Source organism: Vidua macroura, chromosome 10 (genome assembly GCF_024509145.1).
Source record: "Vidua macroura isolate BioBank_ID:100142 chromosome 10, ASM2450914v1, whole genome shotgun sequence".
Lineage (NCBI taxonomy): Eukaryota > Metazoa > Chordata > Aves > Passeriformes > Viduidae > Vidua > Vidua macroura.
In genome coordinates, this window is record NC_071580.1 from 21408533 (window position 1) to 21478132 (window position 69600).

At 51.9% G+C, this 69600-nt stretch overlaps 2 protein-coding genes across 3 annotated transcripts; one reads left to right on the plus strand and one right to left on the minus strand.

Moving 5' to 3' along the window:
* The first annotated feature begins 8154 nt into the window (after positions 1 to 8154).
* SLCO2A1 (solute carrier organic anion transporter family member 2A1) lies at positions 8155 to 32272 on the plus strand. Of its 2 annotated transcripts, XM_053985881.1 has the most exons (14): positions 8160 to 8578; positions 19008 to 19145; positions 21486 to 21648; positions 23629 to 23844; positions 24904 to 25002; positions 26583 to 26710; positions 27738 to 27819; positions 28717 to 28881; positions 29182 to 29371; positions 30396 to 30555; positions 30892 to 31055; positions 31234 to 31298; positions 31400 to 31523; positions 31630 to 32272. In XM_053985881.1, the coding sequence occupies exons 1-14, from the start codon at positions 8489 to 8491 to the stop codon at positions 31748 to 31750; spliced, it is 1905 nt and encodes a 634-aa protein (XP_053841856.1). In that variant the 5' UTR covers positions 8160 to 8488; the 3' UTR covers positions 31751 to 32272. The 2 variants fall into 2 exon arrangements, with proteins under 2 accessions (XP_053841855.1, XP_053841856.1); XM_053985880.1 differs by having other exon boundaries at positions 8155 to 8578; positions 31400 to 32272.
* A 2223-nt stretch (positions 32273 to 34495) lies between these two features.
* LOC128811890 (ovotransferrin-like) lies at positions 34496 to 56034 on the minus strand. Its single transcript, XM_053985829.1, has 26 exons — positions 55911 to 56034; positions 53651 to 53814; positions 53359 to 53467; positions 51976 to 52167; positions 51645 to 51780; positions 51316 to 51371; positions 50115 to 50284; positions 49808 to 49994; positions 48711 to 48865; positions 48492 to 48585; positions 47818 to 47847; positions 46999 to 47157; positions 45702 to 45846; positions 45173 to 45237; positions 44877 to 45061; positions 43993 to 44179; positions 43544 to 43580; positions 42568 to 42739; positions 41798 to 41829; positions 40996 to 41234; positions 40781 to 40875; positions 39856 to 39933; positions 38618 to 38700; positions 37964 to 38100; positions 37090 to 37144; positions 34496 to 36356 (listed from the first exon to the last, which is right to left on the minus strand). Exons 1-26 carry the CDS (start codon positions 55951 to 55953, stop codon positions 36140 to 36142), a joined length of 3222 nt encoding a protein of 1073 aa, XP_053841804.1. The 5' UTR covers positions 55954 to 56034; the 3' UTR covers positions 34496 to 36139.
* Between the last annotated feature and the right edge of the window lie 13566 nt (positions 56035 to 69600).

The window sequence follows — 69600 nt, forward strand, 5'->3', positions numbered from 1 at the left end:
TTTTCCTTCCATTTCTTTATGGAAAACTGACAGGGGTTTTGGCTTCTCTCCAGTGCTCCTCCTGTGCCCTGGATGTGGGTCCACAGGGACTTGCTCCCATCCACTCCACGGAGGAGATGCAAAGGAGCCTCCTCCCCCTGTCAGAAACCAAGATCTTTAGAAACCATCCCCAGCTCTCCTGTTGACCTATTCTGTGACATGTCACATTTCAGAACTGTTTTTCTCCTAATTTGTTGGCTGTCCCCCAAGGTCTTATGGCTCCTCAGTCCAAAACACATCCCACTGTCTTGCCCTCCATTTTCTACATTAAAATAGGTGTTTCCATGAGCTGTGCCCATGGTGACTGCTTGGATGGCTCCCCATCCCCCTGGATGGCGTAGTTGGATGGCTCTCCACTGCTCTTGCATGTGGCTCCATGGATCCCTCCTGCTGAAGTGGGAAGGGCCAGAGAAGGATGGAAACTGCCATGGGACAACTCCTGTGTTTATCAGCAGAAAAAAAAATGTCATTTCCATTGGAAAATATTTCAAGGTGTTGCGGCCTTTCAAGATGAAACAAAATCTTTCCTTGCAAAATGTCAATTCCAGCCATTGTTCCAGTTGGACTTACCTTTTCCAAGGAAAACAAATTTTACTTGCAATGGCTCATGCCGATAGCAGCTCAAAATCAGCTCTTCCCTGCCCACACTCAGAGTTTGGAGAGGCTCTTGTGATCCAAAAAACCTTTTCACTGTTTTGATTCCAGCTTCTCCAAACAGAAAGTTTCCAGCACTTTTTGTACAACAGACATTGCAGTTTTCCATCCTGCCCTGGGCAACGCCCACACTCTCCTCTCGGAATGACGCCCAGGATGGAGCCAGAGCTGCCAGTACCAAGGTATGGCCAAGCCTTCACCTTAACTTTGGGGTTTGAGCTGCTAAATCTCACTGCTGGAGGGAACCTCGTGGGAAGAGACACCCTCCAAAGGTGTTTTGTGTGGGGACGTAAAGACCTCATAGCAGCGGTGTCTCCTTGGAAAACCTCAGAGGAGGAATAAAGAGATCCAACAGCTCTGGGCGTTCAGAAACGGGTCTGTCAAAGCTGGTTCCCAGCTGGGCTCTACTAAACCCGTGTCAGCAGGGCTTGGTGGCTGCCAAACCTCGGCACCCTGCTCAGAGGCGGCCTGAGCAGAGCAGGTTTAATGGCTTTGTGCTGGGGTGTGCTGATGAGTTTGCTGCCTGAAGTCCAGCCTGGCTTATGGAGGGGGGTGGCCCTTCCTCGGTGACAGCCAAACCGTGCGGTGACACCCCACAGCACCGGGGAGATCTGCAAGATTTCAAACCAAACAAGGAGTTTTTATGAACCTTCTGAGCAGTTGAAAAACAAAATGGGAAAAAAAAAAAAAAAAAGAGATGATTACACAACTTTGTTGGCACTCCTGTTGCCATCATCATTAAATAAGTCAATATATAGTATAATAAAAATATTTTGCTGCCTGTTAGTGGAGACTGAAGCATTTTCCTTGCAAACACATAACTCTCATTCCATATTTAACAATGCCCAGAGCTTCAGGACTTGCAGCAGTGTAAGTGCAGTCAAAGCCAGAGATATTAGGAATGAGATGTGCTGAATTCACTCTCACTTACCCTCTTTTTATTGAATTTAACCTTTTTTTTTCCAGGGGGAGGCCTACAAGCATCCAAAGTTTGTGGTTTTACTGTCCTTAGAACGGCTTCAGGAGGGATCAGATCAGAGCTGTGATCTTTGCACAGTGCTTGGACCAGCTCCTGTCATGTAATGGGGTAAGAGCCATTAAAGCTTTTGGATATTTTTCTTTTTTTAGTTTAATTTCCATTCAGTGGTGGCTGCCAGAGCACTCTGAGATCTTTTAAAGGAGGCAAAACAGCTAAAGAAAATAATTTCCAAGTTTAAGGGTCATAGAAGCTGTGTCTGCCCCATCCCTGCAAGGCCAGGTTGAACGGACCTTGGAGCAACCTGGTGTAGTGGAAGGTGTCCCTGCCCATGACTGGGGGTGGACCTGGGTGGGCTTTAAGGCCCCTCCCAACCCAAACCATTCTGTGATTCCATGATATACTCAATAAGGAGCTCTTGGAGGAAGTGAGGGTTTCCAGTGGGATGTGACCAACTTGGGTGTCCCATGTCCGAAACCACAGAGACCATCCCAGCCCTTCTGGTGCCTCCTGGGGCGTCTGTGCTCACGTCAGTGCCTCGTCTGTCAGGGAGCAGAGACTCCTCACCCACAGTGAATTAGAGGGTGTCACATGGTGACACATCTCACACAGAGCTGTGTCACCTGCCAGGCCTTCCCAAGGGAAGAAGGAGGCTGACACCTGAGCTCTCTCTCTTTTCCTGGGATGGCCAGTGCAGCTGGATCACACCCAGCTGGATGCAGGTGATGCTGAGGTGTCACCACCTTCTTGCCTGGGCTGGGATGAGCCCCTTGCCGTGGGGTGTCCCTCTGGATAGGACCCTCCTTGAGCTGCTCAGGGTCTGATGCAGTCCCACGTCTCACCCCTCGCAGCTCTGCAGACCTGCAGGGATTTAGGACACTCCTACAAGCAACAGCAGGTTTTAGTGCTGCTGGGTGCACCAGCTTTGCCCTGCAACCCATTCTGAGGCAGAGGAGAGCCTGGAAAAGTTTGTCTCTCCAGGGTGTAAGTCCATGGAGGTGTGGAGGTTAGGGAATTTTACATAAATATTTGACTCTACCTTTTCAGGCAGCAGAATCCTTGCTTAGGGGCACTGTTCCTGAAATATTTACCAACTGTACAGTTTATTGGCAGTGGGCAGAAGTAATTTAGATTGTCTCATCGTGATCACTTGAAGCAATCTCAAGGAAATGCAATCCTGCTTTGAATGGCTCTGTCAGATCCTTGTCTGCCTCCTTTAATTGCTTTTCCTACAGGATACTGATGCTTTAGATTGCAAATCCTCCGAGGCAAAGACTGTCTCTTTGTTCTGGTGTGCAGAACACATCCTGCAGGGAAGGTCGGGGCTCTGGCTTGGCTACAAACATCTGGCTGTTTGAAATACTCTGCTCAGAGAGTGCCAGGAGGGTGTGAGGGCTGGGGGGGTCCTGTGGGTGCTGGGTGAGCCCTGGAATTCACAGCACCCGCACTGCACCGAGGGATGCGCGTCATCGTCCGTCCTTCCAGCCGCCTTTGCGTATGGCACAACACAGGTGGGCAGGGCATGGGATAAATAATCTTAATTCCAATCTCCCACCTCCTCCTTTAACCAGCCAGAAGAGTTTCTCCTCTGGAATGTCCTGAGCTAAAGGCCCCACACGTGACACCTTGGGGCTGGCATCTCCAAAAGCTCTTGGGGAGAAAGGAGAGGTGGGAAAGGTGTCATGGCGAATGGAGAGTTGGCTCTCCCACCAAAATAATCCACCCCTCAGGCCATCTCCAGTTTAACTGAAGAGCCTCTGGTATTTATTATTATTATTATTATTATTATTATTATTATTATATTTAACTGAAGAGCCTCATGGCAGTGACTTAACTGATGGTAGAACTCAAGTGGCCTCAGAATAAACAGGAGTTACTTGAAACAGAAAAGGCAGAGGAAAAGAAAGTGGTTGTTTTAAGAGACACAAAGCACCACCAGCCAGGGCTCATTTAGAAGCATTTCCTCCATTCCCCTGTTAGCTCTTAAAGGTGGAGGAGCTTCTGCTTTCCTCTCTGCTCTTCCTAAAGTCTCAGCCTGGCAAAATCACGGCCTCCCATCTTCCAGGCTCCACAGCCTCCCTGCAGTCAGAGCCTGGCAAAACCTGCCTTCCCATTTATTCCTCCAGAATGCACCTTGCTTCTGCTGCTGCCCTTGCCTGGCTTTGGATACAGGATGGAGCTGCTTGACGTATTTATTAGTCAGCACCATGGGAGGGAAGGTTTAACCCTGACACGCAGCTCTGCCGTCACCTCCCAGAGGAGCTCCCTGCCCTCCATCCCACCTTGACCTCACTCCTAGACCTGGGTGTAGCTCTGGCTGCCCTGCAGGGCTGGTGGTGGCCTCAGATGGAGGACAGGCAGTGTCACCTCCTGCTCTGGGGCTCAGCTGTCGCTTGTCCCAAAAGCAAATCCCCTATGGGCCTCTTCAGCATGGGGACAGCAGTGTCCCCTCCCCAGGGGTGGGCACCCCCGGGGGTGCTGGTGAATCACCTGCCCCACTTCCCCATGGAATCACTCTCCATGCCCAGGACAGTCGGGCTGTGAGCCAGCCAAGCCTGTTCTTCAGGTACAGCTGAGCACTTCCCCTGAGCAGTGTTCCTGCTCCAAACACACAGTGCTGCAGACCAAACCCAGCTCTGGCATTCCCAGCCACAGGCACTGGCAGGAACCACTGATGCCACTCCAGTCCTTGTTCCCCCCATGCCACACCACCAGCCCTGGAGAATAAATGGGGGCTCCAGGGGTGGGGTTGGAGTGCTGCTCTGCACCCCCAGGGATTGACTGTGGTGACATAGAGGGGGTTCTAAATCCACATTCCCAGCACAGTGTTTGTACTTGCAATTCTGAAACCTCCTGCGAGCCCAGGGGCTCCGTGTTTGCTTCCCCAGCAAATTAATTTCCATTCAATGGTGGCTGTCAGAGTGCTCTGAGGTCTTCTAGAGGCAGCAGAGCAGCTAAAAAAATAATTTCCAAGTTTAAAGTTCAGAGAAGCTGCGGCTGCCCCATCCCTGGAAGTGTTGAAGGCCAGGTTGGATGGGGCTTGGAGCAACCTGGTGTCATGGAAGGTGTCCCTGCCCATGGCAGGGGATGGAATAGGATGAGTTTTAAGGTCCTTCCAACCCAAACCTTCCCATGATTTCTGTGTTTTTAAAGCCCAGTTGGCAACAAATAATTGAGCAGGACAGGTTGGAGATACCGTGGAGGAAGAGTGAGGTGCTTCAGTCCCTGCCAGATTGAAGGTGGGTGGTGAAACAGAGTGAGCCTTGTCCCCAAACAAGAATCAGCCCACCACTCGGTGGAAACTGAGGAGGGGGATGTGGCAAAAGAGTCTTCTCTTTACTCGTGGTCATGTTGAAGCAGTTTGACCCAATCACCTCGCCAGCAGAAGGAAAGTGGCTTCAGAGGGTTCTGATGTTCTGTGAATAAGGTGAGCACCCCACAGAGGGACTTGTCTTAGTTCCTGCACTGCTGCACCGGTGAAAGTTCGCTCTGGCCATTGGAAACATGCAAGGTGGGCATGTTTCACATGGAGACAAACCATTCCACTTGTTCTGGATGAGGGAAGGGGCTGGGTTAGAGGGTGAGCTGCTGGGTACATGGAGAGCTGTGGCCTGAAGTAGCTGATTGCCTCTCATCCAGCAGCATGAGGGGTTCTCCTTCCCCTGATTCCTTGCCAGGGAAGTGTGACCACTGGAGGAGGAGCATGAAGCACAGCCCAGGAATGCTGTAAAACAAACCAAAGACTGTAAAACAAACCAGACCCTGCCATGTGGGATCTCTTCTGCTAGGCACTTTAACATCAACCCTATCGCCCTGACCAAGCATGATGAGAAGAACGTGAAATCCAACTCTCCACCATAAATCACTTCCCTGCCGTGCACTCATCTTCAGGATGAGCCACTCCTTGCCAAGAAAGTGAAATGCAGTAGAGAATCCTCAAAAAGAGGCAAGAGACCCCCATTTTCTCACGTGCAGCTCGTTTTGTTAACTCCCATTGCACAGTCTCAAGCCCATGATTTAAAAGCAGTGTTGGTGTAGGAAAGCTGGAGATGAACATGTGTCCAAGGGCTGGAGTTTCTCTTCCAGCAGGATAAAAGTTTGGGAGATGTGAGCAGTGCTCTCCGATGGTCAGAGACGACTGGACTTTAAACTCAGATTGTCAGCTTTTATTGTGTCACTGTGGCTATTTAAGCTCCCATGGCTTGGGCAGTGCTCCCTTGCTCTGGAAAACCAGGAGCTCTTCCTGGAGCACAGACCAGGATGTGGCATGGGGTGGGTCAGCAGGGTGTGCAGCCCCTGGGGGGTCCCAGTGCAGTCCATGGCTCATGGCTGGGCAGGAACCAGCTGTTTTCTTACCTTACCTATTGCAAGAGCTGCTCATTGAGAAATACAACGGCAGCGTGCTTTGCCAGCATCATTTCTCCCTGCCCTTCAGCAAATCAGCTCTGCTGGGGCACCTCCCCGTGTCTGAGATCCAGCAGGGGCTTGCTGGGGGTGGCCAGACTCAGGGAGGTCAGTGGTGCCTGGGGGGAGAGACCTGCCGAGCAGGTCTGAGGCTGCTCCAGCCACTGAGTGGGGTGTGTGGTCAGTTCCCACCAAAGACCTGCATCCATGCAGAGTCTGGAGCACCAGGAGAGGCTGAGGGAGCTGGGAAAGGGGCTCAGCCTGGAGAAAAGGAGGCTCAGGGGGAACCTTCTGGCTCTGCACAACTCCTGACAGGAGGGGACAGCCAGGGGGAGGTCGGGCTCTACTCCCAGGGAACGGAGACAGGATGAGAGGGAACGGCCTCAGGCTTTGCCAGGGGAGGTTTAGATTGGATATCAGGAAAATTCCTTCCCAGAAGGGGTGGTCAGGCATTGGAAGGGGCTGCTCAGGGCAATGGTGGAGTCCCCATTCCTGAAGGGATTTACAGAGGTGTGGATGTTGCACTTGGTTAGTGCTGGATTTGGCAGTGCTGGGGGAACAGTTGGACTCCATGCTCTTAGAGGGTTTTTCCAATCTAAACAATTCCAGTGGGGCAGCAACATCCAGCCCCCAGAGATGTTCACCAGAGGCAGATGCAAAGGGTCTCGATTCCCTTTTGACCCACCAGAGCCTTTTGCCTCCCCTTGTGGGGGTCACCATCCTCCCCTCATGGGGTGTCCAGCCCCTTCCATGGCACAGGCCATTAGGGCAGGGGTGTTTCCCTGCTGCCAGGCCGGGCTCAGACTTGTCAGGCATCTTCCCTGCTATGTTTTGCTGTACGGAGACAGATTTGTAGGGAAAAGCTGGAGTCAGTGGCCAGAACAGCTGCTACGTGAGGGGGTTGTTATGACAAAGGGAGCCTCACAGCTGCTGCAAAATAAACGGAATAGGGAGCGGGTCAGGCACCGCCTGAAAAATTAGGTCAGTGGCACGCTGGGCTCCCGGGGAGGATGGGAGAAGAGCAGAGATTTTGGTTTACTTGAGCTTTTCTCTTGGTAAGGCTGAAACTTCCACGTCTTGCCATAGAATGTTGGGTAAAAGGGCTTGGCTAACTCTGAGGGGAGTAAAGAGTCTCTTCATGCCATGTCCTGGCCCCAGATCTGGCAAATTCAGGGATGGGAGTGGAAAAAGAAAGCTGGAAAACAAGGATGCTTCTTTTGCCACCCCAAAGCCAGTGACACCCACTCGTCCTGGGATGGGCTTCAGAAACTGGGAAGCTGACAGCCCAAATGAGCTCATTTTATCTTAGCAGCGCTGATTGTCACACTGCCCTTGGCAGGGTCAGATCCCGAGGGTCCTCACCCGGGAGGGAGGACGGCAGCGCCCGGGAAGCCACTTCCCACGGGCTCCAGGCACCCTCTCGTGGTGAGCAGCACGGCGGGACGTGGGGCCGGGGGTGCCACTGAGAGGGACCCGGTCCTTGGGACCCACCAGCCCTCCCAGGAAACCATCCCGGGAGCTGGGATTTATTTCTCCAGCCTCAGGACAGTCCAGGGTGGGCCCCACTGTTTCGCGTGGGGTCCCCCTGCTCTCCTCACCGGCTTTACGCAGGGAAGCGATAATGAGGACAAAACACCTGAAGCTGCTTTCTCCTCCGGCTGGATCAACCTGCCCTTCTCCTTCTGACGCGTTTCCCCCTGAGAGGAGCTTGCAAAATAAATTAGTGCTCTGCATAAACAAAGCCCCGAGAGGTGTTGGTGAAAAAAACAGTGCTCAGGAGCTTCACGAATGCAGCTTTTTCTATAAAAACAAACACTGAAGGTTTTTCTCCCTCCAAAACTCCACGGCCCGGGGAAGGATTTCTCCATCTGGCCACTCAGTTTCCCCCTCCCACCACCTGGGAGCCAAATCTCAGTTGATGAAAGGTGCCTCCCCTTCCTCTCGCCCCTTCGGGAGACCTTTGAATTAAAATCCCAGTCGTTTTCCCTGCGGGAAGGCTCCACTGCCAGTGCCGTTTCCTTGTCCAGCCGCGTCCTGCAGCCTGGCACACGAGCACAGAGGCGGGTCGGGGCGCTGGGTGTCCCCACGGGCGGGCAGAGCATTGTCACACCAGCACAGCCCGCACTCCCGAAGTGTCCGGGCTCGCCGAGCCCTCGCCCCCACCTGCTCCATGCGCGCTGCCTTTGCTTCCTGCGACTTTAAAGTTCCCTCGGCGCACAAAGTGAAAGAGGGAGGAGAAAGCGTTTCATCATCGCTCCCGAGAGCCGACTTATAAGAACTTGGCGCTCCCGCTGCCGGGCTCACTCGCAGCCTCGGAGGGATTTCGGCACGGTCCGTGCGGGCCGGGCCGGGCCGGAGAGCGGAGGCAGCCCACGCACAGCCCGACGATTCCGGGCTCCCCGGGAAGCCCTCGCCATGGGAGTCCGCCCCGAAGTTGGCAAATCCCCGGTTGACATCCCCAAAAACTCCAGCACCTGCTCCAAGAGTTTTTTCTGCAACATCAAAGTAAGGATGGGGCAGGGATGCTCGCGGGGAGGGAGGGGGGTTCCTGCCTGGAGAGGGACCCCAGCCCACCCCACGCATCCCCGTGTCCCTCCTACGCACCGCGGGTGAAACGAAGGGTGTTTGATGATGCAGAATTTGAGCATCAGCTCCTGGGGCAGTGCTGGGGAATCCTGCCTGGGCAGGGCCGGGGGGCTCTGCGGGTTCGGAGTGATGCCCTGCCCGGCACGTGGGTGTTTGACCCCATGGAGCAGCTCTCCGTGAGCTTCCCCACGGCGTCTCGTACACGGTGTGCTGCTGCTTAGGGAATGATTAACCACATCCTGGTGTGAAAGGAAAACACTGCCTTAAGTGTTGCAGTACTTGCTTTAAAAACTTGGGCGAGCAGAGTTTTTGAGTGACAGAAACAAAAGCTCGGTGGGCTGAGGTGGTTTTCCGGTGCTGGCTGCCCAGTTCCTCACCTGCTGCCACCTGAGAGCCGGATCCTGCCTGAGCTCCAGGCTCCTGAGCTCACTGCCTGCGTGAAGGCACCCCGCTCAGCCCGGCCGTGTGTCACTTTTCCCATCCTGCCTTTACACCTCACCCGTCCTTTCTCCCCCCGCTCTTTGGCCCGTTTTTGGATGTGCACCGAGGCTGCTGCACGTGCTGGCTCCTGTCGCCGGGACATCCGCCTGGATGTGCCTGGAAGGGGGGATTTCCATGCCTCACTTGGCAGCATCTCCACACATGGGCACCTGGAGCAGGCAGGTGCAGCTCCGGGGATGTGCCAGGAGACACCGGCGGGCAGGACCCTCCCGTGCCGGTGCTGCCGGTGCCGCCCGGGCCGGGCTGTGCTTTCCCTCCGGTGTTCCTGGACCCGAGCGTGTGTGCTGTGCTGTGTCAGCACTTCCCAGCCCGGCGTTTTCAGGATGTGTGGCCGTGGAGAAGGTGCCATGGTCGGGATTTGGGGTTTTTTGTTTGCCACCACGCTTCCCTCGCCCTGCATGAGGGACGCTGCTGCCCGCTGCTCCCTGGGCTGTGCTGGAGTTCTGTGGGAATGCTGTAGGGTACCACGGGGCTGCTCCTCCTGAGAGCTCCCAGGGCTGGAGGCATGGTCCCAGGTGATGTCTCCCAGTCTCATACCCCTGAAGGTCCCCACTGCCCAGGCTTGATGACACTTTTTGGCTGTGGGCTCCAGGAGAAAGAGCTTGAGATTACGCTGGATGATTTGGGGCTGCCTCTGGGCTACACTAATGTTCCCCTGGAGGGGACTGCTGACCTGTCCTCTGCTCTGCTGGAGGTGCAAAATTTGCCCCCAGCCCCCTCCAGGCTGCTGCAGTAATAACCCTGAGTTGGGGTGAATAAAGTCACCCAAAACCAGAGCCCTTCTTGCAGTTCGTGCTCTTTTCTGGAAACTGACAGCAAGCAAAAATAGCCTGGAGTGAAAAAACATTGCCAAACCCTCTTTCAGGATGTCAGACTTTCGGGTTAAAAAACAAAAGCCCCAACAAATAAATGCTACTCCATCTGTACACCCCATAGGCAGCCTCAAGGTGTGGGCTGTGGGTGCCCCAGAGTCAGGCTGGGTGCTCAGCACCCCACATGCCCCAGGGCACTTGGATGGGACCTTTTAGGGGCATCTGGCCAAGGGCAGATGACTCAGGAGTGTCACTTTGCTAGTGGCAGGAAAACCACTGCCTGAAGAAAAGCTTTAGAACTGCTTTTTAATGTTTTTATTTCAAAACTTCTAGTTTAGAATTGTTTCTGGTTTAAAAAGTCAGCAGGCTGGAAGTGGCACCGTGCAAGCACATGAAGGAACAGTTTGAGCTCTACCCAAATGTGCTCGTTGGCATCAGAGGGATGATGTGCTCCATCTGGGATGGTGGGCAGTCAGGACACCCATCCCTCAGAGAAATATTCATGCTTTTGAGAGCAAATGTATAAATTGACAGGCAACAAGGTCCCCCACCCTTTCCTGACCTATTCACTCTTCCTGTCCTGTGGCATTTGCATTAAAAACATATACATTAACAAAAGAACTTCTTCAGGGTCAGAAAGGATTAGCCTGGGTGCAGTGTCAGTCCCCTCAGCCCTCAAAAATGAGTAGAATGTGAAAGTGCCACAGTGGAATTTCCAGGTTTGGGGAGTTTTGGAGTGAATGGTCATCAGAGGGCAAGGCGTGGTGAACATCTGGCTTTGAAAGGGTTTGTAGCTCTTATTTGTACATTCTGGTGCTATGAATGATGGATTATAAAAAAGCCTCATCCAACCCCAAATTTTATGGGAAGCTGCAGGCATCACCCTCCCCAGAGCCATCTGACACAACATCCTCACACAGACAATGGCAGTTTCTGATGGGGACAGTATTTCCACACAACAAATTTCCCTACTTTTAATAGGCTTGGAAGGACACGATTAAGACTTGGAAGAGTTAATCAATAAGCTCATATTTAATCCCCAAAACCCACCTGATGGGATCACATCCAGGGTGTCTTTTGCAGGGCTGGGGCCAAAATAACAAATTATTTTTCCATGTAAACCATCTTGGCCCTCCATGATCCCTGTGACAGGGACCACCACCCCCTGCACTTGACCCCATCTCTCCCTGGGTGTTTTCCAGAGCTGGAGCCATTGCCACTGACATTTGGAGGTGTGGGAACACAATGGTGCCAGGGATGGGCATCGGGGAGGGAGAAGTCCTGGTGGGAAGGGGCAGTTTGAGGGATTCTATGGGACGGAGTCCTGGGGACGCTCGGGATGCAGGAAGGGTGCAGCTGCACTTCAGGAAGCAATTCCCGGTGGATGTGGCCGTGGGCTGGGATAGGTGCGGTGGCAGCTGCTCCCCGTTCCCCGCGGAGCCCGGCTGTGACAGTTCCGTGTGGTGCTGCGGAGTCACTGCCGGTCACACGTGGGTACGGACTGGCCGCGGCAGTGACACAGAGCGGGCTCGGTCCCGCTGATAGAGCCGGGCTCCGCCTGGCCTGGCCGCAGCGAGCGTGACTGCTGCTGTGCCTCACGGCTGGAACCAGCCCAGCCGCTGCCTTCGCTTCGAGTGCAGGGCTGCCGAGCCCTCTGCCCGCTGCTCCCACCCTCATCCCCCCGGAAGAGACAAAGCAGAACACAAAATGTCTTCAGGTTCTGGGGCTGGGAGGTTTTGGGGCTGCTGAGCTCCTGAGCTCGGCCAGGAACCTGGAGCATCCCCCCACAGCACTGGTGGAGATGGGGGTGATGATGAGACATTTAGATGGGATACTGGGGAGAAATTCTTTGCTGTGAGGCTGCTGAGGCCCTGGCACAGGTTGCCCAGAGAAGCTGAGGCTGCCCCTGGATGCCTGGAAGTGTCCAAGGCCAGGCTGGACAGGGCTTGGAGCAGGCTGGGATAGTGGAAGGTGTCCCTGCCCCTGGCAGGGAGTGGAACAGGATGGGCTTCAAGCTCCCTTCCCACCCAAACCATTCCATGATTTCTCTGATGGGCAGGGACATCCTCCTGCTTGGACGTTCCCCAGAGCTCCCAGGGTTGTGCTGACTGGCGCTGGGGTTTGGGGAATTGCAGCTGTGCTGCTCGGCAAATGCAGGATGAACCTAACCTTCAGGTGGATGCCAGCACCTGGTGGCACTGGGGACACCGAGAACCTCACAGCCTAAAGGATTGAAACTGGTTTAAAAGGTGGAGAAGGTGGTTGGTCCTTTTGATACCCACACATGGCTAGGAACCCCATCAGTGCCCCCCAGTCCAAAGCTCCAACCAGGTGATTTAAGCTCATGTTGGGCTTGATGATCTTGGAGCTCTTTTCCAGCTTTAATGAAGCTATGATTCTATGTCCATTTTCTGCTCCCAGACAACCACTGGAAAAGGATTATTTCACAGGAATTCTCTGTTTACAGAGCCTCAGATATTTTGGCTTCTTTGCCTTTACTGTCTCATTCGTGGTTTTGAACTATTTTAATTGATTTTGGGATCCCCAGAAAGATGACAAGGAGGAGAGCTTTATAAATATCTTTTGATTTAGAGGAGCTGGACTGGCTTCAGCTGGAAGCTGGAGAGCACAGAGGAGCAGTGTGAAAGTGTTGCGAGTGCAGGCAGAGGCTTTATTTTTCCATGCCTGCAGACTGCCTGGCATGGAAAAGGAAACAGGAGGACAACAGAGAATTATTTTCACTTATCTCAGCTGGAGGTGATCCAGAGAGAGATTTAAAAGCCTTAGGAGAGGTTTAAATTGGGTGTTGTACTGGGGCAAGGAGAGGGAGGGAATGGAAGAGAGTAGAAGGGGGGACAACATGGTCAGGAGGAGACTGTGGGCTCTCAGAGTGTGATACGGCTTGAAAGCATCCCAGGGTGAAGGTGCTGGGAGCACGCAGTGAGCAGGGAGCTCTCACCTCCCTGGGGAGGCTGGATGTCTTCTGCAGAGGAAACGGAGCCTGGCCTTGGGGTCTGAGGTCCCAACAGCAGCAGGGCAAGTTTTTTGTCCCTTCCTTCCAAGGGACTAAAGGAATTTGCTGAGGAGTGTATTCTAGAAGCCTGGAGATGTACCAGTTGTGCTCTCATATCCTGTTGGAAAAGATTATTAATTGCTTTGTTTAGCCAGAACAGGAGATTTATCAAGTCGCAGATCTGGAGGCAGCATGGCTGTAGGTTTGGAGAGGGGAACACGGAAAGGAGAAAGCCATGGCTGATTAGAGCCATTGATTTAAGCTGGAAAATCAAAGCAATATTGCAATTCTGGGCACTGTGCAGGCAGGCACAGCGGGTTGGATGAGTGTTTGTGGCAAAGACACAAGGAGGGTCCTTAGCGACACGAGAAAAAGAACCTGCAGTGACCAGGGTCTTCCAGCATTTGTGGTGATGGTGCTGGCAGCAGGCAGCACAGGTTGGGTCAGGATGGTCCAGCACTGTGGGCACGTCCGCTTTTGGTGGGATCATGCTCCAGAAGAGAAGAACCACCTGGTCTTCACCAGCAACATCAGCAGTGGGATAAGGAAAAAGATGGGTTGGAAAGTTTAGTGGGATCAAGGTCTAGGAGACCTGAGACAAGGTAATTTTATGAGGGGCGAGGTGGTTGGGTGCCCAAACACAAGCAAGGAGTGGTCAGCGTAGATAAGATTATCGGGAGCAGGACGGGAGAGGAGTGACGCTGATAGGGAGCACGAGGCACGGCCGGCCGGGCGGGAGGAGTGTTTGCGCACTCTTCTGGGTCAGGCAAAACACAGCCAGCCTGGACCTGCCCTCAAGGAAACCCTGGCGGGATCCTGATGCCCCAGAAGGAAAAGAGACCTTCAGGAAAGAATGAAGGAAGACCAACCACCCAACCTGCCGGAGGGAGGAAAGGCTGAGGGATGCCCAGCGTCCTGTTGTGAGGGCGGTTATTTTCTTGGGAACCATCCCACACTGAGGGTCTGCCTCAGCAATCCTCTGCAGCCAAAAACCTCCATTCTGGGCAAAGCTGGGATCTTATGGGTCTTGCAAAGTCACAGGGATACAGTGCCAGGAAATCCCGTGTCTGTGTTTGTTGCAAAAAGAGCAAATATTGTCTTTGCACGTGACAGCCGGGGGGTGTAAAACGTGCGTGGCTTGGCAGTAGACAGTCATCATTCCAGCATGCTTCAGGCAATCCCTGATCAGGTTAATTTTTATATTATTTTATTATTTGCAATAGAAATCCTACTTAGAAGTCAGCTTCTGCCATCAGACTAGGCTCAGAGGTTCTGTGCTAAAGGATGGGCTCTGTGCAGGGTATTTGGTTCTTTTTGTGGAAATGCTGTGCTTTTTTCATCTTTCGTGGTACTTTTTGATCTGCAAATCCAGGCAGCTGCCCATAGGAAAGTGATGCCAAGGAGGAATGTATTTCCCCACCCTATTTAACCCTAACCCTAACCCTACACTTTCCATATCCAGCTGATAGATTTCTTTTGGACTGAGTAACCTCAGCTGTCCTACTGCAGGAGAATCTCCCAGTGTAGTAAGAGTTGATCTTACTACTCTAAAATAAACACTGTCTTCTTCTTATTAAAATTTTGGGGATATTCTTATTAATTCCTACAGTTCCCCTCTCCTTTTCCTTTTTTCTCTCTTGCAAGCTCAGGAAATTAAAGTGGAAGGAGACTCCAGAGGTGGGCAGCTTGGAGTCTCCTGCTTTGGGGGGAATGTTCCCTGATTTTGGGAGGAAAGTCTTCTGACTTTCTACTTGGATCAAACAATTTTGCTTTGGACTCAACTCTGATTGTACTCTGCATAGGGAAAAACTAATGGAGCATCCTTTCTCCTACTCCTTTGCAAAGGTTTACTCCAGCCAGATTAATTTTGCGCTTGGCCACATTCTATTTCAGTGTCATCAGTCACCTGGGAGCACTTGGATAAGTTCTGTGAGGGTCTCCAGGCAGTCCTTGTGTCCATCTAATGAGAAAGCCCTGGCTCTTTCCATCCCCACTGCTGTGGGAAAGACACTGGGCACGGAGATTAGCACAAGTGCCGTCAACTTTTCCACCCTCTTTATCTCCAACCAGGGCTGCCAAGGGGAAGACACCGAAAAAATGAGGTGAGGGATGACTTTGGACGTGAACTGTGGAAGCACAGCAAGGAATTAACCCTTAACTCACTCCTCCAGGTGGAGCAATGGCCGTGCCACATGTAGCAGGATCATCCCAAACCTGTGATCCCTGCAAAGCAGAGCCTTATCCTGACTCCTGGAGATCCCTGGAGGCTCCTTAGATATGGTTCAATCTTATGAAATGAAACCTGAGTATTTGTTGGACACATCTCAGACAGAAGTCTAAGCTGGGATTGACCGAATCCTCGCCAGCTCTCACTGTCCAGAGCATGGAAGAACCAGTCCTCCCCCTTCCCTGCCATGGGGTGGGTTTCTCTTCCTTTGGAAAAAGCACTGCCCTGGGAGGTGCTGGTCCCCACGAGCTGGGTGGGGGCAGCAGCCTGTCTCTCCCAGGAGTTTGCTTCCCTTCTAAATGCAGCTCCTTTTGGAAAGGAGTCAAGTGCCTTGTATAAACAGCCTGGAGTCAGGATTGCTCCGAAAGACGAGCGGGGATGATTACGAGGGGATTTTGGGGGGGTCCACGTGGGTGCACGCCTTTGGCCTTCCTGTGCTGCTCCCTGCCTGTCTGCAATCACTCCTTGCCTGCAGCTCCAAAAGTACTCCAGGCTCCCGTGGGAGCCTCTGCTCCGGAGGGTCAGCGTTGGGAGCGCCCCCGGCTCCTCAACCTCCCACCGTGCCTTCGCCCTCGTGTCGGCTTTGCGTCAGTGAAACCTCCCTGCAAGTGAGCTTGGCTCTTCCTTAAGAGCCCCTTCTTGTCATTAGGGAAGATGGATTACGGCAGCTCCCTCCCCTCCTGGGGCTGCTCGGCAGGAACGTGGGGCAGCACAGCACATCTGGCGCAGCTGGAAGGGCCAGGCCAGGGTTGGTTTCACGCGCCAGCAGGTTGTGGGTGGTCGGCATGAACATCTGGGGATGGGAACGTGTGGGAAGAGAGACAGGGATGGGAGAAACCAGTGAGGACCTGTGAGGGGACACAGGAGAGTGGTGCCCCTCATGTCCACCAGCCTCAGGGGGTGCATGGACTCCTTTTGGGGAGCCCTCCAAGTAAGGCCCTCTCCCAGTTTTTTGCACTCAGAGCCCACAAGGTTTGGGATGTCCTTATTATAATTAAAACTGAGTCTGCTGAATTCAGGTCTTGGATCAGGCCTCATCTCACCTCCCTCAACTCACACTTGGAGTGTGTCTGGAAAAGCCACGCTCCAGATGCACAAGTCCTGCAGAAAAGGTTGTTTTGCTTTTCTCTGGCTGTTTTGGGTGGCAGGTTCTTCCCAAGGAAAAAAATCACCCCTGCCCTTCCCCTCCCATTCTCTGGGCTCTGCACATCTGAGGGCTGAGGCTGCTGTGTGGTCTCAGGGTGGGATCCCATCCCTGGAGGATCCATCCGGCTTTGCCGCCTTTCCGGTTAATCCTGCAGACAAGAGCTGGATTAGAAGGACCCATGGGCAGGCGGAAGCAGTCACACCCCAAAGTTTTCCTCTCCCTTTGCTGGTGCTCTCCAGCTGCATTTATCTTCCCTCCTGGCAGGCAGCCCCAGCTTGTTCCCAGGCATCTCTGGATCCAGGGCTCCATTTTGGCCATCCCAGGTTATCACCAAGGCATAAACACATCTCAGGCCATCTCCTGGCAGCTCTGCCTTTTCCTCCCTGTCCTCTCTACCCATGGCTTGTCCCTCTCCTCTCCTGCTGTGGTTCCCATGGTCCTTCCATGCCTCCAACCCATCTCCTGCCACCCCCAGCATTCTGGGGAGCCAACCTGCCTCTCCTCCTCATCTTCCCTCTGTGCCAGCATCCCCTCTGTCCCCAACACTCCATGTCCCCATCTACCCTGTGATTGGGCTGACATTTGCTGCGCTAAATTCGGCCTCGGTGATCCACCCTCTTCCCTCCCTGTTGGTAAACAGCTTTGCTTCCCCGGCTGACGCCTGGCTCCAGGAGAGCTCTGTGTCCAGCTGCTCTGCAGCTCGGCCGCTGCTGTCCAGCCAGCACTTCGTTGCTCCAGTGACTTCTGTAGAGTCTGGCCAGAGCCACACGGACAAAAATTCATGTTCTCTGGCAACAAGATCCCCTCTCCAGTTGCCATCCTCACAGGAGTCACCCCTCTGCTCCAGATTGGCCCACAGTAATTCCAGGCCAGGCCTGGGGAACGTGGTGGATCCAGCTTCCACTCGCAGGATTTTGTCCTGGGATGGGATTTCAAGTGTGGGAGCTGATAGTGGGAGGATGGAGAGGTCATTCAGCTTCAAGAGTTTACTGGCAGATATTTCACTTCCACTTTGGCCCTGTCTGGGAGGATTTCCCACGTTACACCCCAAATTCCTGTTCTGCAGCTTTTTGTCAGGGCAAAGTCCCAGCTTGGGACTTTGTCCTCTCCTGGTTATTGCAATGGCAATGCCAGCCTGATGCCAGCCTGTCTGCTCTCACCCCTCTGAGATGTGGCTGGGGATTCCGTGATGGCAGCTTGTGCCTGTGATCCTTCTTTCCTCATTTTTGGGTATTTGCCTTTCTTCTTCATCTTCCTCATGGTCTCCAGGTTTTTTCAAACCTGTCCTCACACTGCCAGAGCTCCATTTTCTCCTTCTTCTTCATCTCCATCCTCTTCTCTTTTTCTGTCTGTCAGCATCTCTCCAATCCCTTATGCTTTTAGATTCCCAGCCACGTCTTTTGGCTGGATCGCTCTTCCTTCACAGGAGAAGACACCCAAGAAACCATTTTCTTGCCCATCTTCTACCCAAATTCTGCTACGATTGCTGGGCCTGGTCCTGCATCATCCTCTGCTCCCAAAACACGACTCCACCCACTTATGGAATTTGCATCCTCCAAGCTGATCTCTTTTGATTTTTTTTTTATCATTTAATGGGTCAGCGCTACTGGGCGCTACCGCCCTTCCAGATAAATACTCAAAAGGACTATTGCTGCTCTCCTGGCCAAGGACATCAGGAATCTGTCAGCCCTGCAGTACCTTTGATCCCCCATCCATCATCCCGCACTTCCCGACGTTATCATTGAGGGACACTCTTCCAGTATTCAGCAAATATTTGATTTCCTGTGAATCTAAATTAAAAGACCTTCCCCCATTTGTTTTTTTCTTTTTTTTTTTATTTGTTTGTTGAGATTTTTTTAATTGATTTTTAACTGCTTTTGGCACTGTGTGGATGCATTCCATTCCAAGAAAAATAAAGGAAAACTGTTCTGACTAAATATAGATCAAAAGACACTTGTGAGCTGCCTCTTGCATCCCTGGCTGAAAGCGCTCTCCTCTCGCAGCCCACCCGGGCTCTTTCAGCCAGATTTCTCCCAGACTCTCTGTATTCCCTCCTCTGCCTCTGCTAAGCTTGGCTCCTGGCTCGGCTCACTGCCCGGCTCAAGGGAAGATGCTGGGCTTGGAATACTATTTTGGAATCTCCCAGTAGTGAGACCACGCTGTGCACATTTCATCCTCTCCCTCTGGGGCTTTTAACGCCCTTTTTCGACTTTTTCTAGCAACACCCTTTGGAGCAGGTTCAGTTAATTGACTTTCCAGCTGAGTGAATCCCAGGATGCTCCATGCCAGAGGTGCAGCCATTGGCCAAAGCCAGCTGCAATACACTCATGCAGGATGTGGTTGCCAGTGCTGTGGTCTCATATGGCCTCAAAGGGTGCATGGAGAGGCTCACATCGGATAGCAGGGAAAATTCACCACTGAAAGAGTGGTTAATCATTGGAACAGGCTGCCCAGAGAAGTGCTGGGGTCACCATCCCTGGAAGTGTTCAAACACTGAGTAGATGTGGTACTTCTCAATATGGTTTAGTGGGCTTGGCAGTACCCAGTAAAAGGTTGGACCTGATGACCTTGGAGGTCTTTTCCAACCTTAACGAGTCTGTGATTCCAAGTGGGTCCTCACTGGGGTGGCACTCTTTGTTTGCCCACAGGTGTTTGTGCTGTGCCATGGGCTCCTCCAGCTCTCCCAGCTCCTCTACAGCGCCAACTTCAAGAGCAGCCTCACCACCATCGAGAAGCGCTTTGGGCTCTCCAGCCTCTCTTCAGGTTTCATCTCCAGCTTGCACGAGGTAACTGGGAGAGGAGCGCCCAAAGTGTGGCCAGGACCTGGGGGGCACCTTGCCAAAACAGGGTCTCAGGGTTGTTCACACCCAGGGCCTCCTCAGCCTCCGTGTGCTGGGAGGAGCAGCTGTGCTGTGCTCTGGGACACCTCGTCACACCTCATTCTGCTCTGCCACGTCAGGGTCAGGATGTCCTCGGGGGGGGGAACGGGGGGGTCCTGTGGTGATGTCCCTTGGACAAGAGCAGACTTCCACTGGATGGAATTCCAGAATGGTTTGGGTTGGAAGGGACCTTGAAGTTCATCCCATCACATTGCACCCCCTGCCGTGGACAGGGACACATTCCACTACCCCAGGCTGCTCCAAGCTCTGTCCAACCTGACCTTGAACACTTCCAGAGATCCAGGGGCAGCCACAGCTGCTCTGGGCAACCTCTGCCAGGGCCTCCACCCTCACAGGGAACAATTCCTTCCCAATATCCCATCTAACCCTGCCCTCTGGCAGTTTAAGGCATATTGCTGGGCTGGCTGAGGATTTTCTCACAAACACTTTCTTATCAAGAAATTCCTTGGAATAAGTTTCCTCATTCACATTTTCAGGAATTCTGCCCTTCCTAGCAGCTCTTCAAGGCCTGGGAAATGACAGGAAAAGATTTGCTGGCAGAGACTTTTTTTGCTGGCACCAAGTGCCAGCACACTTGTTCATGGGCTCCCTGGTGAGCACATGGGATGCTCCATCAAGAAGCTGGACACTGGGAATCTTCCTGGATCCCTAGGGAAGTGGATGCCCAAGTCTTACCTCAACCAGCATGAACATTTGGGATTAAAAAGACGTCTCAGGGCCCACTGAGACTTCCTGCTGTGTGTGACTACGTGAGGTGCCCTGCCTGTCCAGGACAACAATCTCAGTGTGTTGGTGCCTCCAGCAATTCCAAGAACAAAACCCACAAAGAGACAAACAAGGGAGCCCACACAAACATAAATACGAAGTATTCTTAGCCATACATAGAATCACAGAATGGCTTGGGTTGGAAGGGACCTTTAAAGGCCATCTTGCTCAACCCCCTGCAATGAGGGACAACTTCAACATGCCAAAGTTAAAATGATGTTTAGGCTGTCCAGAGCTGTTAAAGCCCATGTAATGGGAATTTTGTGGTGTTCACCCACTTGCCTGAGCAAGCTGCGTGGTTTCATGGCTTTCTTGTTGACGCTGTCTGCAGTTGCAAATGTCTAGGGTCATAAATATTTGCAGTGAGCTGGACTTTGTAGCAGGGCTCATCTCTGTTTGAGTCACAGGAATGGAGGCAATATGTTTCATTCCTTGCTGATTTTGGAGGAATTGTCAGTTTATGCCACATTATCGGTCAATCTCTTCTCCCAGGGAACAAGGGACAGGACAAGAGGAAATGGCCTCAAGTATCGTAAAAGCGACCCAAGGCCTGGGAATAATGTGCTCTGAATGCCAATGATTTCAGAAGGCTAATTAATTACTTTATTATACTATATGATACTATAACTATATTACACTATATTATACTAACAAGAACTATCACTAACTAGCAAACTCGTGACTCTCTCTCCTCGAGAGTCTGACACAGCTGGATTCAATTGGCCCATGAATCCAAACAACCATCACCAGACTCTAATCAAGCAGTCACCTTGGGTAAACAATCTCTATACCACATTCTACATGGGACAAACACAGGAGCAGATAAGAATTGTTTTTTCTTGTTCTCTCTGTGCTTCTCCAGGAAAAATCCCGAGAGAGAGAATTATGTCTCTCTATTCAGAGAATGTGAATGCCACACTCAAGTTGTGCCAGAGGAGGTTTAGTTTGTGTGTGAGAGAAAATGTCTTCACTGAAAGGGCTGTCCAGCCCTGGCACAGCTGCCCAGGGCAGTGTGGAGTCCCCATTTCTGGAGGGGTTTAACAGATATGTGCATGTTTCACTTGGGGACATGGGGCAGCGGTGGCCTTGGCAGTGCTGGGGGAGCAGTTGAACTTGATGGTCTGGGAGGGTTTTTCCAACCTAAGTGATTCTGTGATGCCTTTGGGGTGGGGGCCAGGTGTGAGTGCTGAAAAAGCCCCAGCCAGATCACAGGGAGGCTGTCATGTCATTCATGCCAACAAGGGCTGCCCAGAGGTGGCCGAGGCCAAGGAGTGACCCTGTGGCTGGAGATGAGAAGGGAGCAGTAACGTGCTGTGAACACACAGAGCCAGGGGATGATCCTGTGAGCGTCAAACACCTCCTGATGAGAGCCCTGTCCACACACCCAGACACAGCCATAGGGTCTGGATGTCCTCAGTGATGTCTTCTCACATTCCTCCCTCTTCCCTGTGCCTTTTCCAGATCGGCAACGTGGTGCTCATCATCTTCGTCAGCTACTTCGGCAGCCGAGTGCACCGCCCGCGCGTGATCGGCATCGGGGGGCTGCTGCTGGCCTTGGGGGCCTTCCTGGTGACCCTGCCCCACTTCCTGTCGGGCCCCTACGAGTACACTGCACTCAGCACGGGTGAGGGCCACCAGCTGTGCCCCCACAAACCCAGATCCAGCTGCTCCGGGATGGGGGACGTGTGACTGCCCCCAGAAAGGGGGTGTTTCCAGGGCACACGTGATTTAAACAGTGGTTGAAGGCAGTGCCCTAAGGTGGGCAGTTGCTGGTTAAACCTGCATCATTATAGCTTTGGAACCCCTTCTGAATGCAAAAAATTAGGTGTGGGGTTTCTTCTGCCTCTCCTGCACGTGTTATTCCAGCTGTTGTTACAGAATCGTGGGATGGTTTGAGTTTGAAGGGACCTTAAAGACCATCTCATTCCAGCCCCTGCCATGGGCAGGACACCTTCCACTGTCCCAGGTTGCTCCAAGTCTGTCTTTGAGCATTTGTGGGGATGGGGCAGCCATAGCTTCTCTGAGAGAGAGTAGGTTTAGATTAAGTATTAGGAAGAAATTCTTCTCTGTGAGGGTGGTGAGGCCCTGGCACAGGTTGCCCAGAGAAGCTGTGGCTGCCCCTGGATCCCTGGAAGTGTCCAGGACCAGGCTGAACAGGGCTTGGAGCAACCTGGGATAGTGGAAGGTGTCTCTGCCTGTGGCAGGGGGTGGAATGAGATGGGCTTTAATGTCCCTTCCAACCCAAACCATTCTGGAATTCTGTGATATAGCAAATCTCCCCTGTCCCAGGGCCTGCTCTGCTCTGGCCAGGATCCTGATCTGATCCAAGGAAGGCTGCTGCTTTAACTGGGAAGGCTTTGGGAACAAGCTCGTGTGAACAATGACAGCTCTATTTTCCATGCAGAATGGAATAAGCAGAAGAACCAGCATCACTTGCCGCAAGGCTGACTTTGGTCTCTCCAAAGTGGTTTTGGTCCCTAAATCCTCAGAATGCTGATGAGCCTCAGGCTCCATGGGGATTGCCACCTCTGAAACCCAGATCTCTTCTCATCCCCATCCCATGACTTTTGAATTTGGAGAGTAAATCAGGCATCAGATGCCAAGTTTTCCAGCAGCTTAAATTCATGCATCAGGCTATGGAGAGGTTCGGAATTTGGGACAGGGGCTGCTCTTACTGCAAAGGAAATGAGGAAGGAGCAAGTATCACCCTGCTCCCTGCCCAGGACTGGGCTCCCTGTGTGGGTGAATAGGGACAACAATAAGGAAACTGGACAGGAATTATGCCCTGATCAAGTAATGCTGATGCCCCAGTTGATTAGTGTTGGGCTTGTGTGCAACCATTGAAATATAACCAGAACTCACTGAAAAGCTCGAAAGAAAGTACCAAGAACTGTGTTTGACCCAAAAGCTCTGTACAGAGCACAATTCTTGCAGAACACCTTTGCTAAACTGAACAGGATTAGAGGATGGACTGCAAAGACAGATGGACAAGACAGAGATATTAGCATTATGAGGACTGCCTGATGATGGAAAAGAACACATTCAGTCTGTTCACAGACTAAAAATACTTCAGTCCTGGCTGGAGTTTCCATGGCAGTCTGGAGCAGGGTGAAGACCCCCCGTGTCTGGGCTGTATGAAGAAGCAAGGGCCATGTTTTGTAAGGAGCTGGGCTACTTCTGAGCCATGGGGGCAGCAGGGATTCAGGGCAGGGAGTCCTGCTTAGGGCAGCCAGCTGACCCCAGAGGGCATCACTCCCTGTTCCTGCCCAGGTACCACAAGGCAGCAGAGACCACAGACAGCAAAAACCAGCCATGGGTTAGGTCTGCCCTCATTAAACCCAGAGCACCCTCACTCCATGGCATAAACTCTTTAAAATTTTGAATAAAATCACAGCCTTGTTGTTTGCTACTCTGACCTCAGTATAATACTCCAAAGGAAGGGCAGAGTGATGAGAACTGCTGAATAAAATGAGCAATCCATCCAAAATCCAGCAGTTTGTGCCTACTCAGCAAGTTTGGGAGATTCCTGCTATTTGGGGATTTAGTGTGGGAAGAGGCAGGGGATGTACCCAGTGTTGAAATGCTCTTTTTTTTTCCCTTCCAGGTAACAAAAGCCAGGGGCAGGTTGAGCTGTGCTATGCAGAGAGTAGATTTGTGTGCCCAAACACCACCCGGGACCCCGAGAAGGAGGCCAGCAGCATGTGGGCCATGATGGTCATTGCCCAGCTGCTGGCCGGGATCGGGACCGTGCCCATCCAGCCCTTTGGGATATCCTACGTGGACGACTTTGCAGACTCCAACAATTCCCCACTGTATGTTGGTAAGTGGGACCATTGCTGTACATTGTTCTGTTTCACGGAATCCCAGGATGGTTTGGGTTGGAAGGGACCTGGAAGCTCATCCAGTTCCACCCCCTGCCATGGGCAGAGACACCTTCCACTAGACCAAGTTGCTCCAAGCTCCTGCATTCTTGTCTTCCCTCTGCAGTGAGGGATCACTGTTCCAATGAATTGTCCCACTGATCCCTTAGAATTCTCCAATCTGCAAGGAAAATGAAGGAAAGAGGACTGAAGGAACCTGAAAGGTTCTGAAGAGGAAGGAAAGTGGGCCTGGTGTGTTGTTTATAATACAGGTGCTCCCTTTAGTGCTGTGGGAATGTCTGTCAGGGTGAATGGCTCCAGGGTTGCCTCAATATAGCAGCAATTCCACCTCTCTGCATCATGTCTGATGCAGCTCAAGCTCACTGCCTCCTTTTAAACATCCTGAGAAGGTTGTGTAAAGAATTTCTCTCAAGGAGGGAACTTGAATCCTGTCATTGCAAACAAACTAAAAGAAAATGTTCTGACCTTATGGGTTATCTGTTTTGGAATGGGAGGGTTCAGCTACACCTGGGGTGGTCTGGTGGCCTTTTTGCCCTCAGAATCTTTCACCTCTCCTGACCTTTACACCAAATATTTTTCCTTGGATATGAGGATTAGGATGTGTTTGTTTCCTTGGCATCCTAGAGGACATGAAGGTCTCAATCACCTGTGTGAGCCCAGGATGTCAGTGCCCTACTGCTCCCTGAGGTTCATGAATATCATGGATATTCATGGTGTAGCTGACAACTTGCATTTTGTCAGCAAAGCCTTGATGGCAGCAGAGCAGAGGGACTTTGTCCACAGGCAGCTGCCTTCCCCCTCTGTTCCTGTCAGATAAACACCACCTTCAGTGTCGGGGCAGTGGGGACCTTCTCACCATCTGAAGCATGATGAAAGGTGGTTTCTCTCCTCTGTGTGTTGTGCCACCATTCCTGCATTTCCTGGGAAGACAGAAGCCATATCTGCATGGAAGCTACAATTCCCTGCTCAAGGAGGCTCTCTGTGTTCCCTTTTCCCAGCCATCCTCTTTGCCATTGCTGTGTTTGGCCCTGCCTTTGGATACTTGCTGGGGTCCGTGGTGCTGCGGCTCTTCGTGGATATCGGGAGGGTTGACACTGGTGAGTATTGCTCAGGTAGCAGAGGTCCTAAAGACCCTCAGTGGGTCAGAAGGTCACTCTGAGATGAAAGGTAACAGAAGCCACCAGTCCTGTGACCCATAAAACCCACTGATCTGGAAAAGCACCCCCACCATACTCCTCCACTCCATCACCCCATAAGGACAGATACAGGTGGTCCTGACACCAGCACCGAAGCAGAGCCCTGGGGTAGGGACATTCCAATGCCCAACTCATGGCGCTGCACTGGAGGTCGTGGCTGGAGTCTGTCCACTGCCACCACACTGAGGAGGTGTCCCACAACCCCAGCATGGTGATGGAGAGGAACAGGGAAATCTGAGGAGTCCAGGGATGGAGAAGAGAACCACAGAGCAACCACTGCCCTATGGATACACAGAGAACTTGAGTCTACCCATCCTCCTCCCCAGCACGTGCCACCAGCACCTGCAGAGAGAGGGGCTGAGCTGACGCCACCGCAGGGATAATGTGCTTTATCCATGGCATGTGCTTATTATTTCTGGTAACTTAATCTCTAAAGAATTCTCCCCAGCTCCATCATTAACATGGCTTTTCCTGTGTTTCCTTAGAGAGATCAGAGCCTGACATTTTTGTCCGGTGCCTGATAAGAATAATAAATGAACGTGGGCAGGAAATGCCAAAAAGCCTTGGCCCACTCCCTGCGGCGGCAGACGGATTTAGCAGCCTCTGCCTGGTCGCTCCATGATGACGTCCAAGCTCCAGAGTGGAGTGGTCCTGTTTGGGGAAGTGGGTTGATTGTTTCAGTGGGGTGTGGGCTCCTCTCCTGTTTCACCCTGGCACGGAGCTCCCACCCGGAGCTGGCCGCAGTTCCTTCCCAGCTGCCACATCCTGGCCGTGGGTAGCTGTGTCCCCAAGCCAAGCCAGGCAATCTGTCAGACCTCTCGTGAGCACCTCTTGGCCCAGCCAAAGGATGTGTGTGCTGGAGACAGAGCGGCTCTCACCTTCTCCTCCTTTTTCCGGAGAAGGCGCCCGGAGTTTGGTCCACTCGGAAACCAGGAGCTTCTGCCAGCACAGGGCCTTCCCTCGGTCCCTGCAAGCAGCAGGTGACCGAGCCTGGAACAATGGAAGAGCAACTTTTTTCCAGGAAAGCAGCGCAGTCTTTCCCAGTCCCTGTCTTGGCTCAGCATCCCTGTCAGCAGCATGGTCCAACCCACTGTGTTCTCCAGGCAGAGGATGGAGTCAGACCCCCATAATCTCTGCCTCACTGGTTGGCTCAGGGGTTACAGTTGAACCTGTGCCACCAGCGTGCTTCCATGCTGACCAAATCCATCCTGCAGTCACCTGGGAGGCTCGGTACAGCTGGGATGAGTGGCAGTACAGGGCCCTGGCCAGGGAAAACAAAGGTCAAACACAACCAGGGCTGGTCTTGCTGCCAACACTGGTGGGAGCTCCCACCTCCATCCATTTGCTCTTACATGCCAGTGGAGAGACCCTTGGGTTGTCCCACAGGGACTCTTCATACTCCACCAGTCCATACTTTCATGGAGATTTGTCCCGTTCACCCTTGGAGCTCTTACAGTGTGTCCTTGTGTGTTCAATGACAGTGGACCTGACGCCCAGCGACCAGCGGTGGATCGGAGCCTGGTGGCTGGGGCTGCTCATCTCCTCGGGCTGCCTGGTGCTCACCTCCATCCCTTACTTCTTCTTCCCTCGGTACATGCTGAAAGGAGAGGTGAGACCTCATGTCCAGAGGCTGGAACGTCCTGGAGCCAGGGATGTGCTCAAGGAAGGAATACCTGTCCCCAGAGGAGAGGGGTAGGAGGGAGGAAGGCAGTCCAGCAACCCTTTCCCATTAAAACAAATGTTAAAATGTGGAAAATAATTAATATGTATCATTTTGGTGTTTTCAAAGCCCAACCCCGCTGGTTTTGTTACAAAAATACTTTAGTTATGTTTTGAAATTGTTTACTCGTTTATTCTTTAAAGGTAAAATTTAACCCAAAATATTTCACAGTTATGGCTAAAGGACTCCCCAGACTTGAGCTGAACTATCTCTAACTTTCATTTTCAGAGTTAAAAGGGAGGTGTTTTGTCAGGGTTCAGGGGAGAAAGGATTTCCAAGTTCTTAAAATCCCCCAACAACAAGCTCAACAACAAGCTGTTGTCTTGCTGCTCTGCTCAGGGGCTGCAGTGATATTTGAGATAATTCACCCCTTTAATCACAGAATCCCAGAATGGTTTGGGTAGAAGGACCTTAAAGCTCATCCTGTTCCACCTCCTGCCATGGGCAGAGACACCTTCCACTATTCCAGGTTGCTCCAAGCCCCATCCAACCTGGCCTTGGACACTTCAGGGATGGGACAACCACAGCTTCTCTGGGTACCCTGTGCCAGGGCCTCCCCACCACAAGAATTTGTCCCCAAGATCCCATCTAACCCTAATGGCAGTGGGAAGTCATTCCCCCTTGTGCTGTCACTCCAGGTCCTTGTCCAAAGTCCCTCTCCAGCTCTCTTGGAGCCCCTTTAGGTGCTGGAAGGGGCTCTAAGGTCCCCCCAGAGCCTTCCTCTTCTCCAGGTGAACACTCCCAGCTCTCCCAGCCTGGAGAAGTGCTCAGGGCACGTGGGATGGGGCTTTGCTGTAATTTATCAGGCTTGGCTGGGGTCAAAGGCCCCTGGGACAGACCCTGGCCCTCCTGAGCCTCCCTGTGCCAGGACACTGCCAGCCCCTCTCACCACAGGCTGCTCCTCTCTCCCTCCCAGGAGCGGAACACGGAGGCCGGGATGCTCAGGAAGATGGAGACAGGGGCTGCTCAAGAGACCTCCCTGCTGGAGTTCATCAAAAGTAAACCCCTGGGGGGTCCAGGAGAGGGTGGATGGGGATGCTGGGCCATGCTGGGCCATGTGGGGTGGGTGGGGACCCCCACACCGGCAGATTCACACCGAGGAGGTTTGTTGGGAGTCCTTGGTAGCCCAGCACCGTGTGTGGACCAGCTCCAGCACCACGAGGACCTAAGGACCACGGGAAGGTGGGCACAGCCTCCCTCTGGCTACAGACCTCTTGAGGCCCCACTTCTGTGGGGCCTGAATTGTTTCCAAATTTTGTGTTGAGGACCTTAAAGTGGTACGAGTGTGCCGGAAAAGGGTCGCTGGGAGGTTTAACCCCAGCTCCAGGAGTGGGCATGGGGCTGCCGGCGCCACCAGCTCCTTGACGAGGTCACCGCACTGCAGCTGACACTGTTTATGTGAAGCCAAAAGAGGCTTGGGAGGGATGTCACTGCTGAGGGACCAGATTAATGACTCTTTTTGCTCCAGGAGGATTTCTTCCCACATAAAGCCCCTCCCTCCTTGCCTCTTCCTCCACTGCAGTCATATCCTGGAGCTGTCAGTTCCCTCTTCTCTCTTTGGGCTTTAATGGATGCTGGCTCTCCACCACTCTCTTCTAATTAGAAAACTCCTAAGAGACCAAATAAACAGAGTTACTCCCAGGGTCCATCTGCTTCTGTTGATGGGGCCAGAGGACACAACATCCCACCAGGAAAACATGTCCATGGACACATTAGGGTGTCTCCCCTCCCACTTCCCCGTGCCCGCAGACATCCCCAGCAGATCATCATCATCATCATCATCCCACAGACATCCTTACTGGGAGCAGGCTAAGGGTGGGGGTTTATTCCCAGTACAAATGGCTGGTGTGAAGATCACATGGCTAAAAGACATTTTTCCTATGGTTTCCCTGTAGGATTCCCAAAGATCTTCCTCAGGCTGCTGCTCAACCCCCTCTTCATCCTGCTGGTGCTGGCTCAGTGCAGCTTCTCCTCTGTCATTGCGGGTCTGGCCACCTTCCTCAACAAATTCCTGGAGAAGCAGTACGGTGCCTCCCCCTCCCAGGCCAACTTTCTCATAGGTGAGCATGGACGGAGGCAAAAAATATCCATCAGCAGGGAGCCAGCTGCCCATATTCTCCAGGCTTTTTAAATCCTGGAGAAGAAGTCAGTGAAAGTTCATTTTTGGATGAGACCTGGGGTTCACCTTGGGGTAGTTGGTGACTTTCCTGACCTGTAGTTCCCCAGCTGCCTTGGGCTGTCTTGGACAACAGTTTGATCTGCGGGTTCTCCCAACTCCTGTGAGGTTCAGAGAGCTGCCCCCTGCCCATGGAGGGGTTCTGGGCAGGCAGGACCCCCCTGAAGGCTCCATTCCTCTGCAGGAGCTGTGAACCTGCCGGCAGCGGCACTCGGGATGCTGCTGGGAGGGATCATCATGAAGCGCTTCTCCTTCTCCCTGCGCGCCATCCCGCGCTTCGCCGTGGTGGTGCTCGTCTTCTCCATCCTCATCTGCCTGCCCATCTTCTTCATGGGCTGCTCCACAGGGCACATCGAGGGCATCTACCACCCCAGGTAATGCAGGTGCTGCTCCCAGCTCCTCGTTTCTCCAGCTCTTATCTGTGGGGAGGGATACACGCAGGTGGAGAGGCAAAAGACATCACCATGCTGCTTCTTGCTCCTTGATCCCCACTGCATGGAGGAAATCCGGCTGCTTCACAGCCCAGAGAGCTTGGGAGGGCGTTTATCCATGATTTTCTGGGCCAAACAAGCAGGGTGTAATTTTTCACTCTGGAGTTTTAGGGGAAAATTAGTAACATTGTGTCCGCATCACTTCACACGCTCCCAGTATTCCAGCTGGACATCATCTTTCTCCTCACCTCAGTGGATCTTTTTGGCTCTTACCATGACTTCCTAAGATAAAAATTACATTTGTATATGACCAAGGCTTGATGTCAAGTGCATTGAGCTCATTTCCCAGTGCACTGCCAGCAAGGAAGAGATTTCTGATGCCATCTTCCCACAGGGGGTGGAGCAGCCCCATCCCACCCTGCCCAAGGGCAGCTCCCCAGTGCCACATTCCTGCAGGATTCAGGCTGTGTGACTCCAGCAGATGCACTCCTTGGGGGAGTGAGGGAAGACAGGGCTGATTTGGGTTTGTCCTCTTCACTTCCACAGCCATCAGGCTTGTTTGGGAGCATGCCCACTTTCAGTTTGTGTCCATGTGGTGTTTCCAGCTGTGGCTGTTCACGCATCTGTTTGTGCAGCTCTGGATGGAGCCCAGCTCCATTTCTACAGGCTTTTGGCTGATTAATTTTCAGATGAAAAAAAAAAAAAAAAAAAAAAAGAAAAAAGATAAAAGAAGTGTGTCAGTACTTGTTTGTAGACATAACATTATTCCTGTGACATTCACTGCACACTTCCAGAGGTACCTGCAGGGATCAGGGGCTGGCAGAAGGCCAGGTTGCTGCTGGCAGTGTCCCAGCCCAAACAGGAACAGGAAAACTGCTCAACTAGCAAAAGGGATTTTTTTTTTTTTTAATTCTTCCTGTCCTATTTCTTAACTTTTTACCAATTTCTCCCCCCTCTTTTCTGGCAGTACACCCAATTTCCAGCAGCAGATTAAGGTGCGGGTTGGGTGCCAATGCTCAAAGCAGATCTTCCACCCCGTGTGCCGGAAAAACACCACGGAATACATCTCACCCTGCTTCGCTGGCTGCACCAACGGCACCACCAACCCCTCCAACCCCAGACAAACGGTGAGTAAAGCAAGTGGTTAGCAAAGCAGCCTTGCTGGGAATAGTGGAGTGATGCTGCTGGAACCCAGCAAATGCCATAAGGGGGTGGAATCTTTTCCACACGGTGTGCTGAGCCCTGGGAAGGTGCCCTGGAAAATTGCTGTAAGACCCTGGGAACCTGCTTGGAGGAACAGGGATGGTGGCAAATCCCATTACAGGATGCCATGGCTGTGCCTTAAAACTGGAGCTGGTGCTCTTATGGGTGTCCTGCACAGGGACGTGGGATGATTTGTCCCGAGAAAGCTGCTGCTGGCGCTGGGAGTCTGACGTCTGTTTTGTTCCAAACGTTTCCAACAGATCTACCACAACTGTTCCCTGAATGGGAATGAGCTGTTCTCCACCTACACGGGCTCTTGTCCAGTCAGCTGCTCCCATATGCTCCTTCCTGCCATATTCCTCATCTCCTTTGCTGCCCTGGTCGCCTGCCTGTCCCACAACCCCCTCTACATGATGGTGTTACGGTGAGTGATGTGCAGGGTCCTCAGTTCCAGGGGGGAGCCGATACAGTGTTTCCTCATGTTGGGATCAACAGGACAAAGTCATAAACATCAGGACAAATGTCATAAACGTGCAACCAGCCCAAGTCTTGGCCAAATCCAGGGCCAGCAGCTCTGACCTCCTGTGGCTTCTCCCCTGCAGGGTGGTGAACCAGGATGAGAAGTCATTTGCCATCGGAGTCCAGTTCTTACTGATGAGACTGCTGGGTGAGTGTCTGTCTCTGAATGAGGCTGGGGGGCTGCTGGAGCTGCGAGAGGCACCGAACCCCTCGGGATCAGCAGCTGACCCCATCCTTTCTCCCCGCCAGCCTGGCTGCCGGCCCCGGCCATGTTTGGAGCCCTCATCGACTCCTCCTGCATCTACTGGCAGCAGCAGCAGTGCACCCCGGGCCGCTTCTGCGCCTACTACAACAACGATTTCCTCCGAAACAGGTACCCTGCGCCCTGGCCCCGGGCACGGGAGGGGCCCCAGCCCAGCCTGGGGCCGGCTGGAAGTGCCAGCTGCAGACGCGGCATGTCCCTGCTCTTCTCCCGGCAGATACCTGGGGCTGCAGGTGGGCTACAAGGTGGTGGGCACCGTGCTGCTCGCCCTCATCAGCTGGAAGGTGAAGAGGAGCAAGGAGTACAACGTGCAGGAGAAGGCGGCGGGGCTGGTGTAGCCCCCGAGGACTGACTCGCACCCCCATCACCCACCGCCACTACTTTGTCTTGTTTGGGTTTGTTTTACTTCCCACGGGAGCGACTCCGCAGCTCCGAGCTCCTCTCCCGCAGCCCAGGTGCTCCCGGCGAGGGATGCTCCGGGCCAGCCCCGTCCTGGGAATGGCAGCTCCCAGGGTCTCCAGCCGCGCTTGCCCGGCACCCCGGGGAGGGGCAGCCCCGGCCAGCTGGAGCAGGAGGCCGAGGGGGCTGCAACACACGGACCCGGAGAAGTGCCTGCCGTGGGCCACGGTCCCGCTCCGGTGCGACATTCCCGGCCGGGAGGTGCCTTCCCAGCTGGGACAGGAGCAGGAGAGGTGGCTGCCAGCCCAGAGGGGCTGCCCAGTGTCCCCCCGCCCGCAGCCCCCACAGAGGACAGCAGGGACACCGCACACGTGTTGGGACAAGACATCACAAGGGGTTTATTGCAGAACATCTGGGGTTTGTTGCTCTTTTTATTTTTTAAATAAAGGTCACTTTTCCAACTGCGGTGCATTCTTGGTCTCTCCCCACCAGCAAGATAAGCCCTGGGGGAGGCTGCAGGTCACAGCCTGGCCCAAGCTGAGCACAGTCCAGCTGGGAAAGGGGAAGAAATGGTGGCAGAGGGGCACATTCTTCTGCAGCTCCACCGCTGATGGGGGAGGGCTGGTAGGGGCTAGACAGAGCCCAGGGCCCGGCTGAGGAGCCCTGCCTGCAGTCCCATGGAACCTGCCCGGCCCTGCCTGCATCTCCCTGCTGGGCATGGGGACACAGGCAGGGGCTGCAGGCACAGCAGAAGGTTTTGACCCGAGGTTCTCATCCCCAACAGGTTTATTGGCACAGATCAGTTCTGGTGTTCAGTTGCCCAAGCTGGTGCCTCAGAGGAGGGACCATGAACAAAGAAACGCCTGGCAATTAAAAAGTTTCATTCCCTTTCCCTCACACCACAGTCCTGAGCAAGAACCTGGGGTCCTTCTCACCCTTCACTGCGTTGCTGTTTTGGTTGTTTCACACCCCTCAGGCAGGTTTTGGTGAGGGTTTGGTGGGTTCTGTTAGTCCACGCTGCGATGGGGTTGTTACAGTACACAGACCACAATCTGCTAGAGCATTTTAAAATAATATATTAACTGCAGCTTTGCCTATTCTAACTATTATTAATGATCTTTACTATTATTATTGATCAGATTGTCAGCTCCAGGTTTCCTTCTGATTCATCTCTGCCTGACACGGCACAGACTTAGGGTTCACATCAAGTTCAACCCATGGCCTAACAAGTCCAGCTACTTATGTCAAGCACTGAGCTACTTCAAAATCCTGTGATTTTTTTTCAATGCAGTGGGCTCTGGGCAGGGTGCAGTGGGTTTGGGGTATCCTTTCAGGGGTTTTATGGGTTGAATGTATCCAGGCCCTGCTGTCCTTACCCCATGGCTTTTCCCTGTGGTCGTGGCCCTGCTGCATCCATGTTTATGGAGGGAGTCAAGGGAAAGGAGAGGACAGGAGCAGACCTACCCTGGATTTGCTCTGGAACACCAAAGTCTTCACAAAAAAGAGCTCTCTCCATGTTATCCCTACTCCTGTTCCACCTCTTCCTGGCAGATTTTCCCTGAACACCCACCTGACCTTCTGTAACTTTCTCCACTTCATTCACACCAGAGGTTGCACCCAGCAAGACAAGCCCCAGGAGGGGCTGGTCACAAAGTGCAGGAGGTGGCCCAAATGGGGCCAACAGAAGCTCCTGGCCCCAGAGGAGCCAGGGTGGTGGCTCTGTGCACAGGGAAGATCACAGCTGGAACACCTGTGTTGGGGAGTCTTGGAAATCATCCCTTGGGATGCTGATGTCCAGGCATGGTTATTTTTGCTTTTCTTTGTCTTTCAGCAATCTCTCCTCCTCTTTCAGGTTTTCTGCTATGCTGGTGATCACTGTGCTCGTCATTCTCCTCCAAAAACATCCGTCTTTTCCAGGGGAACAATTCAGAGTATGAAAGAAAACACATAGACCAGAAGAGCTTCAGCACTGTGAGGGCCTCAGTCCCTGGAGATGTGTGAATGCAGCGGGTTCCTGACTCAGGGTCAGGCAGCTGCAGCACTCCCAGCCGGCAGAGCCACGGGCTGGGAACAAGGTCAGGAGAGCAAAGAACAAAGCATAGAGCTGACTGGGCAATCAAGAAAAACAAGAAAACAACACTCAGTTTCCAGTTCTGCTCTTTTCCTTCAGCCACTGGGGAAAACCAGCCCTGAATATTTAAATATTTGAAAAATCATGGAGTGGGGCCCAAAAAACTCCTGGAGTTCTGCTCTGTGCTCCAGTGGCTGCCGTGCAGCCACTCCCCAGCCCGGGAAAGCTGAGGCATTTCATCTCCATCCAGCACAGCCACAGGGTGCCACAGCCACCTCCAGGGCAGAGCAGTGCTGCTCTGCCACCACAGCTGGCTGGAGCTTTCCTGTGCACATCACCAAAGTGCCTTTCCATTATGATTTGTGGGTGTTTTTTTTTGCTATGCGATTATCAATTTCTCAATTAGTCAGACCAAGAAGTAAGTAGAAAACCAAAATAAAAACCAACCCCAAAGCCCTCTGTGTGCAGAAAACAATGTTTTTTTGACAACACAGACCTGGCCACAGAGCAGAAGGTTGATCCCCAGCACTGTGCTGAGCAGGAGCAGAGCCCATCCATGTGGATCTGACACCGCTGGGAAGAGCCAAGACAAACACACAGACTGAGGCAAGACTTGAGAACAAACATTTAAGCATAAAAGAATTTACTTAAGGAATACTTTTAAAAATAATAACTTAAAACCCACCATGGCCTCATGGTACCTCCCCCCTTAAGCTGAGGCTGGTGCTTGGCTTCTGCATCTTTGCAAGAACAATCACCCAAAGAAACAGCAATTTTCTGCCCAAAAATCACTTCAGCATTATGGATTTGAAGCAGGCAGCCCAAGACCTCCAGCTAAAGGAGTTCAAAGCATGACAAACACGTTCCAACAGGACTCTGCCTGAGGGAAACAGAAGAATGTAACATGTTTGGTAAATATAACCCTCCCCACCTCCGGCATGGATGGTTCCTGAGGCTGGAAATGCAAGGACCAGCTTCATTATAGGCACAGGGCTTTGCTGAAGGCTCTTCCTGCTCTTCCCAACACTTGGCAATGCTGCAAGAAAGCAAGGAAAAGCCCCAGAGAAAGAAAAGAACACAACAGATGAGTTGAGTGATGAAGGAGGACTCAAACCACGGGGGAGAGTGGGCTACAAACTACAAAAAGGATCTGCCAGGAGCCAGCCACCCCCGAACCCTAAAACAACAGGGGAAGCCACAAACAAAGGGAAAATGTCACTGCACTAGAACTCTGCAATATGCAGTGAGATAAAAACTGGGAAAATCTCCTTTTTCTTTCCCCTATTCCTCGAGCATCTCTGCCACAAGGAGGAAGCACACACACTTGCTGGCAGCTCCTTGACTTTCCCTCTCACTCTGCCATAAGTGCTGACTAATTAATTACACACAAAGCAAGACCTTCCTGCAGCCACTGGAGCAGGAGGCAGCAGGAGACTGCACAGCAAATGCCTGGCACAACAGGTCCCAGCTGCAGGTCCAGATCTGAAATTGTGCCCACCTCAGAGTTTCATGCCATGACACCCTGTAGTAGCCCTGCCACTCTTGGAGTGTTTGTTCCTGGCTGTGAGAGGAGGGCCTGGAAGGAGCAGCAGAGTGAAGCTTTCAGGACACAGCCCTCAGCTGATCAAAAGAGGAAATCACCAGACATGGGCACAGAGCTGGGCCCAGGGAGTAAAGCAGGGCAGGCAGTCTGGTTTGGGCATTTCACACTCCCCCTGCCCCACAGGAATGGGGCTGCACCAGTTTGGAACAATGGGAAGGCAGACACAAAGAGGAAAACAGGTTTTTATAATCTCTTCAATGTCTGCCCAACTTAGGGAGCTTGTGTAGTGCTCCCCAGCAGCCCCAACCATAAGGTGGTCAGTGGCCCTGAGAGGGAACAGAGGTCTAAACCATGGCAGGAAACGACAGGCACACTCCAGCCTCTGAAACTCACCTGCCTGTGTACCCTTTCCTAATCTGCTAGGCAACTACCAGATGAAAAATCTAAATATTAAAGAAAAAGGAAAGCCCAGAGGTTCAGCAGCCCAGAGGAGGACAAGGGAAGAGGGGAGAGGATAAAAACATTGCAGCACGAAGGGACAGTCAGAGGCAATCCCACCAGCAATTGTCACGTCGCTCCCAAGCCCACAAGCAGCAGAAGAAGACGCCACAGTGCTGACTTCCAGCTGAAGTTCCTTCTTTTTACATCAAGATGAGATTTGAGTGCTCCAGACCATCTTTTTCCCTTCAGCCCCCCAGCCCTGTCCATCTCTGTTCAGGCCACCTTCACCAGCCACTTCTCAAGGCCCTCCAAGTCAGCCTCTCCCTCCTCTCCCTTGCTGCCTCGAGCACTGCACTCCACAAACTCCACCTTCATGGGCAGCTGGGAGAAGTCGAAGTCCTTGCCCTTCTTCCCCAGCTGGGCAGGGCCCCCTGTGGCAGAGCCATCCAGGCTGGTGGGGGCTGCAGAGCGTGTCACCCGCAGGGTATTGCTGCAGGGAGAGAAGGGAAAGGGTCAGGACCTGAGGAGCAAGGGAGTATCACCTGCACCATGGCTCTGGGATGTTTGGGGTGTCAGCAGCATGCCAGCTACAGCAAGGACACGAGGCCCAGCACTGCCCTGTGAGGCTCAGCCAGGGCCTCTGGCCACTGTTGGAAGGCACAAGTGCAAAGGCTCAAGGAGGGCGCTCAAGGATAGGTGTTCAAACAGGTTTGGTTTTGCAATAAAGCACAGCAGAAGACAGATGATGATGATGATGTCCATATCCCAATTTGCCCATGGTAAACACTGGAATAATGGTGCCTAACACAGCACATTAACTACAGAGAAATCCAACACCTACACACAGGTAACTGGCAAATGCTCCACATCAGAACAAGCAACCCTTATTTTCCTGGAGAATGTGAATATGTGGCAACTAACTGCTCTGCTAAAAAGCAGAAGGTTGGGTATACAGCCTGGAAGAGGCACAGCACAAACACCCCTGCTGCCGTCTGCTGGCCAAAGGGGTTATAGATCCAGGGAATCATTTAGCTTGGAAAAGCCCTCTAAGACCATGGAGTCCAACTGTAAATCCAGCACTGCCAAGCCCCAGACCAAACAGACTGTTCCCAGCTCCACAGGGAACTCAGACACAGCTCAAGGGAGTTCACCGAGCACTGAGGTAAGAGAAAAAGGACAAGAGGAAAAAGCTCGGAGGGACTGAGATCCCATTCCATACTTACAGCTCTTTCTCCAGTTGTTGCTGGATGAGTTTTGCTGATTTTGCCATCGTGACATCTGGAGAGAAAATAAGGAAATCAGCTCTTTGGTTGTCAGAATTCAGAACCTGGTTCCCTCCCCTAAAGTAAGGCCAGTTCATACTGTGCAGTCACTGGAGCTACAAGGACAAGGACAGCTGTGCCTGCAGTGGGATGAGGGATGCTGGAGCTTTGGGATCACAGGCATGAAGGGGAACAACCCAACAGTCTGATACAATGGAGGGAATTAACAACTTCTTGCTGGGTCGGAAGATACTTCAGAGGATGGGTTTGATGCACCAGCACTCCCTCCTGTCCTGTGCTTTCCACCCGTGGCACACAGAGCTATGAGGGCCTCAGGCAACTCCTGAGTTAAGTGCAGGAAATAATTACAAAATCCAGACCTGATACTGCCCCAAAACATCCAACAGTTAGACAGGACCCACGCTTTCACTGTAGAACCTGTAGGGATCTAAAAATAGGGTCTTTTCCAGTAGCTGGGTATTCAGGCTACTCCAGAGAAAACATGGAACCCTGGCAGCTGAACATTTTAACTTTGAAGCTGCCAAGTGCATAGGGATAGTTCACTGTGCTTGAACTGATCCTATTTCCTGCTACCTGGAGACTGAGGAACAGCTCTGAACAAAGCAAGCAGAAACAAAAAGCCACACAAAAGCCACCTGCATTACCTACACCCACCCAAAGAGCTGCAGCTCTCCCAAGCAGTCCTCCGAACACTCCTGGTGAGTAGCCAGAGTTTAAACCTAAATTCCAGCCTTCCTTTTGCTGCAATCCCAACTCCCAAGTTGAGAAGGCATGGCACAGCCCTGCAGGACTGGCCAGGCCCAGCCCAGGGTACCTTGCTTGTTGCAGGCGATGAGCAGCGCGGGCGCGTTCCTGAGCACGGTGCTGTCCACCAGCACCTGGTACAGGAACTCTGCCACATCCTTCACCTCCCGCTGGAAGGCCACGCTGTCCACCACGAACACGATGGCTCTGGGGCAAGAGGGAAGGACAGGTGCTGGGGATGAAGTTCTGCAGTCACCTCCCTCTGCAAGCATTCCAGCCTGGGCTGAGATGTCCACATCTCATCTCACCCAGCCCAAGCGTAGGCTCACAGCATGTGCTGCCTGAAATACATCCCATGGCCAGCTCCAGCAGGAATTCTTCCCCTGTCTGCCCCAGGATATCCCACATCCCCTAGACGTCCCTGCGGCAGTGGCTTTGCCTCCTGGTGCACCACAAGCACAGCTAAGTAAGAAATTCATGGTGCGATTTTGGGATTGTCCTGTGCAGGGTCAGGAGCTGGACTCGATGATCCTTGTGGGCCCCTTCACACTCAGGATATTCTATGAAGGCAAAGCAAAAATTAACCATCACCACCCCACAGCAGAGCTCTGACTCTCGGGGCACCACCAGCCCAGCTCACAGCATTCCCAGCACCATCATTTGGTTTACCCCTTTCCAAAGGATCACCCACCCCCTCCTCCCCTGCTGATCCCCTCCAGGTTACCTGGCTGCAGCCTTGAACCTCTCCAAGAACTGCAACCTCAGACTCTCATGGCCTGGAAGGTCGATCAAGGTCACATGAGTGCTCTGGAACACAGGCAAGAAGGAATTAACAACACCTGATCCGGGGGTTCCTGTGGTCAGGGACTGGGGAAAAGCAGTCTGACCCTGGATTTGTGTCCTGAAGGCACAACCCCATCTGCCCCTGACACAGAACATAACCCTACAGTCTCACCTAGTCACACACACCAAGCCTCCCTAAATACACCAAATACACCTAAATACATCTAAATACACCTTGCTGGGGATAACACAAAAAATGCCTTTGCAAGAGCCTTTTTTAACTGGAGGCTGCAAAGGTTTCCCTTCCCAGGAAAGGAAAGAGCCAAAGCCACGACGTGGGAGAGAACACTCAGCTGAGCAGGGCCACGTCACTGCTCTCCAGATAAGGCTGCAGGAGCCCCTTCCTGCCCACTGCTCTTGGATTTTACCGGGAACCTTGGCTATGGTTAAAAAAAGAATCAAAAAAGCAATCTGCCTTGCAAATACTTGTCAGCTCAATTAAAGAGACACAAAATAGGAAAAAATTCTTCAAAAACCCTGCATGCTCTTTTACAAAGTTTTTAACCTTGTTATCACTGCTGTTAATAATGACTGAGAAGGTGAAGCCACAAAACCACCCTCTACTTTCACAATTCACCAGCAGTTAAGGTGCTGCCAGCATTGTGCTCTCCCTGCCACGCGTGCAGTCAGCACAACAGATTTCCAGAATGAATGAATTCCCAAAACCTGAAAATTCCCAGATTTGTGGACCTAAAAATAATAGGACCTAAAGTCCAGGACCTAAAAATAACAAAATCCTTTCTGGGACCATATAAAGTCCAGCTGGAACCTCTGCTCAAACCTGATAAAGCTTTTAATTTCAGGTTTTCTTGGCAGAAACAGAAATTACTGCAGAGAAAATAAACCAATGCAACCAAACACTGAAACCCCCAGATCTCCCTCCTGCCCCAACTCACAGGTGTAGTTTTCAGTCAGAAATGTTTTACAAGCAAAGAAAAAAGAACCTGTGGAGCCCAATAATACATTCTACATCCCAGTACTTCCTGACTTTCTCAGCGTGCCATGCCTGGAAAAATCCTGTCCTGCGCTCAAACTGGGGCCTGAGCAGCACAAAAACTTCGCAGGTTTAGCAGGGGGAGCAGGGAAAGGCTGCACCCAGAGCTGAGGCAGTGCACTCACCTTGTCCTGGCTGAGCCTGTAGACGGCAGAGCTGTCGGTGATGGAGGTCTGGGTGTCGCGGTAGCGCCCCGACAGCAGCTGGGGGAACAGGCACAGCTTCAGAGCCAACAGCCCGGGAGGCTCCCCACCCCCAAACCAGCACCAGCACCACCTTCAACCTCCTCAGAAACTGAAATGCTCTGGCTGGGGTAATGAGCATCAGAGACCTGATCTCAATTTCCTGCAGGAAACTGCTGCTGGGGTCACTTTCCCCACTTAATTAAAAAAATGGTCATTAGGAAAGTAAGTATATATTGATATTGTGAATCTCCACTGCAACAAGAAGGAAGAGAGTGTGCCTGCAAATCCTTCAGAGTTTCCCAGCTGGGAGCACGGTAAGCATGGCTGTGCCCCTTTCTTTTTCAGACTTAGCAGTAGCAGAATATCCAGGGTTGGAAGGGACCCACCGGGATCATCAGCCCAACTCCTGGCCCTGCACGGACATTCCAACAATCCCACCCAGTGCCTGAGAGAACTGTCCAAAGGCTCCTGGAGCTCTGGCAGCCTTGGGGCCGTGCCCATTCCCTGGGGAACCTGTCCACTGCCCCACCACCGTCTGGGGGAAGAGCCTTTCCCTCAGAGCCTCAAGTCCCTTGGCACAGCTCCAGCCGATCCCTCGGGTGCTGTCCCTGGTCCCAGAGACTGGAGCTGCCTCTCGGGAGGAGCTCCAGGCTGCGGCGAGCTCAAGCATCCCTAAACCTTTTACTATGACAAATTCAAACCAAAACGCAATTTCTTTGGACACTCCGCGGTAGACAAAACTCGCTCTCCACCCCTCCTTCCAGCTGCAAACCCCACCTTTCGAGTTCCATTAAAGGATTAAAAACCGAACTAAAGGGAACTCCTTCACCTCCGTACAAGAGGCCCCCGCGCCCTCCCCGCTCACCCGCGCGAAAAGCAGCGTCTTCCCCGCGTCGCAGAGGCCCAGCAGCAGCACGGCCTTCCGGCTGCTCTTCCTGCCCTGCACGAACCGCCAGATCACTGCGGGAGAGAGGAGGGTGAGGAGGAGGAGGAGGAGGACACCCGAGCCCGCGGCTGCCAGCACCGACGCGCCCTCAGCAGGCCGCGGGGCGGGGGGAAAGGGAGGTTCCCGCAACTCACGGAAGGTGATGGCGACGGCGATGAGCGCGACGAGCACGGAGAGCACGGCGGGGCCGCCCAGCTCCCGCCGCAGCGCCTCCAGGTGCGGCTCCAGCCCGCCCGCCATGGCCCGCACACGTGGCCACGCCACACTTCCGCCTCCGGCCGCGCGGCACGCCGGGAGGGGCGCGGCGCGGGGGCTCATGGGAGCTGTAGTTCTCCCCTGAGGCGCTGGGACGGCAGGGACGCCCTGGGGGAGCCTAGAGAAACATGGAATGGTTTAGGCTGGAAAAGCGCCGTGACCCCAGCGCTGCCAGGGCCACCACTAAGCCATGTCCCGAAGTGCCACGTACACAGGGCTTTTAAATCCCAGGCAGATGTGCCAGGGCCGGACAGCTCATTCTGCAAAGACATTTTCCTGATGTCCAACTGAACCCCTCGGCACAATTCGAGGCCGTTCCCTCTCATCCTGCCCCCGTTCCCTGGGAACAGAGCCCAAACCCCATCCTGGCTGTCCCCTCCTGTCAGGAGTTGTGCAGAGCCAGAAGATTCCCCCTGAGCCTCCTTTTCTCCAGGCTGAGCCCCTTTCCCAGCTCCCTCAGCCGCTCCTGGGGCTCCATTCCCTTCCCCAGCTCCGTTCCCTTCCCTGGACACGCTCCAGCTCCTCGATGTCCTTCCTGAACTGCTGGGCCCAGAACTGTCCCCAGGGCTGGAGGTGCCTCACAGGTCCCAGCACAGGGGACAGTCACTGCCCTGCGCCTGCTGGACCCACCATGGCTGGGACAGCCCAGGGGCCATTGGCCTCTTGCCCACCTGAGCACACCTGGGCTTGTGTCCTGCCACTGTCACCAGCACCTCCAGGGCTTTTCCCAGCTTTCCAGCCACTCTGTCCCATGCCTTGAGCATTCCATGGGGCTGTTTTGTCCCAGGCTGTTTGCATCAGGAAGCAGAGCCAGGCTTCCCACAGTGGTGCAGGGTGAGAAGTAACAGGAATACATTTGGAAGGAAACAGGTTCCAAGTGGATATGAGAGGAATGTTCTCCTTTGGGGGCTGCCAGGAGCAGGACAGCCTGCCCAGGGAGGTTGTGGAGCTGCCATCATTGGAGGTCAAGCCCTGAGCACCCTGGCTGATTCCTTTCCTTGAGCAGGAGATTGGACTGGAGATGCCCAGAGGTCCCTTCCAGCTTGAGTGATCCTCTAGTATGGTTCCTTTTATCCTTTAATGCCTTCTACCTATGGGACAAGGGCTTACACCTGACATGAAATGCAAATGGTGTGGCTTTTTTGGGGGGGAAAGTTTTCTAACTGTAGCCATACTGAGTTGTAGAAACAGCCTGTTAGAGGCACTGATTCTCTTTCTTTGCTAATTTTGAAGAATGGGTTAAAAAACCACCTGTCCAGTGTATTCATCCTACATAAACCGAGGGACTACATTTCATCCTTTCCTGTCACACTCTGCATTTCTGCCATCCAGGGGGATTTTCAGCCAGGCTGGTGGACTTCTCACCACACTTATAATATGCATCCAAAAATCATCAAAATATTCATTCCCTCAAAGCCAGGAGCTTTGTGCTCTCAGCAGCTCCTCCACACTTGCCTTGACAGCAGGTCTGGGACACTCTGGATGAGCCCAGGCTGTTCCAGGATTGGGACACCCTGGATGAGCCCAGGCTGTTCCAGGATTGGGACACCCTGGATGAGCCCAGGCTGTTCCTCTGGAGCAGAGAGCTCCAGCAGCCCTTTTTGTCTTGCCTTTTTATTTTCACTGTGGTTCAGAATCAGGCAAAACAAACTACATGTTTGTTTTCAGGTCAGCAGCACTGATCAGACAGACTGCCAAAACAAACATGTTTCCAAGCAAATCCTAGATTTTTCCAGAAAGGAAGCCTAAGCCTGGACTCTCCCCATCAATACATGTATGTGCTCAATGAGTCCTGGCTGCTGGAAGGGACTCAGGGCCAGCCAGCTGAGATCTGAGACACAGCAGCTTCTGTTCACACCTCCCATCTTACTCCCACTATATTATATTGGTTTGGAGTGGTTTTTATTCCTTCTTCAGCCTTCAGCTTCCCTGACACAAACACTCCCCCTCTTCCTGTGTCCCAGCCACACTGGGGAACCCTCACCTGCCCAGGAGACAATGGGATAATCTGGGCAAAGCAAAAGCACAGAGAACACAAAGCATCTGTTAATTAGGCTCCAGGGTATATTCAATCCATTTTGCTTTGGCAAATGGTGCAAGAAATTTCCTTAAGGGGCAGCAGTAAGTGACAAGAGCCATGCTGATATCTGTCACTGTCCTACAGTGAGAGGCACTGAGGAAGGAATGGGCTTAAGGACCATTTGGAAAAATCTCAGGACAACCGTTTGGATTTTAAATTTTATTTTTTGCTGTGCTGGCAGCAGAGAATTGTAAAGTGTCAAAGAGCTACTTTCAGAGTGGTGAGGGAGGGCAGAGAAAGCAGTGAAGGCAGAGGGCCCTCCGCAGGTCAGTGTTGGCTGCTGAGGGCACCAGAGGAGTCATGGCTTGAGGTTTTCTCCCCCACTTCGAGGATCCTTCCCATCTCACTACTTGTCTGCAAGGAAGGTGCACACCTGGAGAAGATCTGGAAAAGGAAAGGACAGGGAGAAGTTCAGATCCTGCTTTTAAACACTTCCATCCCACCAGCACAAACCCAGGCCAGGCCAACAATGTCACACCATGGAAAATCCACAGTGTGCCACAAAAAAAGAGTTTTATCCACAATTTCCACACTGTTGAGTTGGGGGGGGGGGGTGGTTCTCTGTGCTATTTCTCAAAGTCCATATTTTCTAAAGGTGAGGAAAAGTCTTTTATTCACATTGCTGCCAGAGCAACAGACTTTAAGTCTGTTCTCAGTTCACCCAAGGAACTTTGAGAAGAGAATATTGGCATCTCCTTCCTTTAAAGGCACTGAATGGACAGTTCCAGAAGAAACTGCTCATGCCTGCAAGGTAAGAACTGCAATTCAGGACTTCCTCTGGGGCTGTTCCAGTTACCTGATGGATTGCAGGTGTTGAGGCTGGCAAGTGAAGCATAGTATTTATCTCCAAGGAATTCCTTGTATGACATTCCATCGCGGAGCTTGATCAGGCACTTTGTCCGGTCTTTAAACAGAAGATCCTTGGATTCATATGCAAACATATTGAAATCTTCTTTCCTGGTTCCTTTTGATCCAAACAGCCTCTGAAATAAAAGCACAAAGAGGAGAGAAGTAGAAAGCTGGCCTACTTCTTCTTCCTGGTTCTTCACCATCAGCCTGGGAAGCCCCAAGCCAGCCTCCAGAAATTTAGTATTGAACCTTCTGTCTGCGTGCTTAGAGGAGGGATTGCTCACTGGTAGGCACATTTCTTTTTCCCATTTTAACACGTCCCTGTGTACAGAGGTGCTGCCAGCAGGTCCTGTAACTTAACCATGAGTAGAAGCAAAAGGCCCCAGGTGCCTCTCACCAGACCCTGATGGTGGGGCCGATATTAAGGTTTGCCAGGAGAAACAGAGATGGTTTCGCCTGGTTCTGGTCAGCTGTGTGTGTGCAGGGAGCCTTCTGTTGGGGCTGAGCCTGACCCAGCTGTGGCACAGACCAGGCACCACAAAGGAGTTTCTGATACACCCCAGCAGGAGCAGGGGCCAGAAAAGAGGTGATAAACTAATTTCACACAAGTATAGTGTGCCAGCAGCAACAGCTGCAATCCCACTGCTACCTAAAGGTGTGTTTGCTAAGGTGGCAGAGGAGAAAGGGCACTTGGGAAGGGATGGAGGAAGGGGGAGGCCAAGGGACAAGGCTGTCACCCCATAGCAGTGAGGTAAAAGCTTCCACCTTCCCCTGACTTGGGGAAAATCAGAGCAACCCCACAATATTTCTTCTACTCTCAGCACTACAAACCTCTTGGTTCTCCAGCATGTCACGGACTTGTGATACTTTCTCAGGACGTGCCATCACAGCGTGGGTAGGGACTTTGGCCAGGTTGCATCTTCTGTAATCCATTACATTTGCCCGCTGCCCATCAGTGCACAGCAACTCAAATGAGTCCATTTTCAGATCTTTGGCCCAGCTTTCTGTATTTTTGCCTTTAAAGAGAATGGGTTTGGAGATTCAGAGAGCTTGCATAGCAGGAGAACATCAGCCTCAACACCACCTAAGCAGTCATGCAGATGGGGAAGGCAGCCCTGACCACGTACCGTCAGTGTTCTCCTCAACGATGGAATGCTTGATAAAGGCCACATCCCCCTGCTCAACCAGACACCTGGGAAGTAGAAAAAGAGGCCAGTGATATAAGTGCTTGAATCCTGTCCCTTTCCCACAGATTTGATTTAGCCTTGAGTCTTACTCTGTACAATTAATCTCCAAGAACATCCAGGTCTAGGAGCCATGCCACAAACATTTTAAATATATCTCAAACACAGACTTTAAACTCCTTATTTATGTTAAAAGAGGAGCACTTCTGCCATTGTGGCAGGGCTTGTGCCTCTCTGGGTTTGCCTGGAGGCACCAGGACATGAGTTTCACAGAACGGGGATATTTCACATCAGTTTTCAGAAAGCAAAGAAAAAGCATGCGGCACATGTATGGTATTACAGAGACATGCACTTTCAGTGGTGTAACGGAGAAAAAGAGTTAGTGTCGACATGAGGCTGTACTTCAGCTGTGACCTGCCCTCTGTGACCAGCCCCAGGACACTGAGGCAGCCTGGCTGTCCCCGGTACGTACCGTAAAGCGCCGGTGTATCCGTAGTACTGCTCGTGGCTGCTGGCGACGCACTTCTCCGGAGGGACACCCCCTGAGCCCTTGCACAGCTGGCAGAGGCGGGAGGTGGGAGGAGACCCAGGAGCACAACCCTGGCTGAAGTATTCATCTGGAGGCAGGAATGGGAGAAATTCACTTTTCCTGCCCTGAGAAGTGAGGTTTTATTGTAATAACGTGTTCTCGCTCATAGGGGAGCTGGAAATGGGCTGGGGGAAGGAGCATGACTTAGTAGGCAGCAAATCACATGCATCCACCTTTGACCATGGAACTTGGGTTCTGTTATTATTGATAATTATTGTTATTGTTTCCCACAGAAGCTGTGGCTGCCCCTGGATCCCTGGAAGTGTCCAAGGCCAGGTTGGACGGGGCTTGGAGCAGCCTGGGCTAGTGGAAGGTGTCCTGCCCATGGCAGGGGGTGGAATGGGATGGGCTTTAGGGTCCCTTTCCACCCAAACCATTCCATGATTCTGTGATTCTGTGATTTTGTGATGAAGCAGAGCCTAAGCCTATAAGCAGAGCCTATAGTGCAATAGGCACTATCTTGACATAAAAGATGAATATTTTCCCTGCAAACCATTCCCAGCTCACACAGAGCCAGCCCGAGCCTCCACAGCCTTTATGGGTCAGCAGAGGTGCATTTGGCAGCAGTGTCAGAGCTCTTGGGGCAGAAGGGACAGTGGGAAAGGAAGACAGGAGGATAGAGAAGCCAAGAATAAAACTTACACTAAGATCTTCATGTGGTTAGAAACTTCCTTGTAATAATTATATGCTTACTTTGTCTTGGTTGTTAACATTGATAACATTTCCAAATTATTTTTGTTGGACCATGACTCTCAGTGAAGTCTCAGGCAGTCAGATTAAGTTTCTTGAAGATCAGCCTCTGTCCCCTGTTCTCAGCCCTTCTCCTCCCTTTGAGTTTCATCTTTTACCCCCACTCCACACCCTGCACAAGCACCAGGCCCATGTGGGGCAGCCCACATTCCCTTTTTGGGAATATCTCTTGGGCTGCTGCAAAAGGAAGGGGAGAGATATGAAAAGAAAGCAAAGACCCTCAAAGCAGCTGATGTGCCATATCTTACTCTGAAGCAGACGCCAAAAGCCTAACATTTTGCTCAGTGAAACCTTAAATAACAGCATTTTTCCATTTCCTCCCTCCAGGAGGGAATCTTTGAGGCACAAGAAACTTTGAAAACCCGATGGTAAAACATTTTTTTGTGAGCAGATTCCCAGCTCAAAGAAATGGATTCCAAACTGGACTCACCGAAGTTGCAGTTGCCTGTCCTGTTGTGGATCAGGCCCATGGGGATGTTCCAGCCAGCAGTTCTCCCCACGGCAGTGTGGCACGACTTCTTACCCTGCAGGTTGTTCCAGCTGATATCCTTGTCAGACTTCTTCACAACAGCCACAGCAAAGTAGGTTGCTTTCAGAAGATAAAATAGAGAAGAATTGAGGTCTGACCCAAGGATCTCACTGTGATCCCTTAGGAGAGCACTGGCTTCACTTGGGAAAGGGCACCTACGAACAGCACAGAATTACTTTGTGCTTATAAATACTTGGCCAGGCAGCAACAATGGAAGAGTTTGTAGATGAGATGCATCTACTTCCACCACACTCCTGGGAAATTATTATCCCTGACATTTCCCTGCCCTCCAAAGCTCTGATACCTGGGCATAGGAGAAGGCTATGAGAAGGCAAGGCACATATGAGGATTTCATATCCACTCCTGATTTCTTATTCTCTCCTTAGCAAAGGAGAAAACCCTCCCCTCCTCTCCCCTGTCCATTTCTAGAGAGAACAATTTCCTAATGCTGCAGCCCAGACCCTCTTTCTCTGTTCACAGCCCTGACACTGTTATAGTGTGACCACACCAATCTCTGCCACTACCAAATGTTTCACCTTGATCTTATTGCAGCCCCTAATTTTCCCTCCTACTGCTAAACCTATCTCCCAAAATTCTAATATCTACATTGGACACTCTTTGGGTGGAGACTGGCCATTAATTCTCCACTCATGACTCATATCTATTTTTCTACTTATATCCCTCTGGACTGTTTTCTGTCCCTCTGTTGGCAGCAATTACCTGGTTCTTCTTGTGATTCGCAGTGATTGTCTGTGGGAGAGGAGAAGAAGAAGATGTTAAGTTAAATACACTTCAAATCCAAAAGAAGAATCCAGCCCACTCATTTCTGGAGGAACTCTCTAGTAAAAGTGACCATTTCAAGTAACACCTTGTGCATCAGCAGAACAAAGCACAGCCTCCAATTGTTCCTCTGAGCTAAAACAAGCAGTTTTACCAAGGCTGATGCTAAAAGACTAGGGCATCCTAATTGAAACAGAGTTCCTGACTATCCATGCCTGCTCCACTTTCATGGAAAGACAAGGCATGCAATGGTGAGCAGAGCTGCCTCAGAGCACCGTGTGTTATGTTGGGTATCAGGAAAAGGTTTTCCCCCGAGAGGAGTGGGGTGGTGGGGCACTGCCGAGGCTCCCCAGGGAATGGACACAGCCCCTGGGCTGCCAGAGCTCCAGGAGCCTTTGGACAACTCTCCCAGGCACAGGCTGGAATTGTTGGGGTGTCTGTGCAGGGCCATGAGTTGGATTGATGATCCTGGTGGGTCCCTTCCAACCCAGGATATTCTGTGATTTCTGCAGGATGAAGCACTGCAGCTGCTTTGTAGGATTCCAGAATAAAACCAGCACTTTGGCACCAGCTCATTCCCCACCAGCTGGACCCTGAGACAGAGCTGTGCTTACCCTCATAGCTCTCTGCCATCACTGGCACCAAGCCACACATGCCAGCAGTGTAGACAAAGCCTCCATCTAAGCTGATGGCATCTGCTTCACCTTTCTGCAAGGCAAAGGTGCAGAAATGAAACACTGCGCATCCCCAGGCCAGCGCTTTCCAGAGCTCAGATGGTAAAAGAAGCACCTGAGAAGTTCACAGAGAGAAGAAAATGGGAAAAAAAGCTGTACCATGATCTTTGTGATGCATTCCTTGGTGTCCTCTGCCACAACGCACTCCACATCCCCGTTGCTCATCACGCTCCAGACGTCACACTTCTTCTTCTCATCCCTGCCAATCGCACACCACTGGATCTTGCTGTCTCTGCGGCTGGGGGTCAGGCGATCTGCAAGGCAGCACAGGGAAAACAGGGCTGAGCCCTGCGGAGCCACGTCCTGGTGCGAGGGACTCGGCCACAAACCACCTGTACACACCAACCTGCTGCTGCTCAGGGCAAGGAGTTCTTGTTAATTGAGCCCTGGGCTGGCAAGAATAGGAAAGGTGATTCATGAGCTGAAGTAGGCTCAAAAATCAGCTTACAGGTCAGAAAGGTGAATTGCTGCATAACACAAGCCATTCAGGCAGATTTCTGTTAGCTAAAACAGCACAACCACTGAACGCCCGTGGAATTGCTGCCTGTAATATGTCCCACATTTCTGCACTTCTCACAACCCAGACAGCCAAGGGACTAAGGCCACCCTGAACTGGAAACCTAGTTATGTTTCTGTAGAACAGCACCTGAATAATCTGGTTTGATGCTATGTGAAGTCCATTCACCCCCTTCCACAAATATCACTTAACAGAAGTGAAGTACTTTAAATTGTACTATGAATTCTAACTGGGTTTCAGAGATCATCTGTGGGATGTTTGACTCTCAGAAAGCTATCAGAGTATGCTTGATGAGTCTAGAGGGAAATCAAGGACATTGGTTCCCTCAAGTGTCTGAACCTGGTGTCTGGATGTTCCTTCTTTTTACATCCCAGAAATGGTTTTTCTAAGCAGCAGTTTTGACCATGCCCAGTCTCTACCACCAGCTGAATAACTGGTGTGGAGTTTGTGTAGATTTTCCATATTTGTCAGTGTGGTAATTTGGGTTTGGATACAATAAATTCCTTTGTTGATGTAAGTGAACTTCGTGAATTTTCTGTAATGTCACACGAAATATTTTGCAGATGATACATTCTGTGTCTGAAAAACACCTGTTCCTTTTGCCTGGTAGTATTTGCCAATGCCAACTCTTCCACACAGCCCATGCTGATATGACATTGGTGTTTGATGTCCTGCCTACCTTTCTGGAGGCTCTGGACAGCACTGTAATACTCAAAGCCCAGATAGAGTTGAGCATCCATCAGTGATGGGATTTGCTTCAGCTGCACTGCAGAGTCTTTGAAAAGCAAGTCTTTGAGGGCTGGGTCCTTCTTGCCAGGTGGCCCAAAGAGGTGGAAGGTGCTGGTTGTGCCCACGCCAAATTTTTCCTGCCACAAGGGAAAAATAATCAGCAAACAACCACATCAAAACTCTTGGAAAGCTGGAGAAAGCAATCAAAACCAGAGGACAGGGGATGTTAGAGGAAGGAAAGGAGAGATTGGTGGTACCTGTGCTTTGGAGAGGAAGTTCCAGATGTCATTGACCTTGCTGTCATCTCGAGCCACAACAGCATGAGCAGGAACCCTGGCCCAGTGACAGGCCTTGTAGTTGTCCACGGGCTGGCGGGTGCCATCCAGACACAGGAGCTCGTACTCATCCTTCTCAGCTGGGGCATTTTCTGAAGGAAGGGAAGAACCATGAGTGGCATCACCATGAAAATAGACAGAAAGGCCAGTCTGAGAAGCTTTGTAATTAATTTATTTCTGCTGAAGTTCTGAGAGGAATTCGTTGCAGAAGACAGGTTGCAGGCACCCCCCCTTGCAATGGGGTCATCTTGGGCATATGAAGGCAAGGTCTTTGGAAGAGAGATCACCTCAGCCTCTGCTGTAACTAACCCAACAGTACGAGGATTTATGCACAAAGGGATACAAATAGGTTTACAAATCCCATACAAATGGATTGAGCAGGTCAGGAGCTGCACATGGTCAGTGAAGGCCAGTAGGTGACTAATGTCAAGGCTGCAGATAAGGCCCAGGACTGAGATCACAACGTTACATGAGAATTCAAGAGTGAAGGGACTTCTGAAGATCCCTGGTCAAGGCAGGGACAGAGCAGGATGTTTCTTGAAACCCTTCAAGGATGGAGAGTGCACAGCTGTCTGACAACCTATCCCAGTACCTCACTGTCCTCAAGGGGGTAAAAATTCCCCTTGTATCCAGTCCCCAGGCTGCCACATCCCACAGACCATCCCACAGAGCACCTCCTTGCAGGACAGTTATCCCTTCCCCATGACCACCTTGGTGAACCTCCATTGAGCTCACTGCAGGTCCTGGGTGTGCCAGGCCACCCTTGGTCTCCACAGAGTTAATGAACTCTTGCTGTGGGCTGAATTCCCTCCAAAATCCCTTCCAGAGGGATGGGTGACTTGCTCAATTGCTCCCATTACAGCTGGCTCAGAGACATAGCACCAAGTAGGTTTTCCAACTACAAAGAAGAACCTCAGAGAAGAAAAAGTGGATCCACCATAATCCCATTTCTCATTAACAAGGATGAGTCAGTTCACAGTGTGCAAAACTTTCTTCAAGAGATGAAAGAAGTGTTTAGGCCTGGAGAGGAATGAAAGCTGCACAGTGTAGACAAATAGCAGGATGGAGTGGCAGCAAGAGGTGGGACCAGAAAGAGGAGAAATGAGGGATCTTGCAGGTGTACCTTGAACAGTTGTGTGTTTCACAAAAGCCACATCTCCTTTCCCATCTTTCAGACAGCTGCAGGTGGGAGGAACAGAAGAGAAGTTAGAAAAACAGACATTGTGACTCCCTATCTCCCATTTCAACAAATTATTTTTGGCATAAACTGCAGGCATAAAGCAATGGTCTTCCCCAAAAATGCTATGCTGGAAGGGAAGAAATTGTAATGGCAGAGAAGCAATTCAGTCTCCTCAGGACCCGTGATTCCAACACAGCCCTCCTTGGTATAATAAAAACTTGCATGTGTCAGGGCTAGAATGTTTCCCCAAAGGAAAAATAACTCTCACTCACTGAAAAGCTCCAGAATATCCAGAATAAGGTCCTGTGCGGGACATTTTGGTCTTGGCATCCCCCTTGCACTGACGGTACAGTTTGGCTTCAGTGGTGACACCAGGAACACAGCTGGCAGAGAAGAAATTGGCCACAGCTGTGGAGGAGAAGGAAGCAACAGCTGGTCAAAAATTCACTTTTAGGAGGACTGGGAAGGGAGGGGCTCCACAAGAAATGTCAGTGCCCTGCGAGCTACCTCCGGACCCCCACAGAAGATTGGGCAATGCCCCTTTCACCGTGACACCCGCCCCGGCTTAAGTGCCTCCACCAGTCTCGCCGTGCCCCACCTCACCTTGCTCGATGGAGCCCGAGTCTTTTCCGTCCCACTCGATGGCCCCGCGGTGGATGAGTGTCCCAATGGGGATGACCCAGCCAGCCGACCTGCCCAGCCCCGTGTGGCAGGAGGTCTTGCCCTGCAGCTCATTTATTGAGAAGCCTGTTCCTTTCTTCACAACGGCCACGGCGTAGTAGCTGGTAGTGGAGCCTGCAGTGCAGGAAAAAGGAAGGAAGCAATGGGAAAAGAGGACTTAGGAACATTTCAAATCCTGCTAAACCCCCAGTTTCAGGGAACAAAGTGCTGCACTTCTAAACAGCTGATTTGGTTGAACACTTGTGGTTTTCTCGTTTTCTTGGGGGTGAGCTAAGGCTGCCCATATTGAACTAACGCTGCACATTACAACTTCCAGTAAGTGACCTGAAAATGCTATCACATTCAAGATGCCATAGTTTTGTAAGGAACTTCAATAAATCTTTTTGCAAGTCCCCACTAGCAGTCTCTTCTCCAATGCCATTGCCCATGGACACCTTGTGAGACTGAAACTCCATATGTAGTCTTTGGAATTTTACCTAGTCTGTCACATGCTATATATGGATACAATGACTGAGTTTTGGGGGTGGTAGAAACCTCAGCCTTTAAGGTTTAGGATCTTTTTCTTAACTACCATGTTGGGAATGACTCTGCTGCGTTGCTTTGATCCTGAATATTGTGTACAAACAGGCTGAACTCCAGGGAAGAGGTCAAAAGAGATAGGAGCTTTGGATGTGGCGGGGAAATGACATCTGTTTGGCTCCCAGGAAAAAGATGGGAGAGATGAAGGATGGTACAATGGGTGAATAGGGATGGAGCCATGGATCTCACTCCGATCAGAAGGGATTGTTGCAGAGCCCTTTTTATGCTTCTCCTTTATTCCTGGGGATTGCCTGCACTTCTTGCCTCAGGGATCTCAGCTGGGTGTCCCTCCCAACCACTAGTAATGCTGTTGCCTCTCCAATATTTTTTTCTGTCTTGATGAAAGCACAGGAAATCACAGAACATATCTGTGCCTCCCAGCTCTGTGTTTTACCCACAGAGTTCATGGCCACTGAAAGCAGAAGATCTCTGGGACCATTTTTATGCCATGTTTCAGGAGGACCATGATTTCTGCTCATGGAATCAGGGACCTTCCCTGCAGCAAATGACAAGAAATGGGGCACTGGGTCCTGTGACCATGGGTGATGACTCACATTTTGCTGAACTGCCCCCCCATCCCATGCCTTCCCCTCTGGGAGCTGGAAACCAGGGCCAATATCTTGGATCCCCAACCAAAATAAGTGGGAACTCTGCATGCAAGGGATGGCCTCTGCACTCTCAGTTTGTTACCACCATTTGGCTTAAAAATATTGCATGGAAATGTACCTTCACTGTGTTCGTAGACCTCAGCAGCAATGGGCTTCAACTTGTAGGGAGCAAGGCCTGCCTCAAAAACTTGACCTCCATCCAAGCTAATGGCATCTGCTTCACTATTCTAAACAACAAAAAGATTTCATCAATTAACAAAGAGCAGGAAAAGCACTTCCCAGAGTCTCTCCTGGATCCTTGTGTATAACAGGGGGATCACAGGTAACAACCAGTGACTGAAAGGAAACTCCATCTCCAGGTGTAACAGGCTGCTGAAACACCCCAGCAGAGGAACTTGCTGCCCACTCACCGAAATGGCTTTTATGCAGTCGAGGTATGATGCTTTCTGCAGGCAACTGAAAGCAAAGTTCTCTTGTTGCATGTGGTCCTTCAGGCTATTGCATTTTTTCTCTTCGGCTGAGGATATTGTGCACCACCTGACACTTGGCTTTTGGGGAGCAGCAAAACACAGAGCTGTAGAAAGAACCAGAAAAAAATAGTCTCAGAGAGGTATAAAGGCATTGATTGGAGAGAAACAGCATCTCTGTGAGCACAAGGTCAATGGTTCCCAGTGAGCACAAGGTCATTGCTTCCCTGTGGTCATGGCCTTGGGTGATGACCACGTGCAGGATCTCCCAAGCCATGCAGGAAGGTCCTTTCTTTCTTTCTTGCCTGACTTCTGCATCATCAGGAACATCTGGGATGATCATTCCGGTCCCTGGACTATTGTGATTCAAGCAGCCTGGACTCACAGCAACACCCACAGGATTAGGAGAACAAATCCACACACTTCAATAGAAATAAAGCTCAAGCCTTTGCAAAAACAGAGAGAAAAGTTGGAGCACTGAAGCAGTGCCTGTGCCAATAACCCCAGAGGGGGAGCAGCTCTGACCTGGCCAGGCTGTGTGCAGTGCACTGCCACTCTCACCTCCTTGGCAGCTGAATGATCTGATCTATTGAACTGTCTCTATGTCTCACCTACTCCACTGCACCCCATGAGAGATGCCATAGCACCACCACAGTCCTTCCATGAGTGCCCCAACCAGTAAAAGCAGCTGAATGGCTGCTCTGGGGGACCAGAACAAAGCAAAAGCCTCTGATGGATGCAGATTCATGTCTCCTCCAGAAACCTGAACACAGGAATGCTGGAAACGTGCAGTTCAAGGATGTGGCCAGCCTGTGCTGTCAATTCACCTTCAATCTGCCCCTTCCAGGCAGGGCTGTGCAGACCAAGAGGCCACTTGCACCCCTCTCTCCCTCCAAACCTCGATGGCACATTTCATCCAAACACCTCCTGTGTCATTTCCATCTTCTCTTTCATCTCAGAAATAGCCTCTCTTTACCTAGTCTCCTAGTGGAGGTGCTGAATTTGGCTACAGGGAGAATCCTTAGCCTCAATTCCTATGGCCACCGCCTCTTTTTTATATGTTTTTCAAGTTCATAATATATTTTCCAAGTCTTGGCTGCACAAAGCCATGGTCACCTTAACCTAATGCTGGCAAGCATCCTGCCTGGGGCAGAGGCTGGGTGGGCACCTCCCGAGGGAGTCAGCCCAGCTGTACTGGTGACACTGGGAAGGTAATGGCAGCCTGAGTGCCCCGGCCACTGTCACAGACCTTTTGGGTGACCTCTTGTCTCCTTCTGTGCAGAGAAGGAAGAGGAGAAACCTTTAAAAAAACATCTTTGCATGCTAACATTCAGCAGAGGTAGTGAAGGACTTCCTGATGCCAGAGGCACAGGGAGCACTTCCTAACAGAGGACGTTAATCACCACCACACTTTATGGAGGATCAGAAGAGACCTGCTGCCTACTCCAGGAAGGAGATCCCTCTTTCCCTGTGCAGGCAGCAGTGCCCAGGCCAGGTGCAGCCAGCAGTCTCCTTGCCACGGCTACCTGCCCCTTGCCTGCCAGAGCTGTGAGCAGAGCAAGAGGAAAGAATTGCTCCAAGCAGAGCCAGCCCTGCAGCAGCACAAATGTGGCATAAAATAGGCAGGAGCCTGAGCAAAGTGCAGCTGCAGCAGCAGGACAAAGCAGCACAGAAGCAGAGTGGGAAGTACATCGCATCTTTCATTATTTAAGCTCTATTTTTATTGTCACTGCCCTCAAGTTTAACCAAACACATGTACAAGCTTGACAGGCAGGTCTTGCAATAATTTCTCCCCCCTGGCTGAGCCCGTGCTCCTCTCCCAGCACAGCAGTTGGCCGGAGGATGATTTTTCCCTTCACCCCATGACAGCCGGAGTGCGGAGCCTGTCCCAAGCATTCTCCTCTGTGCTGGTGGGAGCAGAGCATCCCTTTTCCTTGCAGGGTGGGTATCAGCAGCGTGGGCAGCTGCAACCCTCCCTCCATCCCACAGGCTGGCCAAAGCTGCCGTCAGTAACATCAAAACACCGTCCTTGACAGATCCACGGCTGCCAAAGCAAGCACTGCTTCGTGTCCCAACTTTTCCTTAACAGCTGCCTGGGTCTGGCGTACGCCGCAGCTCCGAAACAGCCTTGCCTGGGGGAAGCCTGGGGTCCACGGAGGTTTTGACTTCCTTCCCCCAAAGGCTGCTTTCAGCAGGCACTTACCCACTATCCCGAAGGATAGCACAGTGAAGAGTGCGAGTTTCATGCTTGAGCAGGGGATCGGATGCCGTGGGAGGGGTGCAGCAGCCTTGGTCACAGACTGTCCCCTCCAAGTCTGTGATGGCTCTGGAACCGCTTTCTGCCCCTTTTATAGAGAACAGCCTTGGCTGTGTTTGCAGAAGCAATGACCTAACACTGTTTGTCCTTCCTTGTTTCTCAATAGCTCCTAAATCGCCCCCCTCCCTGGATCAGCCCATTTTTAGGAAGCCTTTCACTTTGGCACTGAACCCTTCCGCAGGCAGGAGTCAGAGAGGGCAAAGCGCTTTGCATTTTACAAGGGGCTTCAGATGGAAAATTCCCAAGCTGTGGCATTTGAATTCTCCTGCGGGCTGAAACGCCGCAGGAGAGGCAATTTTCTTTGTGCTGCCCACCCCCTGCCTTGCCCAAAACAAATCTCAGAAAGCCCCTGCTGGATCCAGAGCCAAGTTTTATGTGTTTGCCAGTAACTGCTGCTGAGGTGCCCGTTCCCCTTGGCTCGCAGCACTGAGTGCCTGCCCGCTCCCTTGCGTGCTCCTGGCAATGGCAGCAGGGTTGAAAGGCAGTAAATGATTCTTACACACGATCTGGCAAAAAAAGCCAACAGCAGTGACCAGACAGCTCGATAAGCTGCCCTGCAGACAGAAGGAAGCATCACGCTGCACTTTTGGTAAATTTTTGGGATGAACCTGGGAAGAAATGAGATTAGCAGTCAGCCTCCTCCCACTTCCTCTGCAAAGCTTCTCCATCTGATTGTGTCACTCCTGGCCTGTCTGCCTGGGGCCAGTGGGCATGGCTGGGTTTATGAAGGGCAGCCCTTGTGATGCTGCCCCAGCCTTCATGTCCCCATCTTTGCTGCCAGGTACATGACCAGCTTCAGCCTTTGGCACATGCACACAAACTTGAGAATTTGCTGGACCACATCAGCCAGCCCTTGAGCCTGAACAGCATCCCTGGACCATTCTAGGGCTGGCCCACTCACCATGTCCACCCCACAGAAGCTACAGGTTTGCTGTTGGAAGCCCAGCCAGGAGGTCCAGCTCCCAGGCTTGCTTTCAAGAGCACAAGCCTCCCTTAGAGGGAGGATTTCCTGGATCCCCTGCACAGGTCCTTCTTCTCCTACAGCCTTCACTCTCTACACAGCTGAAGGTTGACTGGAAGCACCTGGGCTGGCTCTTGTCCCATCTCCCAGCAGGCTCAGGGCAAAGCAAGCTGCAGGTGGTGGTGGTGCCCAGAGTGGCTTCAGTACAGGTGGGAGCCCAGTGCCAAGCCAAGGATTTGGCTCTACAGAGTGACCATGGGAGGGTGGGGGCCCTCAGGCAATGACCACCTCCACCATGGTACCAGGAGCCCACCCTGCCTGTGGCTAAGTGAGAGGCACTCCTGGCCACACTGGTTATTTCAGCATGATCCGCAGCACTTCCTTCAGCATGGCTGGTTCCTATTTCTCATCCCTTCATCCCCTGCTTTCCCAGAAGAGCAGAATTTCTTGTGTCCAGAGTGTCTCCAAACACAATGCAGCTGTAGGAGGACTGACTTTCTCCCACCTCAAGCCTCTCCTTTTAAAAGATCTCCCATCCATATTTATCCAGAAAGCTGTGGCCTTCCTAGGTCTTTTTCCACCAAGACAGGTAGATGTCACTGAAATCCATTCCCAGCTTCCTGCAGGTCTCACTGATCCCTGCCTCACTCACCCAGCTTTAGCAACACCCCCATCCATGGGAAGAAGAATCACAAGGGGTTGCAGGAGACTGTCCCACGTGGTTCTTCCAGAGCCTTTTGCTGATTTGTTCCAAAATGCCTCTTCTAACAGACATATTGAGAAACTGAAATTACAGCTGAAACAACAAAGACACCTGAGCACATAAATATTGGTGGAAATGCTCAGACATATTGACTCAGACATATTGACAAGTAGCTATAGCGCTGCCCAGATAAAGATATTTTACCACAGGACAGATGAAGGAGAAAGATGCAGAAGAGAGCTTGGAAAACATAAAGGATCCACTCAAATAACAGAAGAGCAGTTGCTGGAAGAGCCCAAACTATCTTTGCCTTCTGCACATGGTTCCCAGGCCTTTTTCCATGGACAGCTCACCAGTCCTCTTTCCCTTCTCACATTATGCTTGCATCTCAATGACTTCTCTGCCTGCCAAGGGGATGGCTATGATGAGCTGATGTGGGATGGGTGGTGTTCACATCTCTTTCCCTTGCTCTCCCAGATGGCATCACAGCAAATCCAGAGGTGAAGGAAGAGACTTGGATTGCAATACCTCTTGTACTGCAGCGACCTCCTGCATTTCCAGATCTCCGGCCACAAGTCACCTGGAACATCACCAGCCACATGCAGAGGTGCTTTTACACCTCCTTTTGGTGCTAGCAAATCCTGCCTTTCTCCATGATGGATTCCATTCTCCTCCTGGTGTGCATCTTTCCGGTGGATGCTCCTTTGACAGCTTTGACTCTGTGGCCAAGCCTGCAGAGAAGAAATTCTTCCAACACACAGCTTTCCTTGGAGGTACCCCATGGCAGAAGCACAGCAGGCCAGGGCTGTGTCCTCTAGGCCACCTGGGCTGAAGGCTCAGGCCTTGACCTCCAAAGGACCCAACAGCTTTCCAAGGTGGTTCCTTCTGAGGAGTACAGCCCACCATGGGAAGCCTTGGAAGGAAAAGAAAAGTGTACTGGGTGGCCTCCAGCTGCAAAATGCCATTCTTTTTGGAGTCCAGGAGGAATGAACTGCATAATGCAGTCAATTTTCTCCCCTGAACATCCATCCGTACCTGCTTTGCCAAATTTTATGTTAGAAAATGTGTGTTTAGTCACATGGTGAATCCTGCCTCTTGCTAAGTACACTCACCTCCCTCTACAGGTTCTGGTCTGACTCATACCTGGCTGTCTGGGTGCATGGTTGGTCCCATTCCCAAATGCCCATGTCTGGCTGACTCAGCTGAGACTGAACAGCAAAGGCCAATTTTTAGTAACTCTGGAAATTCTTGTTGCCCTTCAAGGCAAGAGCTCCATGCTCTGGCTCATGTGAGCAGGAGCAGCTTTACCAGGAAGGACAGAGCTAAGTCAGTGCCCCTCAGACTTTGTCCCAGTTACGCAGAAACATCAACCCTTCTGTAGTGCACATCTTCATGGAACGACCTGAATTAGTGTCACACATTCCAAGTTCGTTGCATTGCAACACTACACATCCTGGCCGTTGTGTTTTCCAAAGAGGATGCTGCTACTAAAAATTACATGAATGATGAAGAAATACAAATTAGCACACCCTCTGCCCAACCACGGATCACTGGTGATGTATAAACACAGCTGAACCCTGGGGAAAGAACAATGCCAAGTGAAAGAGAAGGTAAAGTAATACTGTTTATTTTCACATCTCCCTCATTACTGTAAGGTCATGTGTGTGCCCTGTGGTTTGTGGTTGAGATGAGGCTGCACTGGAGTTTTGGTTGTGTCCTAAGGAAAGGACATTTGTCCTTTATCCAAAGGACTTTGGGATAAAGTTAGAGCTGGCATGGCTGTGTGGGAGAAGGCTTGGCTTTGCCACAGAGCTGGCTGCCGCCCACGGCACAGCTCATCCCACAGCTGAACGGGGCTGTAGCCAAGCTCTTGTTATGTGTGGGCCTGTGGAAAACACACACAAAAAAAAGAGGGAAATAGGGAAAGCTGTGATCAAGGCACCACACCATCACAGGTATCTCACCCAACTCTTTGGAGCAGTTATTTCCATAGATGTGCTCCCAGGCAGCTGTGGAAGCCTTTGGAGCTAAGGTTGGTGTTCCCAGGGGTCACCAGGCTGGCAGTTGTGATGAAAACCCAGCTCACCTTGAGTGACTAAGGACAAAATGCCCTGGGTTTTCTGGAAAATTGAAGAAAAAAACAAAGGGGAATTTACTGAACCTCAAGGTGGGATGGGGTGAAGGAAGAGGGCAAAATATACACTCACCAGGAGTCATGGCTTCTTCAGAGTTAACTTGTCTTCCTCAGGAAATAGGAATTTCCAGTTTGTGGCTTGGAGAAGGCTGGAGCATACCCAAGACAAGGATGTCAGCATGGTCAACCACAAAAGCTGGGCTCAGGTTCTTCACCTGTCCTGGGCTTTCATGTGGAGGCAGGTGAAGGTAAGAAGAGCAGCCTAAGAGGAACACATTTTCCCAGATCATCTCCTGTCAATAGCCAGGGTGGGACAGAAGCTGAGACTGGCACTCAAGTGACAAAGGTGCCTATTTCGAGAGATGGGAAATGGTGACCCTGGGTTGTGAATGGTTGGGGAGCATCCCTGTGGAGGAGGATTTGGGGAACTGATGGGTGATAAACTGCATGTGAGCTGGCACTGGGCAATGGCAGCCAAGCGTCTGCTAGGCCACATCCAAAGCAGTATGAGCAGCAGGACTAGAGAAGCCTCTGGGGAGACCTTAAAGCCCCTTCCAGTGCCTTAAGGGACTCCAAGAAAACTGGAGAGGGACTTTGGACAAGGACATGAAGTGATAAGGCAAGAGGGAATGTCTTCCCACTGCCAGAGGGCAGGGTTAGATGGGATATTGGGAAGGAATTCTTCCCTGTGAGGGGTGGGGAGGCAGGTTCTGGACAACCTGGAGGCAGGTTGTCCAGAGAAGCTGTGGATGCCCCATCCCTGAAGCTGAAGGCTTGGATAGGCCTTGGAGCAAACTGGTGTAGCGAAAGATGTCCCTGCCCATGGCAGGGGGTGGAATGGGACGGTCTTTAGCAGTCATTTCAAACCCAAACCATTCTGGGATTAATGTTCAGGCACCCAGGAGGGGCAGGGAGAAGTCAGGAGGCTTCTGCAGAACTGGTATGCCTCACCTGTGTAAGAACTTGGGGGAAATCCCAGCCCTCGTGCCTGATGCCAAGCCTCTCCTGGAAGAGGAAGTCACTCCTGCCCTGGAGGCCAGGCCAGCATGGGGCTTGCAGCAGGTGTAAGCCACTGTGAAGAGCCAGCTCTTAGAGCATGGCCTTGGCTGATGATGGACTGGGACCAGCTTGGCATTCCCCATGGCTCCCAAGGCCTGACCGATACCTGGAGAGTTGTGGCTGGCTTTCCAGAAACGGGCTTGCAGGCCATGTTTGGACCTATGTGTCAATTTTGGGGCTGTGCTCCAACTGCAGAGTCACTGTGCTTAGTTTATTTTTCAGGAAATGCCACAAACCTGTTTCCCTGCTGGTTAGGAGAAATATTCGGTGTCAGGTTTTGCCTGTATTGCAAAATGCTGTTTGCTACCTGGGATGAGCCAAACTGGCCACTGGAGAGTTGGAGCTGGTGTTGTTTGAACCAATATTTGCTTCTAAGTATTGCTTCTGAGTATTGCCTAATTTCTAAACCGCACATGGCAAACAAAGAGCTCTCTGTCGATTTTAAGCCGCTCTTCCCAGCTTGGAGTGCTAAGCTCAGCTGCAGACTGAGGTCTCTTGTCCAGAGCTGCTTACCAGGTCATACCAATATAGATTTGCATTTTTAGTTTGGAAACTAATGGCAGCTCAACAGCCAGGTGCCAGCAGCTTGGCCCTCTGTGCCTTGCATGGCAGCTCTGCAGGACAGTGCCACTGCCCCACATCCTCCTGTGCACATCCCCCGCTCCAGCAAACACCAGCTGGCCCAGCAGTGCTGAGGAAACAGGTTTTCCTGACCTCCTTTCCCAGGCAGGCCCCCATTAACTCCCCAGCCCCCTTGCTGAAGTCAGCAGTGGCTTCTGCTCCACCAGCCAGCGCTCCATGCAAAACTCACCCTCTCAGACATGCAATTAGTGCCATTCCTTCTAATGAAGGGTCTCTGTTTGCTTAATTAACCCAAAGGTTAACAGGATTACCAGCAACTCTGTGCAACACCAGGAGCTGTGATGTTCCTGAAAGGATTTTGGAAGGGAAGGTGGTGAATTCCTGCTGAAGACACTCTTGCAAGGAGAGCAGCTGGAGCCTGATAACATTCAGCCCTGCCTCCAGTATATTTTCCAAAGATCTGTGGAAACAAACAAGTAAATACTGCTATCTGGGAAAGAAATGGCAGGAGTGCCAGCTGCCCTGTGTGGCCACAGCACCCTCTGCTCCTCTCCTGCAGGACCCCAGGTCCCACGCCAGGACACGCACCAGGCAGTTGCACAACTCTTCTGTCCACAAAGTGGCTGTGTCCAGCTCCCTGGGACATGCCAGACAGTTTCCCTGGGGACATGTCCCCACAGCTGGATGCTGGACCATCCCAGAGATGTGACTGGCTGAGAACAGGAGAAAAAGTGGCTTATCTCCAGGAGGAGGGAGCTGTGGCTCTTGTGAGATACCATGCACTCATCCAGGGATGTTCTTCTGCAGTGGCAGAGCCCAGGACACTGGGATGGGGACAGAGGCACGACTGTGGCAGAGATGGTCAAGAAGACCTTGTAGTGAGAGGGGAGGAAGACTGGAGGGGCACAAGGTGACCCTGGGGGTGAGCCACTGCTACTCCACCACCATAAGGGAGCAGGGGGACATCACTGAAGCAGGTCCTGGCAGGTGCAGCCAGGGGAGCAGCTCTGAGCCTGTTGCAGAGTGATGCTAGGAATTTTGCTGGACCAAGGGTCACTTTGCAATTGACTTTGCTGTGGGCATGGAGCTACAGGAGGAGCAGGCAGCAGAGGCTGGCAGCCAAAAGGGCACAAAGGAGAAGGCAAGGGGAGACACCCAGAAGGACTTGGGAACCAGCTTCCCAGAGCAGTGCCAGCAGTACCAGACCTGGGGCTGGATCATTGTCCATCTGCTGGAGCAGCTCTCTCTTCTAGATCTGACCCAGGGAGCAGGGACTGAACCTCTTCTCGTCCTCCACAGTGGCCAGGTAGCCCAGGTGGGCTGGCACAGCCACCCAGCGCTGCTCCCAAGGGCTGCTCTGGCCAGAAATGAGATTTGGGCACTAAATGAACGGGAAAAGGATCAGCTCACCAGTGGGTCAAGCTGAACTTGCTGTTCAACCCCTTTCCAGTTAGTTAATTTATGGTAATCATTAATTCCAAGCCCCTGTCCATGCGGGAAGCTTCACAATAGCTAATTTTTAATCTGTCACCACAGCTACACGCTGGTACATGTGTCCTGGTTGAAGCCACCTTCCCATTTAAACATTCTTACAGCCAATGTAATTCCCTGCTGATTAATAGTGGTTGTTTTGAAACCACAAAAAAATCTGTTGGCCAACATTCCCTTCCACTCTGTAATTTTAAAGCAGCATTAAAAGGGAATTAATGGAAATAACACTTTAGAATAACAGCAAGGCTTAGTCTTTATTGGAGACCCATTGAACTCTAGTTAAATTAATTTCCCTCCTGCTCTTGAGATTTTCAAAGACAGATCTGTCACGAGCCGTGCAAACATCTCACCCTTTAGAGGTCAAGAGCTGAGTATGACACCAGTGAGCAAACACTGGCCCCAGGACCTGGGAGGGCATCTCCTCCCTGCCAGCCCAGCACTGGTGACCACCACACCAGCAGAGAAATACCTGCCCTGCCCAGGGATCGCTGAGGAGCCCACGGGCAGGCTTGACCTTCTGGTGCCTCCTCTCACTCCTAAGTGTCAGAGGAATTTGTTTCCTGCTCGCTGGCCAAGATGTTCTCATCAAGATAAAATCCGAGGGGAATGGCTCTTCCCGTCCTCACCCCCCGGCCACCCGGGGCTGGCACAGCCTTGAGGCACCGCTGGACCCTGGCTCTCAAACAACCTCGTCCTTTCCAGTAATTACTGTTTTGCAATGTGGGAAATAATAAAAGACTTGGGACTGTTAAGAGCTCTGGAAGGAGAAGAGAGGGGGGAGCAAAAGACCCAGCTGAGCAGATTTCAAACCCCCTCCTGAGGGCTTTTAGACTCCCGTGGCATTTTAATCCTCATTGCATTTCCAGCTGCAGGGATAAAGGAGCAGAAAACATAGGCAGAGATGAGGGGGCTTCAGGACACAGGTCTGGCTGGAGCTGGTCTCAGTGAGGGAGCTCTGAGCTGGGGTGGACATCAGGATGCAGCAGCCCTCTCCCAGAACCCCCCCCAGCATCATCCAATGGCTCCTTGTCCCCACCCTCTGCTCTCGTGCGTGCTGTGGCACTGGGGAGTGTGATGGCAAAGCCCAGCAATAGTGTGACATGGCTCTAACAGACTGTTGCGAGAATAAGGAAGGAACCAGAAAGATTCTTGCTTCAGATGCTTTGTTAGAAGTTGCATAAGGTGGAGGCACGTGGCTGCACTGTGTAGGTGTAATCATAAAATCCCAGAATGGCTGGGGTTGGAAGGGACCTCAGAGCTCATCTAATCCAGCCCTCCTGCCATTGACAGGGACTGCTTCCAGTATCCCATGTTGCTCCAAGCCCTATCCAACCTGGCCTTGGACACTTCCAGACATGGGGGGGTCCAGAACCTCTCTGGGCAACTACGACCATTTTTGTTGTACAATGGTGATTGATCAGTAAAGATCAGTTTTGTACTAGGCAAGGTATGGGGAGAAATTACTTCATTCCACTGCCATTCCCTTTTAATTGCAGTGGGAAAGGAAAATGAACTCCTTTTGGGGAGTCTGCTCAGTGCCAGGGACTGAGGGTCTCAGCATGGCCGTGTCCACAGCCTTGCAGGACCTGATCTGATGTCTGTTGCTCCCCCGTTCACCAGAGGTTCTGCCCTTCCACCTGCACATCTCTGGCCACCAGCATCCTTCTCCTGTCATCCACTGCGGGCAGCAGGTCCTGCCACACCTCTGCCAAGTGGAACCTGGACGGACACCACAGCCAGAGAGTGCCAGGGCCACATGCTGGGGGCAGAGAGAGGGAACAAGCCTTGGAGAAACACTGGTGAGCTGTGCAAGAGACATCCCGTACCAGAAGGCATCACCTGCTCCTACAGCCCCATCCTCCCGCCTTTCCAGCCTCCCTGGGGACCTCCACTAAAATTTTCCAGGAGTCTGTGCTCAGCTGATCATTCCGCCTGAGCAATGCTGGAGAAGCACTGGTCCCCAGCTCCACCTCAGCTCTGCCCCTGCCTGGCCATGGCCCTCTTGGTCCTGACCCCAACCCACAGACAGACTCCTCAGCCAGACCTTGGACCTACTGGGTGGTTCCCAGGGCATCTCCAACCCTGCTGCTGCTGTCCCCAGATCTGATCCCAGCCTCGGACCTTCCTTGTCACCAACAGATCCCAGGAGATCTGGACTCTGGGCTGAGTCCAGCTGCTATCCAGGGCCCATCCTGATCACTTTGGATGGAACAAGGGGGACAAGGATCATGCTGGGGTCCCCATTCCTTTGGGAGCAATCAGCCCTTGCAGTACCCTGGCACACAGGTAAGAACACAAACCTCTCCTCTGGTTAGACCAAGGAATGGGAAACAAGACCCCAGCTCTTTGCAGGGCTTTGATCCCATACCTCAATCCATTTCCATCCCACTTTATCCTGGGCAATGGTTTCTTGTATGCAGCAGTAAGATTTTTCCATCAACTGAGTCCTGGCTCTCACAGGAGTCCCACAGCCCCACACTGACATCAACATCACCCTCATAAATATGCCATGGAGACATAACATGAACAAACAGCAGGAAAAGCTTTGTGGAGATCCTGTTACAAGCAATATTTTTGTTCCTTTTGCACATTCTCTGAGGTGGGAAATCCCCCAAAAAAGACTGAGCCTTTAGTCAAGGTCATCAGATTTGTGTAATGACAGCGGGCTCTGGGGAAGTTGGAACCACCAACCTGTGTCTCCTTCCTTGTCTGCCACGAGGGATACCAGCACAGATTTTCAGAGCACAGCAGCAAACAGCTTCCCAGGGGAGAGCTTTACACCAAATGAGCCATCAGCATTTTTCTCATTAACATAATATTTCCATTAGCAGCTCTTGCAGGCTCTGGCTGTGGCAGAGGACTTACTAAACTAGAGAAGACAAGAGAAGGGACCAGGTTGCATGGGCTTTGCCCCTAAAAGATAAATCTGAGCTGCCTCTCTCATTCCAGAGTGTTGACACCTTCAGAGGGTAATTACAGTAGAGGTAGCATGGAGTATCTCCTGTTAAAGGGCACAGGTGGTGGCTCAGGGGTCATTCCCACCTTCAGCAATCCAAGTTGAATTAAAAGATTAACTGCAAGTCAAGCTGTTCTGGTTTTAAGGAGAGACATGGGCACCTGGAGCAGTTCAGGGTTCTGCTGTGCTCACAAATGCCAAAGTACAGGCTGCTCAATTGTCCAGCAGCCACAGTGCAGGTTCTCCTGGTCACAGGTGACCAACCAAAAATAAAAGAGATGTAAGCAGAAAGGGCGCTGGGGGAACACAGAGGATGTGCCATGGCCAGAGTCCTGTGGCAGGGACATTGCCCCAGCTGGGGCACCTGGAGTTTGGGACTGTGGCCAGCTCCTGTTCTGGCTCCTGGCAGCACTCAGGGTCCTGGCTTGAGGAGACAAACCAGGGGACCCAAACCAAACCTTGGACATCACCATCACCTGAAGGATTTCAGTGGGGTGCTGGTTCTGCTCAAGTCATTTTCCTGCATCTGCAATCTTCTTGGCTGAGCCAAGTACGGAACTCCAGCTCTCAGGCGCAAGACACAGCCCTGCCCCAGGAACAGCACACACAGCTGAAGCCGGGGCTGCTCTTGGAGCTCTAACACACTGCAGAATTCCCAGTTTGCATTCGCAGTTTGAGAAACTATCCCCTTTTCTTTAACTCATCCCTTATCAGTTCACAGTTGTCAAACGCTCATGTTCATGCACATCCTACTCAGAGATTTGGATGGTGAAAGGGAAGGCAGGGGACATCTAGAAGGTTGTGATCTGTAAGATTGACTAGGTTAAGGAGCAATCTAAAGGTAGAGAACGGTTTCATGCACTATCTCCTGGTGTTGGTCATTCAAAAGAAAATAATTCTCCCAGACTGGCCAAGGAACAGCTGGAAAGAGACACCTCCTACACCAACAGAAGGACAGTGGTCTGAAGGTCTCTGAACAGTGATATCCATTCCCTGGGGTGCAGGGGCAGTTCTGGAGGGGCATCATGCCCAGCCCTCCCTGGAGCTACCACGCATGGGAGCACACAGACCAACCCTGCAGAGATGGTCTGCAGACTCTCCAAGGCTGGTGGAAACCACTGCAGCTACACAGACACCCAGAGAGCTCCTCCACTCCTTGTGACCTGCCCTCACAGTTGTCATTCATCCTAAGACACTTTAAACCACTTGTGTGTCTATGGCTTCCCCTTCCTGCCCTTTCAATGCCAAACAGCCCAGGGTGCTCCAATCTCTCTCTCCAGGGACTCAGTTCCTCATTTCCTCACTTCTCCCCAACCTGGACTAGCATTCTCCTTACTCAGAAATTGCCTTTTCAAAGATGGGCTCAACCAATGGGAAGAGGAGACAGCTCCTTTTGGGACATGGTGTCCCAGCTGATTGATTGCAACAGTTTCTATTCCATCCTTCCCTGCTTCCTAGCCAGGCTTTGCTGGGTGAGTTTCTTCAGCATGGATCTGACAGGGGAAAGATGTCTCATGACCAGTGCCAGTAGTGGTAACATGCTCCCCATGCCTGCACACACCTCTTGCTTTCATCCTCTGCACTCCCCCAGCCTGGTTTTGCAGGGCCCTGGATGTTTTCCTAAATACCAGTTCTTGCCTCCTTACAGCATCCCAGAGACAGGCTCCAAAAAATGCATCAACTCTGCCCAATTCCATGTCTGGTGGGACAGAAGCCCCTCTGAGCAGTCCTGCCAGCTGCCCCGGGTCAGGGTATTGCAGAAGATACAGAAGATAACTGTGAGGAAGAACCATGAGGCAGCAAAGATAGACATAGAACTTATCCCAGGGAAGCTGTGGCTGCCCCATCTCTGGAAGTGTCCAAGGTGAGGTTGGACGGGGTTTGGAGGAACCTAGGATAGTGGAAGGTGTCCCTGCCCATGGCAGGGGGGTGAACGGGATGAGCTTTAAGGTCTCTTCCAACCCAAACCATTCTGTGATTCCATGACAAATGGCCCAGAGGAAGATCATTCTCCTGGCCCACAGCAGAGAAAAGAATCCAAAGCTAAGGCAGCAGAGGTGAGGGGAGCACAAATTGTAAAAGGTGATTCCTGGAACAAAGTTCAACCCACCCGGAGCCTAATGAGTCCCATCTGTGCAATCAGCAGCTGCTTGCTCAGCAAACACTCCCACCCCAGCCTTGCTGCTGCTGCTGCTGCAGACCCGACAACATTTTCGGAAAAGGGAATGTTTGACCATCTGCAAAGAACTGGTATTTGGACCACTTTTGCAACTGTGGGGTGTGGGATGTACCTTCACCCACAGCCCCAGTGCACTCCATCCCCCTCTCTGATCCACAGCATATCAGGGACTCCATCCCCACCTTCTTCAGCTCCTTGGCTTTCTGTAGGACTCCCTTGGGTTCCTGTGGGACAAACGTGCCCTCAGACTGCGTGGAAAGAGAGATCTCTCCAGGCCAAAGAGCCAGATGAGAAGGGACATCAGAGGAGACAGGGCAGGAGGAAGGAATGAAGCCACAGACCTGGTGCAGGGGCAGCATGTGTGTGGGCAAACACGCAGGAAGGAAACGAGTGGATTGTGCTCCTCTTCCTCACAACATCCACGTCAATCCGCTCTTCCCCTCCTGCCCCAGAGCCCTACATGGTGCACCCACTCTGCTCCCCTCTCAGTCCCCAGCACCTGCCATGACTCTGATGAGTCACAGCTCTCCTCACACATAGACTCTGGACCCAAATCTGTCCCTCTGAACCTCCGACCTTCTGCTGCCAACAAGAAATGGCAGCGGCAGCCTTGGCCCAGCACGTAGTGCTGTTTGCACAGCCCTTGCTCAAACACAATGGCCAGAGCTGGCTCTGCAGCCCCCCCAGCAGTGCCACCACCTCCCTCTGTCCATGGCAGGATCACAGTGGAGCACTGAGCACCTCCACCTCAGCTCAGGCACCTGCGGGAGCTCGCTGTGGCCATGAGGGCCAGGCTCCCCCTGAGGGTCACCTCGTGACTCCTCAGCTGACCCACACTGTCCCACAGGGCGCTGACACCCCAGTCAGGTCAATTACTGGAGCTGGATATTGTAATCAGCCATAAACAATGGTTTATAGTTAATTAATTAACCATATGGCTGATGGTTTAATTAACCATAAACAATGACAATATCATCCAGTGGGGCTCAGTTGGTCTTGGAAAAGATGACAGTGACTTGGTCAATGTCCAAGCCCTGGATACCCTCCAGGGTATCCAATGTGTCAACATTGTCCTGAAGGCAAGAAGGGATGGGAATGTGGTTTATCGACAGCCTCGAGCCAGCAGAACCAAGCAGGGAGCTTGGGAGCCTCAGCAGGAGCCTGACCTGCAGCTCCTGCCTGAGCAAACACTCCCCCTTGACACCTTGAGCCATGAACTCCCCTAAAGCAGCACCATCACATGAAAAAGCCTCAAAAATAATAAATAATTAAACAGATAAATAAATAAATTGATCCATCAGCAGGTCAACAAAGGAGAGTCCCGTTGTAGGAGAGCTTCAAGTCCAGTGCTGCTGGAGAAAGGAGGACTGGCCAACCTAACCTTTTGGGGCCATTATGTGTGTGATAGAGCAGCTGTAGGAACAGAGCATCAGCTTTTCATTCATAGTTGAGAGTGTCACACACTCACCTGTGGGAGCTCCAGGGACCAGACCACAAAGCTGGTGGGACCA

Coding starts and splice junctions, on each gene's coding strand:
- SLCO2A1 (XM_053985880.1), top strand. CDS start 8,489: ATGGGAGTCCGCCCCGAAGTTGGCAAATCCCCGGTTGACATCCCCAAA. Junction 28,882..29,181: donor CCAGGCCAACTTTCTCATAG/GTGAGCATGGAC, acceptor ATTCCTCTGCAG/GAGCTGTGAACCTGCCGGCA. Junction 29,372..30,395: donor GAGGGCATCTACCACCCCAG/GTAATGCAGGTG, acceptor CTTTTCTGGCAG/TACACCCAATTTCCAGCAGC.
- LOC128811890 (XM_053985829.1), bottom strand. CDS start 55,953: ATGAAACTCGCACTCTTCACTGTGCTATCCTTCGGGATAGTGG. Junction 52,168..53,358: donor GGTCTACGAACACAGTGAAG/GTACATTTCCAT, acceptor CCTGCACTGCAG/GCTCCACTACCAGCTACTAC. Junction 43,581..43,992: donor CAACACCTGCAATCCATCAG/GTAACTGGAACA, acceptor TTCCTTTTCCAG/ATCTTCTCCAGGTGTGCACC.